The sequence below is a fragment of the Momordica charantia genome, assembly GCF_013281855.1.
Source record: "Momordica charantia cultivar OHB3-1 chromosome 10 unlocalized genomic scaffold, Mcharantia_2.0 BLBB01000010.1, whole genome shotgun sequence".
In the NCBI taxonomy this organism is placed as follows: Eukaryota; Viridiplantae; Streptophyta; class Magnoliopsida; order Cucurbitales; family Cucurbitaceae; genus Momordica; species Momordica charantia.
Genome location: NW_028275158.1, coordinates 4,607,195 through 4,668,142, shown reverse-complemented (window position 1 = coordinate 4,668,142; position 60,948 = coordinate 4,607,195). Strand labels below are relative to the sequence as shown.

General features: G+C 33.5%; 9 protein-coding genes and 1 non-coding gene across 20 annotated transcripts; 6 read left to right on the top strand and 4 right to left on the bottom strand.

Annotated features, from left to right (window-relative positions):
* Positions 1–1,763: 1,763 nt before the first annotated feature.
* LOC111008336 (putative LRR receptor-like serine/threonine-protein kinase At5g10290) lies at positions 1,764–11,408 on the bottom strand. Of its 3 annotated transcripts, none has more exons than XM_088118764.1 (12): positions 11,206–11,408; positions 8,805–8,948; positions 8,160–8,289; positions 7,900–7,971; positions 7,097–7,279; positions 6,917–6,988; positions 6,748–6,813; positions 4,397–4,467; positions 4,144–4,287; positions 3,297–3,638; positions 2,554–2,942; positions 1,764–2,356 (listed from the first exon to the last, which is right to left on the bottom strand). In XM_088118764.1, exons 2-12 carry the CDS (start codon positions 8,893–8,895, stop codon positions 2,045–2,047), a joined length of 1,872 nt encoding a protein of 623 aa, XP_087974890.1. In that variant the 5' UTR covers positions 8,896–8,948; positions 11,206–11,408; the 3' UTR covers positions 1,764–2,044. The 3 variants fall into 3 exon arrangements, with proteins under 3 accessions (XP_087974890.1, XP_087974891.1, XP_022136684.2); XM_088118765.1 differs by having other exon boundaries at positions 8,805–8,874; XM_022280992.2 differs by having other exon boundaries at positions 7,097–7,240; positions 11,206–11,407.
* A 1,308-nt stretch (positions 11,409–12,716) lies between these two features.
* LOC111008195 (putative LRR receptor-like serine/threonine-protein kinase At5g10290) lies at positions 12,717–20,305 on the bottom strand. Of its 4 annotated transcripts, none has more exons than XM_022280807.2 (12): positions 20,071–20,305; positions 18,976–19,119; positions 18,301–18,430; positions 18,039–18,110; positions 17,223–17,366; positions 17,044–17,115; positions 16,875–16,940; positions 15,936–16,006; positions 15,681–15,824; positions 14,668–15,009; positions 13,547–13,941; positions 12,717–13,335 (listed from the first exon to the last, which is right to left on the bottom strand). In XM_022280807.2, exons 2-12 carry the CDS (start codon positions 19,064–19,066, stop codon positions 13,024–13,026), a joined length of 1,839 nt encoding a protein of 612 aa, XP_022136499.2. In that variant the 5' UTR covers positions 19,067–19,119; positions 20,071–20,305; the 3' UTR covers positions 12,717–13,023. The 4 variants fall into 4 exon arrangements, with proteins under 4 accessions (XP_022136499.2, XP_022136498.2, XP_087974892.1 ...); XM_022280806.2 differs by lacking the exon at positions 20,071–20,305 and adding an exon at positions 19,838–19,959; XM_088118766.1 differs by lacking the exon at positions 17,044–17,115.
* A 7,494-nt stretch (positions 20,306–27,799) lies between these two features.
* Positions 27,800–31,053, top strand: LOC111008163 (uncharacterized). Its single transcript, XM_022280763.2, has 4 exons — positions 27,800–28,785; positions 29,384–29,476; positions 30,073–30,140; positions 30,751–31,053. Exons 1-4 carry the CDS (start codon positions 28,162–28,164, stop codon positions 30,899–30,901), a joined length of 936 nt encoding a protein of 311 aa, XP_022136455.1. The 5' UTR covers positions 27,800–28,161; the 3' UTR covers positions 30,902–31,053.
* A 541-nt stretch (positions 31,054–31,594) lies between these two features.
* TRNAY-GUA (transfer RNA tyrosine (anticodon GUA)) lies at positions 31,595–31,686 on the top strand. Its single transcript is given in 2 exon segments — positions 31,595–31,631; positions 31,651–31,686. It is a non-coding gene; the product is annotated as a tRNA-Tyr (tRNA).
* A 194-nt stretch (positions 31,687–31,880) lies between these two features.
* LOC148208424 (uncharacterized) lies at positions 31,881–35,509 on the top strand. 2 transcript variants are annotated; one of them, XM_088118093.1, is made up of 2 exons: positions 31,881–32,838; positions 35,090–35,509. In XM_088118093.1, exons 1-2 carry the CDS (start codon positions 31,971–31,973, stop codon positions 35,149–35,151), a joined length of 930 nt encoding a protein of 309 aa, XP_087974219.1. In that variant the 5' UTR covers positions 31,881–31,970; the 3' UTR covers positions 35,152–35,509. The 2 variants fall into 2 exon arrangements, with proteins under 2 accessions (XP_087974219.1, XP_087974218.1); XM_088118092.1 differs by lacking the exon at positions 35,090–35,509 and adding an exon at positions 34,453–35,068.
* Positions 35,510–37,662: 2,153 nt separating this feature from the next.
* On the top strand, positions 37,663–39,782 carry DPMS3 (dolichol-phosphate mannosyltransferase-like protein). Its single transcript, XM_022280662.2, has 4 exons — positions 37,663–37,893; positions 39,015–39,138; positions 39,237–39,344; positions 39,516–39,782. Exons 2-4 carry the CDS (start codon positions 39,037–39,039, stop codon positions 39,573–39,575), a joined length of 270 nt encoding a protein of 89 aa, XP_022136354.1. The 5' UTR covers positions 37,663–37,893; positions 39,015–39,036; the 3' UTR covers positions 39,576–39,782.
* Positions 39,783–40,559: 777 nt separating this feature from the next.
* LOC111008303 (Molecular chaperone Hsp40/DnaJ family protein) lies at positions 40,560–45,949 on the top strand. 4 transcript variants are annotated; one of them, XM_022280956.2, is made up of 8 exons: positions 40,560–40,744; positions 41,600–41,762; positions 42,637–42,778; positions 42,889–42,946; positions 44,316–44,358; positions 44,536–44,584; positions 44,669–44,749; positions 44,837–45,949. In XM_022280956.2, the coding sequence occupies exons 2-8, from the start codon at positions 41,650–41,652 to the stop codon at positions 45,686–45,688; spliced, it is 1,338 nt and encodes a 445-aa protein (XP_022136648.1). In that variant the 5' UTR covers positions 40,560–40,744; positions 41,600–41,649; the 3' UTR covers positions 45,689–45,949. The 4 variants fall into 4 exon arrangements, with proteins under 4 accessions (XP_022136648.1, XP_022136649.1, XP_022136650.1 ...); XM_022280957.2 differs by having other exon boundaries at positions 40,561–40,744; positions 42,646–42,778; XM_022280958.2 differs by having other exon boundaries at positions 40,563–40,744; positions 42,649–42,778.
* Positions 45,950–46,565: 616 nt separating this feature from the next.
* On the top strand, positions 46,566–51,457 carry LOC111008151 (Ribosomal protein L23/L15e family protein). Of its 2 annotated transcripts, XR_002601068.2 has the most exons (5): positions 46,566–47,204; positions 49,686–49,832; positions 50,154–50,557; positions 50,811–51,088; positions 51,171–51,457. XR_002601068.2 is itself a non-coding variant. In XM_022280750.2 (1 exon), the coding sequence occupies exon 1, from the start codon at positions 46,687–46,689 to the stop codon at positions 47,206–47,208; it is 522 nt and encodes a 173-aa protein (XP_022136442.1). In that variant the 5' UTR covers positions 46,569–46,686; the 3' UTR covers positions 47,209–47,430. The 2 variants fall into 2 exon arrangements, 1 of the variants encoding a protein (XP_022136442.1); XM_022280750.2 differs by lacking the exons at positions 49,686–49,832; positions 50,154–50,557; positions 50,811–51,088; positions 51,171–51,457 and having other exon boundaries at positions 46,569–47,430.
* DOT3 (Phototropic-responsive NPH3 family protein) lies at positions 47,587–51,164 on the bottom strand. The gene is made up of 6 exons (XM_022280749.2): positions 50,951–51,164; positions 50,795–50,864; positions 49,649–50,538; positions 49,253–49,511; positions 49,006–49,134; positions 47,587–48,157 (listed from the first exon to the last, which is right to left on the bottom strand). The coding sequence occupies exons 1-6, from the start codon at positions 51,085–51,087 to the stop codon at positions 47,795–47,797; spliced, it is 1,848 nt and encodes a 615-aa protein (XP_022136441.1). The 5' UTR covers positions 51,088–51,164; the 3' UTR covers positions 47,587–47,794.
* A 1,619-nt stretch (positions 51,458–53,076) lies between the features above and the next one.
* Positions 53,077–56,731, bottom strand: LOC111008504 (adenine deaminase). The gene is made up of 7 exons (XM_022281238.2): positions 56,574–56,731; positions 56,188–56,275; positions 56,041–56,093; positions 54,928–55,215; positions 54,629–54,734; positions 53,869–53,977; positions 53,077–53,282 (listed from the first exon to the last, which is right to left on the bottom strand). The coding sequence occupies exons 1-7, from the start codon at positions 56,637–56,639 to the stop codon at positions 53,198–53,200; spliced, it is 795 nt and encodes a 264-aa protein (XP_022136930.1). The 5' UTR covers positions 56,640–56,731; the 3' UTR covers positions 53,077–53,197.
* Between the last annotated feature and the right edge of the window lie 4,217 nt (positions 56,732–60,948).

Below are 60,948 nucleotides of genomic sequence, written 5' to 3'. Positions count from 1 at the left end.
TTTCAAAAAGTTCATTTTGATAAATATCAAAAAGTTCGATTTTTTTTAAAAGAGGAGAGTTGAGATCGTAGTTGGGGTGTTCGAGATTGAAGCAGATACATAGGGAATACATAATAACTGAAATTTTTTTAGATTGGGATTTGGTTAGAAAAAATAAAATTTTAGATTGGCTGGTTGAAGATGAGTTTGTGAAATACATCTAAATATTCATAGAATTTCATAATTTTGATGAGAGGAGTTGTACATATATATCTATATATCTTAGGTTAAAAAATACATTTGGTCCATGTACTTTCACTAAAATACAATTTAGTCCCTGAACTTCAGTTTGTAACAATTTAGTTACTGTATTTTCTCTAAAGTAACAATTTAGTCCTTGAACTTTAACTTGTAAAGATTTAGTCCCCGTAACTTAAAATTAGTAACAATTTAGTCCCTATCGTAAAATTTTTTTATTAAAATTAAGTCTCAAATTTTATAATATAATAATTTAATCGTTCTAATTCATAAACATATTTGATCCCTCTTTAGTTTATCAATCTATACATACAATAAACTTAACAAAAAAAAAAATCACAATAAGGACTAAATCATTACCAACTTTAAATTACAATGACTAAATTGTTACATATTAAAGTTCAAAGACTAAATTGTTATCAATTTGCAAATACATGAGTAAATCGTTACGAACTGAAGTTTAGAGACTACATTATTATTTCAGCGACTAAAAATGTTTTGAACCTATTATCTTATATAGATTCTTAGAACTTAGAAAAGTTACCAATGAACTAGCTAAAAAAATAGAAGTGGGGCCCAAGTTCAATGAGGACAATTTGAAAATTTTGGAGTCAAACTTGGATTTGTGAGAGAGAGAAGTTGGGAGTCAAACTTAGATTTGAGAGAGAGATTTTGCCTAAATGTGAACAAGTTAATGTCATGCATGCAATCATATTCATATAGTTGATTTCCAAAAAAAATAAAATAAAAATATTGGAATAATTTTTCAAAAGACAAAAAAGTGTTGTTAACCCATCAAAATCATTTTTCACAAAATTTAGTTAAGTAGTCAAAAGTAATTTAAAAATTCTAAAATTAGTACTTAAAAAGTACATAGAGTTCTCTTAAAGAAAACCCTTCATAATTGTTTCCCCCAAAGGTGCTTAGAAGAGAAGTGTTTCAAAACATCATGTCATATGAACTTTGGTGAATTATTTGATGTACATAATGCATATAAGGTTAGCATAATAACTTCTTTTTTTTTATTTTATTTAGAATAATACTTCGTAAATAGAAAGTGAAGATTGAATAACCCACGTAAAAAGGATAAAAATTCCAAAATATATATCTATCTATCATATTTATAACATGTGAAATTTATGGCAAAATGTTGACTGGTTTGTTAATTGACAAGTAAAAGCATTATAATATAAACTGTGAAAGAAGTGGCGTTGTAATGTAACCCAATCTTGACGAATCTAAGTTGAAAGGGAAAGAGTCAGAGGTGATGTTCCAACGCAAATGCTTGAACAGCCAAACCACGTGAGCCTTTTGGTAGAATCAACTTAATACAAAGAACTGAAGAAATAAATAATAGATTTCGGCAGATTCATTTTACTATATTATACTTTTTATCCGTTACGCTGTGTTAAATTATTAGTCAATATTTGTCTAATAAACATGTTGGTTGCATCATCATTTAGTCGACCATATTAGCAACAAATACTATCAAGATTACGGTTTCTAAACCGAAGATGTATTAGAACTTTTAACTGCAAACACGAATATGATCATTTTATGGACCTGGTTGTATTACAAAGTTGAGCCACAGCACATGTTTAATTGGGGAAACTAAGATTGCAAAAAGATGCACAGAACAGCCAAGAAATATAAGCAAAAGCCACTGAAATTTACAAACTCGCTCTCTATCTCTCTGTATAAAACTGCTCTAAGGATGGGCCCTCATCAAACTGGACCCCAACCGTCATATATTCTCATAGCTTGAGAGATGATAGAGAGAGAGGGAGAGAGTTTTAAGTTAGATACCTCATCTTCCACCAGACAACTGAATAGCATTCTGTTTATGAATGGAGTACTCCCCCAATTCAAATCTTCTTTCCAGTCTCTCAGTTTCTTGTCTGCGAGTCCCCTCCGAATGCTGCCATTCTTCCCACCTCTCTGCAAGTCCCTCTCCTTCCAGCATTCGAATCACATGCGACATTGCTGGCCGGTCATTTGAACATGACTGCGTGCACAGGAGTGCAACTTGGATCATCGTCTCCACCTCTTGAATGTTGTAGTCATTCAGGTTTCGATCGACGATAGTATTGATTCGCTTCTCCTTTTCCATTTTCTTCACCTTCACAACCAAAATGAGCTCAAAACTTAGCAGTGAAAATGGGCTAAAAGAGTTGGAGATATCGGGGCATGATTCTTTTAGCATAGACATGTGCCAAAATTTATGCACGTTTAACCAAGAATAATAGCACTAATTGAATTTGTCATGAAGAGGAATTGGATTCAAATGAAGAGAGCGATTTGATAAGATTTTCTTACATGGTCGAGTAGTAAAACATCGTCTCCTAGGCATAAGAAGTCAATTGCACGTTGCCCTGTAACAAGTTCCAAAAGCATGATACCATAACCAAAAACATCGGTCATTTCTGATGACTTTCCAGTGGCTAAGTACTCTGGAGCTATGTGGCCAACCGTCCCCCGAACTAGAGTAGTGACATTAGTATTTCTAACATCAACCAACTTTGCTAGGCCAAAATCGCCAACAACTGCTTCAAAATCTTCGTCAAGCAATACATTAGCAGCCTTAACATCTCGGTGAATAATCTTTGGATTGCAATGTTCATGAAGATACCGTAAACCATGAGCTGTGCCCAATGCCACACGTTTTCGAGTAGGCCAGTCTAAAATAGGTTCCCCAGGCTTAAGTTCTGGAATTGGAGATTACTAAAGCAATTAGCTAAGAAAATAAGCAATTCTTTACCAGTAAGACATTACAATAACCTTTTTCAAAAAAGAAGGGGAAAAAAAAAAGAAAAAAGGCATTACAATAACATTTGGCTAAATTCCATGTGAATTAAATAGCTTGTATGCTCTGTATTCTGCAAGACTTTTGTATATGTTTTTCAAACAAGAAACCAAAGACATGCTTGCATGCTCAAAACAGCATCATCTAATATGTGAACATTGAAGTATTTTTGCTCAAATACAAAAAATTGATTTTGTGAGTTTTCCTAGAGCAACTATTGCGAATTTCATATACAAACAACCAAAAGACTGGATACCTCGAAGACGGTGGGCAACACTCAAATTCTGCATAAAGGGATACACCAACAAGCGTTCAGTTTGAGTTGTACAGAAGCCAATCAGCCGCAAGAGATTCCTATGAACAGCTACACTAATCATCTCAACTTCACGCAGAAAAGCAACATCTCCCCCAACGCTTTCATAATTAGTTGAACGTTTCACTGCAATTTTGGTGCCATCAGCAAGCACCCCTTTGTAAACCTTTCCAAAGCCTCCTTGTCCTAAAACATTTTTCTCACTAAAGTTTTCGGTAGCTAGCTGTAGTTCCCTCCATGCAAATCTTTTCAGCTGATCAAATGCAATTCTTCGATCAATTTCACCTAATTGGGAGATTCATAGGAAAAGAAACATTTAGAGATACTTGCATCTACAAAACTTCCAGTTCGGATGGGGGGGAGGTGTATGGAATTCCGTTTTCAAGCTTGTGCACGCTCATATGAGGAATTGGTACGTGTTTAGTGAAAAATTACTAATGAATCAGTGAAAGTATCCAGAAATGTCATTTAAGACATAAGATGGTTAAGTTGATAAGTGAGGCAGAAACTTCAGACCGTATTAATAAGACATCAAAGAGTTAAAAACGTGAGAAACTAGTTCTTGAAGTTTGTCATGGATCCAATTGGGAAAAATAGATTTAATATGTAACTACAAGGCACTTTTATAATGATCTCAAACAATTTAGTATGCTACTAAAAATTGGCAAAAACAGTTTTGTGGCAAGAATACAATCATACTTACATAGATATTATATCCTTAAAACCAAGGCTTCATAAGAGATGTTTGCATAATCCATTTAATAATTCAATGATAGCCAAGAACAATTACCTGTAACATCCACGAAGACTTCACCGCTGTAGGCTTTATATCTATACTTGTGCAAGAAAAATAATAATCCGACCAAAAGAAGAGCAACTGTTAACCCAGCCATAAGTCCAGCTATTAGGCCAACCTTCGACTTATTTGAAGCACCTGACAAGATGAGGAAACTTTCACATTTTGCTTCCAGTTAAGGTGGCTAAGTTATCAAGATGACGTAAAAGCTTTTCTCTTAAGCTTAAGGTAAATCTGATCCAATAACCTGAGTTTGTACTGTCTGAAGCACAGAGATGAGAGTAATTTCTGCCACAATTCAACTTGTTTCCAGAATAGCTGTGACAAGCAAAAGAAATCAAAATATTTTGAAGGTCAAAATCAGTAGAATGATGTTGATGACAATAGCAATTACATTGCAATATAAGATCTACTCAAAAGTAGTAATTGTGATAGTGATTTTTGTACTTTGATTACGGCTACTCGTTTTGATGTACAAGAGAACTTTATTTTGATAGGAGCGTACAAGAGAACTTTTGAAGATAAGTTCATTGGTTATTAGTTTCCTATTGCCTTATTATAGGAGATATATGGGTTTAATTATTTTAGGAATTTTTGGTGATTCTGACTCCTTTTTTTCTTTTTTATTTTGTATAGCAGTGTATTTAAATGGATAAATCAAATGGAAAAGAGGTGGAATTTTTGTTTGCTGAACTCTTGGAGTCGAGACTTCCTTGAACGAGTTAATTAGCATCTTTAGTTCCTAATTCAAAATGCATTGAAACTGATTTTCGTTTGAGTGGAAGATGTACAGTTCTACTAGTATAATGCCTTGATTTGGGCTTCTACCGGACCCATCATTGGAGGGATAAATGTAATGGAGAAATTTTTCCACGTCAGAGCCGAAAGATACTCCTCAGTTTCTTGATGTTAATGCAAACAAATGCAAAGATTTCCCAGTTCTCTGGGCTTCCAGACCCGAATGATATTACGCTAGAAGATGCTTGGGAGGAGAACACCAAATCATGAAGAATTTTGGCTAGGAGAATTCTGGCTGAGGATAAAATGGGAAGATACTAAAATCAACTTGACTAAAAAGACTTCTGATGGAGAGTAAACTCAAAGAAAGTAAGAATATCTCAATTAAATGAGGAGGATCCCTATTTATAGAGAGATCCAAACCAACAAACTAATAGTAACTTGGAGTTACTACACAGTAAAAGGATATTTTTAAAAGGATTACAACTATAGACTAAATTTAAGACTTAATAAGCCATTCAAGGTCATATACGGCTACATCAACTTCCATCCAGGGAAATGAAACTTGAAAAGGCAGAGGGCTCAAAAAAGTCAAGTTTCCTGCTGGACGGTGTGCCACAAGGATCCTAACACGGCAAAAAGGTTGCAGAAAGATGCCCAAAATTACTTTTCAAGCCCAGCCTGGTGTGGTCATAGTAAAGAACCATAGAAACTGAGGAACATCAGTAATGCAGCCAGAAATGTGGAGGACGAAGAAATGTTTTCTAGATGAACGAAGTTAAAGCAAACACACGAATCCTGTTGTTGAGTCAGATAGGAGTTTTAGATATACAACAAGGGGGGTAGAGACTGAGGAGAGGTTCGCCAAGTTTCAGCCTTTCTCTTAGTATTTACTTTCTAGTTCTTCTTAAATTCCCCTTTTCTTATAAGAAACAAAATTTCATTCATAGAGAGCACTGCCAAGGGCCAATGAGCTACAAAAACAGATCTCTAATCTGTCATCAAAACAGAGAGAATAATTACAAAAAATATTAGGTTTTGAACACCAAGAAGAGGAACCAAATTAGATAATCATGTCTTCTCTTCTTGAAGGATTATTCTATTATACACTAGCCAAACATTCCAAAGCATAGCACCAAATGCATTTGACCACAGCACCTTCTTGCAATTTAACTTCTGACCAGCCACACATCTAGGGAACGCCCAACATAAATTAAAAAGATCCAGCAATTTAGACTAAAACACCACCACCAAAAGGAAACAACTAAAGAGATGGTTAGTATTTTCTTAACATCCTGAGGCAGCACTGGTTTGGATTAAGGCAGTTGGAGAGATTTCTAAATTAAAATTTCTCATTAGTGTGAAGTAACCATAGCTATCAAACTTCTGAACTTTGTAATCTCTCTCATAATAGAGATTTCTATTATTGAGGCTCAAGGTAATTGGTGAGTATATATTTAAAAGAGTAAATTTACCACAGCCTATCAACTCAAGTTTTTGGACTATCGAAACTTCTCCTTATGTCTTTGTTGAGGGTAAAGAAAATATACACCCACTCCTCAATCCCTTTCTTAAAATCAGACAAGAATGACTTTGATATGACAATTTATTACAAGCTTTATAGCCACAAATTCAAGACCAAGATTCCTTAGTCTTTCATGTCCTCCAGCTAATTCAAGAACAGCCAAGACGTCTAGGTGATATATCTGTCAGTTATCTAGCATAGGCATGAAATATGAATATAGGTGCATCGCGCATGTGCATGCAAATGCACATGCTCGTGTGGGGGTTGTGCATAGGTGTGTATGTGTGTACAGTGTTTAGATATCTACCTTTATAGTTTTCAAAAGTTCCACATACTTGAATTTTGAAACTTGAAATAACTGCTCCGGAATTTGGCCACTGAGATCATTCGAATCAATTAGCCTGCAGAAGAATTATAATCAAGACATTAAGAACGGAAGAACACTTACTTACCAGAATCTGAAAAGTTTCACTTATTGTCTCAGATGCATAATAGAAAACTTACAGACTCATCAGGCTAGGAAGACTTGAAAGTGACTCAGGAACAGTCCCGGTAATATGGTTTCGACTAAGAGTTCTGCTCAAATCATAATAGGGACTCATTATCTCAAATATAAACCATGTGCACTGCAGATGCTCATAAAATATCTATGAAATTTGAGATAATTTGAAGCCAATTACTTACAGGAACTGTAGTTTCTTAAGATTACCCAGCGACGATGGTATTTGACCAGTTAGGCTGTTATTTTCCAAATCCAATCTGACCAAATTTGTCAGGTTTCCAAATTCCTTTGGTATATTTCCACTTATGTTATTTCCCCGTAAAATTCTGCAGTAGATGAATATATAATAATGAAGATGCCCTACACTTCATTGCCAATAAGCGATGTACTTCAAGAACCAGTTTTGAGAACCAAATTTAATGTCAAATAAATCGTAAGATGCGTTTCAAAAGCTAAGGTTACCACAGATAAGCATAGCTAACGTCTAAGTTCTAACACTTTCCTAAAACTAGAAAATTAAAAGAAAATGTCAGATTAAGTGTGACCCAAGCAATTAGACCCCTCTTCTAATGCTTAGTAAATTTCAGGTACAAAACAGTTCTGCAGCTATTAAGCAAGCTTTTAGTGTTTTGTTGATAATAGTATATCTCAGTTGGTAGTAGTCGTTTGATCTTTTATATTACAATCTTTTGTAAATCAATGATATAAAGAAAGTTCCACTTATGGAATTTTAATACTATACATACATGCAAAATAAAACTTTCTCGAACAACATGCAGTTTTTATCCAAATAGGAAACCTTACGTAAGTCTAAGCACCTGGTCTGAAGAATTAAAACTTATTTTTAGGGGAAAAAAATATGACAATGAAATTACACTAATTTATAAAATCCAAAATTTGTACAATCAAACATCTAGCTCAAATTGCACAAACATCAAGTATTGAGGGCAGCAAGTTCTAGTCTACAAAATAACACACCACTCACAGGGTTGAAAGTGATTTTAGGACAACAATTCTCGGAGACAAGGTTCCAGTAAATCCCATCGTTGACAAGGATCTGAGAAAGTTAGAAGTAATATAAGCAAATACCAGACTTGAAATCTTTTATTCTGGCAACTGGCAAGTAAAAAGTTTGATACAGATTAAATAAACATAATCACATAGACATGGTATCAGACCACTTACAAGATTATTCCAAAATGGAAAAGGAAAATATGGAGAAGAGAACATTTAAGTATATCTTACATAGAAATCACTTTGTCTTCTCTACATATAATATAGGACCAAATGCATGGATTGATGTGACTTTGATTCCAATCTCTGAGCTGGCTACTTGGTGCCATCAGTGCATCTTTTAATTCAATGAGTGCATCACCTGGAGGAGAGCAGAACAAGATTCATCAGGTGGTCAAGCAATTAGAGAATATAAGTACAATAGCATTTATAAATAAATTCTCACAATAGATATAATCAGGAATTGAAAAGAAAATTACATTATTTAACGATTTAATGTCAAAAGGATTTCCCATTTGTTTCTTTTTTATAGAAAAAATAGGTTTTCACATTTGTTGATAACTTCCGACCATCTTTTCCACAATCCCACATATAAATGAGCAAAAAAGGGGAAATGGTGATAAAGGTGCCTTTCATGTGACAAAAAAAAAAAAGAACGGTCTGTATCATATCAAAAGAAAATGAGAAAAAAGAATTAGAACCATTTCTCTTATCAGCTCTAAGCAATATACAAATTCAGTTTCAAAAACCAAACTTCAATTGCGTAGAAGAATTCATATTTGTTCTTGACAATCAAGAAGAAGATACAAGCCTATGAGCAGCAGTATAACGAGAGAATCTTGATTTTCAAACGCCACCTTGCAATGCAGTTCATACCTTGAAAATTAGACACCGCAAAATAATGAAAGCAAGCCAGTATTAGAGCCGTAAGATAGAGTTCTCCCATCTTCATTAACACCATTTTCATTGAGCAACGTTATGAAATCCATGAAAAAAAGATGAATTGAGTCATTGTTATATCTGCAAAACAACCATCCATTCAATCAAATAAATTGGAATAGAGAGAATACTATTATCAAAGGTAATACGTCCAAAGTTATTTGGTACAAGAATTTAATGGCACACGGTCATGAAAACAAGTGCTCCAAGAAGGCAAGGCCGCGATAAAAAGGATAGACCATACCACAAGCATCACAGTTTTTGGACCTGCTGGAATTACAATTTCAATGACTGCTCAGCCAACTAAAGTTTAATGATGGAGAGGTAGAGGGGCGGACATCTAACAAGCACGGACACGGACACCGGACATTGACACGACACGACACGGACACGACGATACGCTAATTTCTAAAAATATAGGACACGGACACGTTGGAAACACGTTATTTTATTTTTATATAATATATGCATATGAATTGATTATAGTAATACTTTTGCATAAATTAACCACACAAATTGAACAAAACAAATAAAAATGTACTTAACATTACAAAATCCATTATCCAACCTACATTACACTTCAAATTTAAAAAGGAGTAAAATCGGTCTTTCATACAAGCAAAAGCTAAACCTTTCATCATCTCATCTCAAGCTTCCACAATGTCTTCATCTTGATCGCCACTAGGTCCACTACGAGAGGATGATAGGGTTTTGTTAACTTGGTGTGGAAGGCAGAAAGAAAGCAAACAAAACGAAGAAGAGAACGATTTAGGATTTTTTTTAAGTTTTTTTTTTCAATTTTTTTATTCAAAAAAATTTGGGCCTAGGCCTGTTGGGCCGTGTCCCCCCAGTGTCAGGACGTGTCCCCGCGTGTCCGGGGCATGTCCGTAATTAAAAAAAAATGGACACGCCACGTGGCATGTCGAACACATGTCCGAAGCGTGTCCAGACGTATCGGTGTCCGTGCTTCCTAAGTGGACATCCTCCATTAATTATGAATACTAAGATATTCATGTCCAGCATGTAGTGCTTATTTGACATTTGAACGAGAGTGTAAAACTGTCTTTAGAAAGAATTCCTGTTTGGTGACTGTTGGAGTGCCTTTCTAAGGCTATTAAATAATTATTCTCTCTCCTTAGTTAGGGTCTGTTGGATATTGTTTTAGTAATTTTCCTGCATCTAGTTAAAGGTAGATATCTTATCTTTCCTTTACTCATTCAATGAGTTTCATTATCATGGAAGTTTACTTTCTATCTCAAAAAAGAAGCAATAGGAAGTAATTCTCCAGTCAGCTAATTTGTAATTTCAAAATATTTGATAATAGGAAGTAATTCTCCAGTCAGCTAATTTGTAATTTCAAAATATTTGATACTACTTAGTCCGCATGAATAAACCACAAAATATAACCATACTTAGGTATAGCACTCATCTTCGTGCTTATCACCATTAAAAGTTTTATAGCTCTTTTAGTTTTTTTGTTAAAAAAAAAAAAAAAAAAAAAAAACTTTCTTTCTTCATTCATCTCTCCTCCTTGTCAAAAATTTAATAATGCTCAACAGGAGGTAAGTGCTTATCAATTTTGTTCAACAAAACAAACTCTAAAGTAATAATATCAAAAATTTAATAGTGGTCAATAGGAAATGGGAGTCGAATGGCCAATACTAGGTATTGTTCAACAAAAAAAACTCTAGTAGCCACTCTGGATACTTACCCTAACAAACCAAAGATACAACTAAATATGGAAAGCCTCACCTCCTATATAGGAGACACAACATGATTCTGAAAGTAATAATTTATCGGAAAATTGTTTTAAATTTTGTAAGAACATCATGATTTTATTTCAAGTTTCATCTTTTTATCATAATTCTCTTCCATACTTAGTAAGCAATCAATGACTTTTATCAATCTTAATCTAAACCAAAAATATATACAAAATCATGTTGGGTTGAATCTTTTGCTTTTAATAATTAAACATTACGGTTTCCTAAAAGAAAACTTTACTGAAACTCTTCAACCATATCCAAAAAGGCTAAACAATGAAACCAAAAGCATTTTTAGACTTCGAAGATAAACCAAGTACTTGGAATTTTCTCATTCTCTAATTTTCCATCAAACTCTAATCTCTCAACGGTTCAGATTTTCAGATATCTGCACTTACCTCTGCGCAAGCGAAATCGCTCTCATCAAAGATTATCATTGATTAAGAAATGAGGAAAAAGAAAAACACTGGAGAAACAGCTAAGAATCAGAAAGCAAACCACAAACCAACAAACTCCAGAAGAGAAACGAGAAATACTCGAAGATAATCGAAGATTATAAAAAAAAAAAAAAAAAGTACCCGTGGAGAGTGAAAAGTAGATTTTGGGCAGCGGAAAGCGTAAATGAAATGATCCTCAGGATTTGTGAGCTGTAAATCAACAGAGCAAGAACTGGAAAGCGGAGAAAAGGCGGGATCTCAGTGCTGCGTGAAGTAAAGTTGCCGTTGCAGCACAATCAGCAAATCTACTGCCATTTGCATTGCAAAAGCCTTTATCCTTTAAGAAAATATTAAAAATTAAAATAAAATAGATAGAATCATGGCGTTATTATTTATTTATTACGGTCATGTCATTTCATGGTGGCAAAATGCTGATCTGGCAGTTTTGCGGGCCCCAGAGCGTGCATTAGCCATGGACTCGGATCTGTGGGTCGTCGACGTTGACTGCTTTTTCTTTTTGTTTTATTTATTTTTTTTCTTCGAACGTGTGGTCCTACGCGATGGGAAAATGAAATTTCTTTGAAACTTTCAAACCCTATATTTTCTAAATTACTTTTAATTACAATGGACAACAACATTTATATCGAGTATCTATTTACATATTAAATCTGATTGATAAAATATATTTTAATATTTCATCATCTTTTTTTAGTTAACTTCTTTTGAGTCATAGAATTATAAATTTAGGGTAAAAATTTAAACCATAGATGGTATTGGAAATTGTTTGTGTTGAGAATAAAAGATATTATAGGTTAAATGAAGCTCAATCTACCAACAAGTTAGGAAAAAAATATGAGAGGAGTAGTTTGTTTGTAACTAAGACGAAAGCAAGCCTTTCAAATGATTTGAATAGGCCAAAATTTAGTCTTATAAGACTAGACATGACCCATGGACCCAGCTGTGAGTCGAGTTCACGTAAATTAACTTTGGGTTGTGTCTTGAATTGTGCACTAGATCGAGTAGTGGACTGCACCTAACTCAAATGAGCTCGAGTCTCCCAACCTAAAATCTACATGAGAGGATGGGCTGAATATAAAAAGATAAGCCCAAAGGTTGAATCGCACGTCTAAGTTTTCCTCTTGATTTAAAAAAATTCCAAATGTGAGCCAGAGAGTATAAACCTTGGGCTTACTCCAATTATTTGTGTACATGTGGACAGTTTGTTAACTGCTAGAGATTTTTCTGATATATTCTTTATTAACCGAGCAAAAGAATAAGATTTTCTCCATTGCTGCATCATTCATTAGTCGTTTGTTAATTAATGTGTAAAAGCATTATAATATGAACCATTCAATCATTCCAGAGAAAGAAGATTAAATAAATAATTATCGTTGTAAAACAATCCACATGACGACGAATTTGAGTTGGAAGAGAGAAATTTCGAAACAGTTGACCAAATTTCGTAACCTGTTGTGTGTGTGTTTTTGAGTTACATAACATAACTAAGGAGGGTATTAAAAACAACAACCACGAACGGAATAGATCTAATTTTCAAAGTACAGGAACTAAAATTGTAACGATGTATAAATAAAAAATACACTTCAAAGTCGAAGGGAAAAAAAAACTATTTGACCACTGGAACACACGGCAAATGTTTATGCCAAACATGAATTTGATCACTTTGTTGACTTGGTTGTATTACAAAGTTCGGCAACAGAAAATGTTAAATTGGGGGAAACAAGATTACAAAAAAGATGAACAGCCAAGAAATGAAAGCAAAAGACACTGAAAATTTACAAACTGGAGATGGAAAGGCAAGGATTTCTTAACTGGTGAAGTTTGTATAAAATGCTTTAAGGATGGCCCCCCATCAAACTGACCCTACCAAAAATAACTGTTGTATGTTCTCACAGCTTGAGAGATTGGAGAAGGAAGAGAATTTGAGCTAATTTTTGTACCTCATCTTCCTCCAGACAACTGGATAGCATCCTGTCTATGAATGGAGTCTTCCCCCCATTCAAATCTTCTCTGCAGTCTCTCGTACTCCTGTCTACGAGTCACCTCCAAATGCTGCCATTCTTCCCACCTCTCTGCCAGTCCCTCTCCTTCGAGCATCCGAACGACCTGTGACATTGCCGGACGGTCGTCTGAACACGGCTGCGTGCATAGTAATGCTACTTGGATCATCATCTCCACCTCTTGAATGTTGTAGTTATTCAGGTTTCGATCCACAATAGCATCAAGCCGCTTCTCCCTTTCCAGTTTCTTGACCTTCACAGCCATGATGAACTCAAAAATTAGCAACCGAGGAGTGAAAATGGGCTAAAAAGTGTGAGAATTCAGACATGATAATTCAAGAATACATGATCCTAATTTTTTAGCATGGACAGAAATAATAACATTAGCGGATTTATTACGAGGAAGACAGAAGGAAGTAGATTCGAAATAAAGATACTGATTAGATTTGGCAAGAACGACTTACATGGTCGAGGAGTAAAACATCATCTTCTTCTTCTAAGCGCGAGAAATCAATTGCACGTTGCCCAGTAACTAGTTCTAAAAGCATGATACCATAACCAAAAACATCAGTCCTTTCTGACGACTTTCCTGTTGATAAGTATTCTGGTGCTATGTGACCCATCGTCCCCCGAACTTGGGTAGTGACATTAGTCTTCCTAACATCAACCAACTTTGCTAGACCAAAATCGCCAACAACTGCTTCAAAATCTTCGTCCAACAATACATTAGCGGCCTTAACATCTCGATGAATAATCTTTGGATTGCAATGTTCGTGAAGATACTCTAAACCACGAGCCGTGCCCAATGCCACACGTTTTCGAGTAGGCCAATCTAAAATGGGTTCTCCCGGCTTAAGTTCTGCATTGGAGATCACCGAAGAAATTAGCTGAGAAAAGTAGCAATTCTTTATCATTAAGGCATTTCGATAAGTCTGTAAGCTTTTCCAACTTGGCTCCTAAAGAAGCTGCAAGACTCCTTAATTCAGTATATAAATACAAACAAGCCAGAACATTTGGTTGTTACAGACTATGAAAATGATGCTGATTCTAAAGACACAAGACAATAAGTCCTTCAACACTGAGCGAATTTCCACAGTAGGGGTACGTCTTAGATTGTAAGAATGAAAATTTTTCGTAAAATTAGAAGTCCACAATAATCAGATGAAGAAGATACAGGTGCTCGAACTTCACAAATTCGCATACAGGAAACAAATATTCTACAACCAACATGTTCCCTCTGCTCACATCCAGGATCTACTCAAGCAGTTGACCACTCAATTGATCTCTTAGACCTCAGTTTTATTCGTAGAATGCACTCTTTTACTTGAATATAACATCCTCAACCTGTCTACCACAAATTCTCTTCTCCACTCTCATTTCCCCACCTACATATTATTAACATGTAATTCCAGCAAGCAGTTAAATGTAAAAAAGCATCTTAATTACGTATATCTTTAATGCACTCTTTGTTTGTGATATTCCAAAGACATGCACAAAAAAGTAATACGTAAACATTAAAGTACTTTTGCTGTTATGTTTGATTTTTTGCAAATTTCATATCTAAAACAACCAAAAGACCCAATACCTCGAAGACGGTAGGCAACACTCAAATTCTGCATATAGGGATACACCAATAGGCGTTCTGTCTGAGTTGTACAAAATCCAATCAACCGCAATAGATTCCTATGAACAGCTACACTAATCATCTCAACTTCACGCTGGAAAGCAGCATCTCCCCCCGGACTTTCATAATCAGTCAACCGTTTCACTGCAACTTTTGTGCCATCAGCAAGCACCCCTTTATACACCTTTCCAAAGCCTCCTTGTCCTAAAACATTTTTCTCACTAAAGTTTTCTGTAGCTAGTTGTAGTTCCCTCCATGCAAATCTTTTCAGCTGACCAAATGCAATTCTTCGATCAACTTCACCTGATTGGAAATTTCAGGAGAAAATAACATTAAGAGATATTTGCATCAACAAAACTAAATTCCAGTTCATTTGGGGAGTGTTTGGTATTTTGATTCCCTTTTCCAGTTTGAGCATGCTCACATGTGAAATAGTACGTGTTTATGTGTAAAATTACTAATGAATCACTAAATGTATCCGAAAGATGATTAAGTTGATCGGTGGGCCAAAAACTTCAGACTGTATTAATACATCAGAGAATTAATAACATGAGAAACTAATCATCCTAAGATCTTGAGATTCCTGGTTATTCTACATTCATACAAAGTAAATGTAGAACTCCCAATGCCCGTGGACGACCAAGATTACCACATAAAAAATGGCACCTAAAACCCCAAAGTATATGAATAAAATGCAAATTCAATAAAATATACAAATATCCGTACATATGGCCTCCTGAATGATATGACAATTCATAAGATAGCCTAGGCTTCAAATGTCAAATAAAAACAAAAACAATTGAAGTTCTGGGTAGGTGCTTGATAAATGAAAATGCTACTAAAAATTGGCATAAAATTTTGTGTGGTAAGAACACAATCATATTAACATTGACATTATATCCTTGAAACCTATCCTTCACATGAGGTGTTTGCATAATCCATTTGAATAATTAAAAAATAGTCATAACAATTACCTGGAACATCTACAAAGACTTCACGCCTGTAGGCTTTATATCTACCTTTGCACAAGCAAAACAATAAACAGACCAAGAGAAGAACAACGGTAAACCCAGCAATAAGTCCAACTATCAGGCCAACCTTCGGCTTATTTGAAGAACCTGACAAGATGAGGAAACTTTCACATTTGCTTCCAGTTACAGGGATGGCTACCTAATAAAAAATGTAGTAAAAACTTTACTCTAAGCCCAAGGTAAATTTGCTCCAATAACCTGAGTTTGTACTGTCTGAAGCGCAAGGCTGAGGATACTTTTTGCCACAAGTCAACATGTTTCCAGAGAAGCTGTGAAAAACAATACAATTCAACATCCTCTGGGAAAATAACATAAACATCCTAGGGAACAAATGAGAAAATCCTCTCTAACCAACCTGATCACCCAACTAGAAAAAGGAAGTGCTACCATTCTTAACTTTGATTTAATTGGACAAGTGCTCCAATTTAGCAATAATGGTCTATAGAATCCTGACGCTCTTAATTTTATAGGATCACCCACAAGCAGCAATGTCGTGGGTGATCATGCTAGGATGTAACATAGATTTTGGGTGGATTTTTGTGATTAGTTCAAGCTACGATGTCTCTTTGTGAACGCCCAAAAGGAAGTAGCGGTGATTTTGGATTGTACCTTTTCTTCACTTTATCAGGGAAAAAAAATAGATGTAATGGGGGTTGATCTGTTTCTTCCTTTGTATAGCTTCTTCATCGATACAAGAAGCTTTAGTTAATGGGAAACAGTACATAATTGTTTTAAAAAGAAAAACCCCTAAAGAACTTCTCTTCCAGCAAAAAGTAATGATTGAAAAAAAGTTGATGCTTTCACCATTTTCAAGCAGAAAACCAACAAGCCCTCATCCCTTTCTTAAAATCTGACAAGAAAGAATTCAATATGACAATTAAACACATAACACAGGCTTTACAGCCAGGAATTCAAGACCAAGATCCCTTAGACTTTCATTTCATCTAGCCAAAGGAAGAACAGCTAAAATGTCTAGTCGATATATCTGTCTGGTATCTAGCATGCGCATTAAATATGAATATAGGTGAATCAAGCATGTGTATGCACGGCACATGCTTGTGTGTGAGGGTGCATCAGTGTGCAGGTGTGCACAGTGTTTAGATATCTACCTTGAGAGCATTCAAAAGTTCTACATACTTGAATTTTGGAACTTGAAATAACTGCTCCGGAATTGGACCACTGAGATCATTCAAATCAACTAAACTGCAGGAGAATTATAAACAAGACATTAAGAACTAATTTACACTTAGTTACAAGAATCTGAAAACTTTTGCTTATAGTCTCAGATGCATAATAGAAAACTTACAGACTGATCAAGCTAGGAAGGCTAGAAAGTGACTGAGGAACAGTCCCAGTTAGATGATTTTGACTAAGAGTTCTGCTTGAATGATTATAAAGACTCATTATCTCAAATATAAACCATGGGCATTGCAGCCACTAAAAAACACCTTTGAAATTTGTGATATTTCGAAGCCAATTACTTACAGGAACTGTAGTTTCTTCAGATTACCCAAGGAAGATGGTATTTGACCAGTTAGGCTGTTATTTCCCAAATCCAAACTGACCAAATTTTTCAGGTTTCCAAAATCCTCTGGTATCTCGCCAGTTATATTATTGCCCAGCAAAATCCTGGAGTAGATGGTGTATATCAATGAAGATGGTCTACAGTAATTTCCCGTAAAGGTGTACTTCAAAAACCAGTTTTGAGAACCAAATTTAAAGTCCAAAAATCATAATATATTTTTCAAGAGCTAAGGTCATCAGAGATAAGGAGATCTAATTTCTAACACTTTCTTGAAGCTAGAAAACTAAAAGAAATTGTCACACTAAGTGACGCAAGCAGTTTGACATTACTAAAGAATAAAATCTTATGCTTAGTAAATTTCAGGACTTTTAGTGCTTTGCTAATAATAGTATATGATATCTCAGTTGATGGTAGACTTTTGATCTTTTACATACAATTTCTTTTGTAAATCAATGATATAAAGCAAGTTTCAATAATGGAGTTTTAGTACTATATTTTACTTGCAAAAAAAAAAAGTAAAAGAAAACTATATATACTTGCAATATAAACCTCTGTTTCTCGAACAACATGAAGCTATTATCCAAATTGATGATCTTAAGTGAGTTGAAGCACCTGGTTTGAAGAATTATAACTTATTTTTGTAGAAACAAGTATAACGAAATTATACTGATATATAAAATCCAGAATTTGAAATAAAATTAAATATCCACTTAAATTGCAAAATATCAAGTATTCAGGGCTGCAAGTTCTTGTCCACATAGGCACGCACTACTCACAGGGTTGAAAGTGATGTTAGAACTCCAATTTTCGGAGACAAGGTTCCAGTAAATCCCATTGTTGACAAGGATCTGAAAAAGTTGGATGCAACATAAGCAAATAGCAGACTTGAAAATTTTTCCATTGGCAAGTAAAAAGTATGATACAGAGTTAAACAAACATAACCATAGAGACAGAATACAGATCATCCGACCACTTACAAGATGATTACAAAATGGAAGAGAAACATATGGAAAATAGTACATTTTAAGTATATCTTACACAGAGATCACATTGTTTCCATAACATATAACATTGGACCAAGTGCATGGATTGACTTGATTTGGGTTCCAATCTGTGAGCTGGTTTGTTGTTGCATTCAATGCACTCTTCAATGCAAATAGTGCATCACCTGGAGGAGAGCAGAACAAGATTCATCAAGCAGTCAATCAATTACAGTATATCAGTACAACAGTAATTATTCATAAATTTTCACAACTAGAGATAATCAGGAAGTGAAAAGAAAATTAGATCGTTCAACCATTTAATCCTAAGAAGGCTTTCACAGTTGTTGATACCTTCAAAATATCTTTTTTTAAATCCCACAAAGAGATGATAAAGCAAAAATGGGAAAATGGTGAAAAAGGTGCTTTCCATGTGACAAAAGAATGGTCCATTTCATATCAAAAGAAAATTTGAAAAAAGAATCAGATACATTTCTATTGGCAGCTCTAAGCGATACACATATGAAGTTGCAAAAAAATAACTTCAATTTCATAGTGATTAAAAATAAATAAAGAAGTCCTATACCACCCTCATTGACTTGCATATACAGTATTTGTCCTTGCATATACAATGTTTAACGCTATGTAACAGACCAACGTTTAATATGCAAGCAATATAAGAAGAGACATCTCAATTTTCAAACGCCATCTTGAGATGCAATGCAATTCATACCTTGATAATCAGACAGTGCAGAATAATGAAAGCAAGCCAGTATTATCACTGTAAGATAGAGTTCTCCCATCCTAACTAACATCATTTTCATTGGTCCATGTTATGAAATCCATGCAAACAAGATGAACTGAGTCATTGTCGTATCTGCAGAAACAACCATTAATTGACAGTTAGAGATATTGGAATAGAGATGCTTATCATCAAAGGTACAATGTCCAAAATTATTTGGTTCGAGATCTTTAATGATACACTGTCATGCCAACAAGCCCTTCAAGAAGGCAAGGCCGCAGAAAGAAGGATAAATCAGACTACAGGCGGAGCGGTTCTTAAACCCGCTGGAACTATAATTTCTATGGCTGCTCGGTCAATTAAACTAGCTTCTATGGATACTACCAGAAAGAGCCAACGTTACAACCAAATGGGGAAAGCCTCAACTCATATATAAGAGACGCTAGTAACCATAATTACATTTCTGAAAATAACATTTCATGCCAAAATAGAGTTAGACTTTGGAAATATATCATGCCTTTATTTCAAAATTCTTTACTGTCGTAATTTTTTTCTCATAATTAAAAAAAAATATATTAGTCAACAATTAATGACTTTGATCAATATAATAACTCCTTTTTATGAATTTAAATTCGGTTACTTAAAAACTAATCTAATAATATAACTAAATTTAAGTTGCATTAAATCGAAACTATATAAAATTCATGTTTTTTTATGCTTCCAATATTTAAACATTACGATTTCTTTTTTTAAAAAAATACAAACCAAATCTCAAGGACTAAAATGAAACCAAACGCATTTCTAGAAATAAATTGAATACATCTAATTTGAAATTTATCATTTTTCCAATTACCCATCAAACCAATCCTCGAACCCTTCTCTAAATGAATCTGCACTTATCTCTGCCACAAGCGAAATCGCTCTCATCGCAGCATATCAACGATTGAGAAATGTGAAAAGAAAAACGCGAGAGAAACAGCTAAGAAACAAAAATCAAACCACAAATCAACAAATTCCAGAAGAGAACCTGGAAGTAAAGACGAAGATATGGTCAAATTTAAGAAGAGAGGCTCCAAAATAAAGTACCTGCTAAGAGGGAGAACTAGATTTGGGGCAGCGGAAGGAGGGCAATGATCCTCAAGATTCGTGACCTGTAAATCAACAGGGGCAAGAACTGGAAAGCTGAAAAGAAGAGAGCCACCGAAGGAAGATGATGCTCAGAGAAGTAGAATATTAGCTGGAAACCAAATCGTCTGCTGCTGCGTGAAGTGGAGCTGCAGCACATTCAGCAAATCTTCTGCCATTGCTAAAGCTTCTGTCCTTTGGCTTTTATTTATTTATTATTTATTAATTATTAATTCATAATCTTTTTTTTTTAATTTGGATAAAGGTTGTAAAATAAGCGGGTCTTTTTTTAATTTTTTTTAAAAGGTTTATTCTTATTTATTATTACGGTCCATTTCATGGTGGCAAATTGCTGATCTGGCAGTTTACCGGCCCCACCGTGTGTATAATTCACGACTCAGACTTATCGTTGACTGATTTTTCTTTTCTATTTATTTATTTATTTATTTATTCGAGTGTGTAGCTGTAGGTGTTGTCTAAATAAGGGATTAGGTCTGAGTCGTCTGACATATTCTCTATTGGAAGAGAAAATTCTCTCGCTTTGAAACTCACTATTTTTTTAATTTTTCCTAGAAATTACAGTTGATAAAATAACGTAAAAAACCTTTTTTTTTTTTTTTTGACAAAATACAACTCTCAGTAATAATTAAATGATAGGTATTTTAATCAAAATTACAAAAAGGATGGATGATTTTTAAACGTTTTTGTCATTCTAAACTAAATAGTGAAGGAACAAGGAAGAGCTTTATGTTCACATTAGGTAACCTTTGCCATAGGGATATTCCAAAGAGGGATTGTTTCTTGGAGGGAATAATAATTATGTCAAAGAATGAGTTGGATATACTAAATAGTGGTTTTTTTTAAATCGAATTTTGAACGGGTTGAATCATGATTAATTGACCGGTTTGTTTATTGTGTATGGACTTTATGCATGGGAGGATAAAATATAGCTTACCACGTGGACTAATATAATTCGTCTTACTCGAACTACCAATGTCAAACTACGGAGTTCCATGGTCAATACTTGAACTCCCATATGGGTAATGGCTCCTTAGCTCTATCTCATATGAGCTAAGAATTCAATTGCATAGTGGAACTGTCTGTAGCTGCGTAACAACTTCAGCAGCAAACTCTCTTTAATGGAATTGGTCTCCCCCAATTCCTATAAATATTTCATCATTCCCGCTCACATGTAAGTGATTCTATATGGAATCGATATATTAGCTCGAATTTTAGATTGACTTGAGCGTCGAAGTGTTTGTTTATTGCATGCAAAGTCTCTTTACATAGCTCGCTTTGCACAACTCGACCAGTCAGCTTGCCAAAGATCTCGTACCTTCCAGAAATCAGCATCGACACGATGGATGAGGTTTATGGCTTTGACTAGTTTATTGATACTATCTTCATTTTTTTTAGGAGCGTTATGCTCATTGCATTGAGACTACCTCAAAGTTCTCTTCGTTGAAGCATTTAGCTTTCTAGCTAGGCTATTTCGAGATGAACGTATATTCTTCTATCGACTGTATTTAATTATTTTACTCGCCAATCTTATTTTATATAATTGGTATATTCTTCTATGTCGCATTATATCAATATCATCATTCATTAATCTAACCAGTAAGTATGTCACGTCAATATTTAAATAACAACATTTTGAAACATGATGGCTTATTAAAATCATATTTCAAAAAGTTCTAGAACGTGTACAACTATAGAATATGTAGAATTTTCATAAATGTTGTAGTTATCCATTCCCATGATTCCAACAATATAATTAGAATCATCCTTGCCCCAAAGGAAAAGTTTTATTAGCATTGCTCGACGCCACCTCAAAAGCCAAAGCCTCAATGATTCGCTCTAAATCCTTTTTTTCTTAAATTTATAGCATTCAAGTTGTTCAGAGTCTTTGCATTGTTTATAAGCATCACATTATGAATCCTTGTTTTTAAATACTAATTATAGCCATTGGTGATACTTTAATATGTGAAATCTAATTTATTGTAGATTTTTTTCCCTCCGAATCTTTCTTTTATAAACACTTTTCAAATCTGTCATCATATTTAACTACACATTGAGTGCTTTGAAAATTCTTTAGAAGTAAGTGTTGGGAGCAAATGTGTAGAGAAATTAAGAAAACTTGAAAATAAGTCCTCTAAACTCAACAGTAGCGTTGTTTTCTTAAGACAATTTTGTTCCCTCTATAATGCTCAAAGTTTCACAAATAATTATCTCTCAGAATAGGACGAATTTGTCAACTTGTGACGGCAGCACTCTAATCATATGACTCAATGAATACCAGTAATTAAAGTAACGTATAGAGAAAAGAGAAGTAGAAATTTAGAGAAATTATTTTTCTCTATTTCAAAACTGAAAAGAGCCACGTGTTTATAGAATATTTATGGTCACTCAAATAGTTACATCTTTTCCTATAAAGTTACGTCTTTTGATAAAAAAACGTATCCTTTCATATAAGGTTGTGTCTTTTAAAAAAAAAACATATCATTTCATGAAAAGCTGTGGTCATTCATTTTTAATAAAAATAATTTTATTCAAAAATTCCAACCACAAGAGTTCGGGATAGTTTTTAATAATTGTGATTTTAAATGAAATTTGTTTTCCAGTCAACACATTTAGAAGAAGTAGTAGCTAAATACTTTTTCTATACTTTATAAACATTTTAAGAATTTTCAAAAATTATTTTTGACCATGTAATTAAATATCATGAAAATTTTGAATAAGAAGTTATGAGTTTGAATCCTCGTTCTACTCCACTTCTGTTAGATTGACTAACTTTAGGTAGGGGTCAATATAAACTTAACTTGGCGATGATTGCACTTGTATTAGACTAAGAAGTAATGAGTTTAAATTCATTTTCCACCTCACTCCTATTTATTGTACTAAAAAAAGGTAAGATAAAGTAGTAGCTAATATTAGCACAGCATTCTCTTTTTTTTTTTCCTAAAAAAACACAATTAAATTTCTTTTCACATTTTTAATTTTGTTCAAAATATAAATAACAAAAAGCAACGATGGGATCTTAATTTTCAATTATATGTTATTAATTATGAAAAGGATATGACTAGGAAAAACTAATACAAATTACAATTTTCCAATTTATCTTGACATATATATCCTTCCTAAATTCATAATGATGAGACTTGAGAGAGAGGGACCCTTTTCTTTCATCTTTATCATACAAATTTCTCAAATCACATCACTTTTGCATTGAAATAGTCATATTCTGTTCAGCCAGTTGCATTATGATATAGATTTGAGGCTATTAAATTACACCTAATTTGATCCCTATCCTTTCAATTTAATATTGTACCCATTTAGTTTTAAATTTTTAAAATATTCCAATCATATCTCAAACTTTTAATTATGATGATTTTTAATTCATGTGTTCGACACAATTAAATTTTTTATTAAATTATAATTCATGGGTAAATATAATTAGAATTGAATGCGATTTAAGCATTTACATAAGTTAGGTATGGCGTGGCCGTTGGATAGTGATTTTACTTTTTTTTTCTGTTTTTAAAAATTTATACTTGTACTTACAATTTCTTTAGTATATTTTTTACTGTTTTTAAAATCATTTGAATCCTTAATCAAATTTCAAAAACAAAAACTGATTTTTGAAAAATTAGTATTCAAAATTTGGTTTAGATTTTGAAAATATTTTTTTAATGTTATAAAATAAAATAAAAATAAAACACTTAGGCTAAGAAAGGCAGTGTTTTTTAACTTTTTTCAGATTCGTCTTATCCATTAAATATTTGATAACTTATTATTATTTTTAGAAAATTTTTTATTTTTGTATTTTTCTCTTTTAGTTGTCAAAAATTTAATGATGGAGAAGATAAAGTTTTTCCTCATTATTGAGGAGCCAAGTATTTTCATTTTTAAAAACAAAAAATTGTTATTAAATGAGATCTTCAATTCAATCCACCATCTTTAAATAACCTAGTATTCTATATTACGTGGTTGAACATAAATTTCTAACAAAAACTTTTAAAATAAAAATTTGAGTTGAAGTTCAAAATTTTAAAACGTTTCAAGGTAAAATTAAAACCTAAATTATAAAGACAAGATTAATATAAAATATGCATTGCAGGAGTCACATTCCATAGAATTGTTTGTATTCATTTATTTAATAATTGATTCTAAAAACGAACACACATACAAACATAGAGACATGATTAATGAAATAGCTTTGTCTTTATTTTGGACTTCTAAATCAAATGCCTTATCTAAGAGTTGATCTTTTTATGAAATTGGGGAGACATTCTAGAAAGGTATTTCCCACTTTCTTTTTCCAAATAGTACATTTCTTTCCAATAATAAACTAAATAAATTGAATCAATACTAAAATACTGGAAAAGATTCTCAATCATTTTTAGTTCAGTGGAGATGTGTAAATTTTTAACCTTATTGAACTATATGCAGATTATCAATTCTTTAAGAATATATTAATCTGATCTTGAGAGAAGTCAAAAAGGTATTCTAAAGTGTTTGAAAAATCTGACCCAAAGAAAAATTATACTCTAACGCTCAAGTCACTAATTCATAAGGTTATGATCTCGAGTCGATCTAGTGTTTCATATGAGACTTATCACTTATTTATAATGGCAACACTTTAAAGCCCACTTAGAAGTTGGACATTTACCAAGAATTATAGTACAATTAAGTAACTGTCATAGTAAGACGATGGTTGGCTAGGGTTACCACCTCGACATCGGGGCATGTGACGACTGACGTCGTTGTCCCAAAAGTTCTTTTGAGGTCTGAGGTAACAAACCTCATCAACTTCTCTCTTAAAAGTATCTATGACCTCTTGCCACGTGCAGGGTCGTACTCTTCTATACTTAACATATATTATAATCTTAAGTAAACAAATATTAAATCATGATTAGATCCTAAAATATGCGACGAGATTCAAAGAGAATTTAATGATATTTATGAGATTCAAGAACTTTAGCTTAATAATTAAGACATGTTACATCTTTCTGTCCAGGTTGATTGGAAGTGCAGCCATACTACCTAGACTCTAATTAAAGGGGTTCCAAATAAAATCATGGTTAGTGGTCAAGATTTTGATGATTATGAGCTCAAAATGGGTGGTTGATTGTTGAATTTTGACGTTTCCTTTACAAATTCCAAGTGGCTTAAAAATAAATTTATTTAAAAGTCACTGGTCAAAACGCTTAAATGGTTTGTGGGTGGGTAAAATTCATTATTCTTGGTATCAAAGTTTATTAATAAAAATTACCCCATAGCTGAGTTAGTTAAATATTTTAATACATGTCTTAAATGTTAATCATCTCTAATAAAAGAAAGAAAAAGAAAAAAAAAGTTAATCGTCATAACTAAAAAACAAAGTTTAATAATTAAATACCTACTTTGCCCGACTGTTTTAAATCCTCGGGCAAAGGTATTTTTTTCTGGCTATGCCTTAATCGTTGGGAAGAACCTTCCCTACTCGGTTTCTCCAACTATTATCCCGACAAAGTTCCTTCAGATTGTTTTTAGGTTTCTCTCGATGCTACAAAATATTAGGAGATAGCTTCTGTAAAAGTCAGACAAAGAGTTCGATTTAGGATAGCAAAAAATAGAATTGTATATGAAACGTACTTTTGATAGGTTTAATTTAGACCATTTATTTCACATTACTTGTGTGATGTCATTTCACATGAACTTAGTATATTTCACTCCGAACAAAAATATACTCTCACCCAACTTCACTTCTACTGAAGTATCAAAACTTATTAATGTGATCAAACATTTTAATGACCGTACTGATTTAATATTAAAACTTGAGTTGAAGGTCAAAATTCAATATCATAAGTAACGGAAGTCTAAAGGCTAATTCAAGCTCATGGAGCTTTAATATTACTCAAAGTCAAATTTTGGTGGTTTGATTCGACCATTAATTATATTAGATATGGATTACAGGCAATTATCGAGTTTTGCTAACTTATGTCGTGTTTGAGTCGATTCAACTATTAGCCCATTGGCCAAAATTAAATAAATAAATAATTGCATGGGTACATATTGTTTACAAATAAAACATGAATATATACTATTTGCTCGATCAGTCCCATTACTTACCTCCCTCAAGGGCTTTCGTGAATTTTAAAAAGTGTTTAATATGTTTCTAAATTTTAATTTTGTGTCTAATTGATATGTGAACTTTAAAAATTGTGTAATCATTTCCTAAACTTTCGATTTTGTGTCGAATAGATCATCCAACTTTCAATTTTGTATTTAATAGATTTTTCTAACATAATCTGCATTTTTTTTAAATTTGCGAACTTATTCAACAAAATTGGAACTTTAGAGTTCTTTTAGAGAAAAAAAGATCTATTTTATGTCTAACAAATTCATTAACTTTAACTTTAAATATGTCTATTATGTCATAAATATATAGACACAAAATTGAAAGTTCAAAGATCCATTAAATATTTTTGTTAGGTTTAAGAATCTATTAGACACAAAATTAAAAATCGAAAGACTTGTATTTCTAAAATTTAGAGATCTATTAGGTACAAATTTAAAAAATTTAATGACTAAACTTGTAATTTAACCAAAAATTAATTTAGAATAGAATAGCTGTGGGTCGTGGAAAAGGCTAATCCAAACAGTATTTTCAGTTTGGATGGGCTTGGGCTTGTGTGTTCTTTTTGGGCTGAGCCCAGACAGTGGGACAAAAACGTGTTAAATTTTTGTACAGTCGATGGAGTGTAGTGTACATAAGTAGTTATTTTTCCCCCGAAAAAGTGTACATAAACAGTTAAACAAATAATATTTTGCGAAAAATATATTTTATAAATAAATATTTTACCATAATTTAGTAATTAAAAAATAGAAGCATTAACTCTTTCTTTCTTTTTCTTTAGAAGTCATCAGGCTCGATCAAAAAGTCACTTAATTGATTTCTTCCTTACTCTAAATGAATCAATTTAGAAGTCATCAGACTCGATCAAAAAGTCACTTAATTTGATTTCTTCCTTACTCTAAATGAATCAAATTAAATACGGATGATGTTTTTATTTCAAAAAGCTCATTTCAAAAGCTGCGGTTGGTATGAGAAATGATTCTGTCTAGTGGCAGCTTGGTGAAAAATGTTGGAGTAGTTCTAAGCCCTCTCATGGTTGAATTTGTAGTAATTAGAGAAAGTATCCTTTTTGCTAAATAGTTAAGGTTTGATCAAATCTTCGTTGAATTTGATTTGACAAGATTAACCGTAGAAATGAAGTTGTTTTCTCTTATAATATCAAAGCAAATGTGTCGGTGAAAGGAGTCTTCTAAATTTTTTACCAGTAATTTAGTCTCTCATGTTATGTCTTTGAATGGTGTGGATAAGAGATTTTTCTCCTTGGCTGAGTTTCTTAGATGAAAATGAGTGTGTAGCCTATATGGCCATTTTGATTATTGTTAAATGTGAAGTTTTTTCTTGAAAGAAATAAATAACTCTTTTCTTTTTATTTGAAAAGCATAGATACCCACACACTAACGGTAAAATTTCCAAAATATGCTAAAAATAGAATAATATTATAGACTGAACTAAAAGAACCGTTTGTACTACTACTAATAATAATAATAATAATTTAAAAAAAACCGTGTTTTTTTTTTATTTGTCATTTTTAATTTATCCTTAACAGGTCTTCAAAAAACAAAACAAGTGGCATCTGGGCGTGGCTTGGCAGGCTTGTGGTTGGAGAACGAAATTTGTTCGTGGCCGTCTTTATCGTGTGCGCATAAATCCGTCGAGCATCCAATTATTTAATCTCAATCTGCCTTCCAATTTTCACTGTTTCAAGAATCAACAACTCCCCCAAATGGGGAGAAATTTCCCTTTTCTCTTCTCCCGAAGAAACTAGAAATTCCTTACGTGCGCTCAATACAGATTCCCAAATCCCAATTCCGAAAAGGATCTCTACTTTTTCCCCGTTTCTGAATTTGTAATTTCTTCTGTGTTCAACCATTTTTCCCGGATTTTCTCGCTGATCGAGAAAATATCGAGGAAATTTCGTTGTTCTGAATCTAATAATGGCAGCTTGTTTTAGTTTCTCTTCTACCTTGGACTCGTGTTTCCGGTACTCCTTTTCTAGGGCAGGGCTCAAATCCACCACCACCGATCTCGGCGATGGAACGATCATGCACTGCTGGGCGCCCAAAATCAGAAAAGACACGAAGCCTAATTTGCTGCTCCTCCATGGATTTGGGGCAAACGCAATGTGGCAATGGAACGAGTTCATATCGCCGCTGATTCGATTCTTCAACGTTTACGTCCCTGACCTAATCTTCTTCGGCAATTCGTACACGACTCGACCGGAGCGCTCCGAGTCGTTTCAGGCTCGCTGTATGATGCGTCTCATGGATTCGCTTGAAGTTCAGACGACGAATGTCGTAGGAATTAGTTACGGTGGCTTCGTATCCTACAGTATGGCCGCGCAATTTCCGGAGCGATTGGAGAAAGTCGTGCTCTGTTGCGCCGGGGTTTGTTTGGAAGAGAAGGATATGGCGGACGGGATGTTCGTGGTGAAGAACGTCGATGAAGCCGCCAGTATTTTGCTGCCTCAAACGCCGGCGAAGCTCAAAGAATTGATCCGCCTCACCTTCGTCAAGCCTGCTCGGACTATGCCCACTTGTATAATCGACGATTTCATCGATGTAAGTGGTTCTTATAGATTTATTATTTGTCTTCTTCTTGGGTTTTTGTTCGTTTGTCGAATTGGGGATGATTCATACAGAAAATTGATTGACATTTTGAACTAATTTTCTGTATCACATTGGAGTTTTGGGAAACTTTTTTGCATTGTAAGGAATGATTTCCAGAAACAGTTTTCTTATTACAAAAGGGTAAGTTACCTTATAATTTTCGTATTACCAAACAAATTTTAGAACAGCATTCTGATCAGAATAGCTGGGCTAATCATGTTTCAAGAACAAAACAATGATTTGTAATATTTCTATTTCCAAAATCTGAATTATTCTACACTTGAAACCATTATTTTCACATAAAAAACAATCGAAGAAAGAACAACTGTCATGTTGGTCTGGAAAAGAAGCTCATGAGATCAAAATAAATGGAGAAAAAAATTATTGGAACTCGTATTCTCATAAAAAAACAAAAGAATTATTACGAAAACTGCTCTGAATCATTTTCATATACATAAAATCAATGATCAATCTGTTTTTATGGTGTAGATTTTTGGTTGATTGCAGTTCCAATAGTTCTGTTATGATGCTGTTGTGTTTCTGCTGGTAGGTGATGTGCACAGAGTACAAGGAAGAGAAAGAAGAGTTGATTAAAGAAATTCTCAAGGACAGGAACTTATCTAATCTTCCCAAGATCACTCAGGTTTCAAACATTATTATCATTTTGGGATTTAAACTGCTTTTATCATAAACATTTTAATTATAAATACTTTATACCCTAAAAAATCATTTTGTTGTTTGGTTATAGTATTTCAAAAAATGTCAACCCGACTATAACTATATATCCTAATCAAAATGTGTGAATTTGAATCTCCACTCCGATGTGCTATTACTAAAAAAATAAATTATCAACGAGGAAATCAAACCACCAAATTTTATAAAAGAAGTGAAATGTTATTGAGAGACATTTAGAGGAAATTTTTTGTGAGAATCAAGATGGGGAGATAAAGTGTATAGAGAAAGAAATTAGTGAGAGAATATGGGTGGATAGTTCTTTTTTTTTTCCTACATAGTTCACCAACAAATGGTGGGGTAGAATAATTTAAATGTTACTCCATGTTTTAACCCATTGAACTATTCTAGTATTGCATACTTGTCGATAAGTAGTTAAATATGATGATAAGATATCTCTTTGATTAATTGAAACGTATTATTAGTTTTCAAAAAAATTAAAACATATTATTAGTTTACTTGTTTTGTAATGTTGTATCAATGTCTTTTTTGAATTTGTCAATGCAGCCTACGTTGATAATATGGGGAGAACAAGATCGAGTATTTCCTTTAGAGTTGGCATATAGATTACAAAGGTACTTCTACGTTCTAAGTTTTATGATAGATCTTTTAGGTTAGGATGAGTTTGAGATTGTTTTTCATGAATTACTTATAAAAGGGCTTCTTCTACCGCTTCTGAAATTATTTACGATTAAAATTACTTTAATCATCTAATCAAACGCTATAAAAAAATTGTAATGTGTTAATATGTTAAAAATACTTTTTATCATTTCAAAAGTGATCTTAAACTCGATCTTTTTAGTGTTAGTGATCAAATAAAATAGGAATGATTAGAGATTTTATGTTAGAGTCCTTGAGAAAATTTATGGAAGATAACCAAATAAAAGAACTGAAAAAGATCAATTCATTTTTCCCTTTATTGAGCCATGTGAATTAATTTGAATCTTAAAACTTTTTATTTTACCAAATCTAACTCTAACTTCAACAAGCCATTAAGTTTCTTTAATATTGTTTATTAACATCTAGAAAATCAAATAAATTTTGTTCCAACCTTTTTTTTTTAATCTGTTTTTATAATTTCTCAAACTAATTTAATTTTCAAATTTTTAGAACTTTAAAGAAGTGATTTGAATGTGTTGACAACAGTAGGAAAAATTGAACCAAAGATATTTTGACATTTTTCAGGCACTTGGGGGAAAACGCAGAGGTTGTTGTTGTAAAGGAAGCAGGGCATGCGATCAATGCAGAGAAGCCAAAGGAGATGTACAAACACATCAAGGCCTTTCTAACCCAACCCAACCTTTCTCCATCAAATTCTTCTCTATGTAGCTTCTGATCATTTCTTGCTGCAAATCTATCTATAATTATTTAGATCCAGTTACCAAAATTACCCTTGTTAATTTATAACATTATCAAAATAGCCTTCCATGTCATAATTTGCAAAAGTTATCGGATCTATAAATATGAATGTAAATAGTTTTCTTGCCATATTTTCTCCAAAAAAAAAAAAAAAGTTGTCCATTACAAATTCCTATTTACGCTAAAATATCTTTTTGGTCTACTTCAATGTGTATTTTAAACTAATATGCTTCAATTATGAAACTTAGAGTTGGAAAAGCTTGGGTTTGTATAACATCTCTTTCACTTTGTTATTTTGAGTTACTTCAGTATGATAATAAAAAAGAAGATGGATTGTAAAAAAAAAAAAAAAAGTACATATATTCGAACTAAAATAATAACTTTGATTGGTTATAGGGTCGCCCAATTACTGAATATTTTCTATTTTAAATTTAGTCACGCAATTTGAATGATTATCTTTCATTATTTCATAGTGTTTTTTGATTTGTGGATTTTATTTATGAATCATTCCTTCTAATCACCCTTCTCCATATAATCCTATATAAAAATTTATTTTAAATCGAACTGCATTTTATTTTATTTATGGAATTTAAATAATATACACCAATAATTTGATTTAAAGGCATTGTATACAGGATATAAAGTTTTAATTCCCTAAATCCACAACCATCCGACCTTAGCTCAGTTGGTAGAGCGGAGGACTGTAGTTGGTAAATCCAAATAGCCATCCTTAGGTCGCTGGTTCGAATCCGGCAGGTCGGAATTTTTCCTTTTGTCCTTTTCCATTTTCAATTATTATTTCTTTTTTTTAGTACACAATTATTATTAATATAATATTATTTAAAAATTATTCCTTATCCAAATATATTCCTTTTTTTTTCCTACTTTCTTACTTTATTCCATTTTGTTACTTTATTTTTCCAATATTTTTCTTTTTCCCCAATTTAATTTTAAAATGTAACAATAATAAAATTTCCCTCTTTTTCTTCATCTTCTTTACCCGCAAACTCTGTGTTTCCTTTCTGCAGACCTCAGAGTTCTTAACAATGGAGTTTTTGCGCTTTCTCATTTTTACCTTCCACGTTATCGTATGCACCTCCATCTCGAGCCACCGTTCCGTCGCCGCCGGTCCTCCATGCCGGAGCACATGCGGTTCGCTCATCGTAAAGTACCCGTTCGGCACCGGCTACGGCTGCGGTTCGCCGAGATTCTCCTCACACGTGACCTGCTCGTCCGACGACCGCCTCCTCCTCGCCACTCACACCGGCGATTATCCGATCACTTCCATTTCATACTCCGCCTCCACCGTCATAATCTCCCCACCGTTAATGTCCACCTGCTCTCTGATGCACGAATCGCAAACCCTAGGCATCGATTGGACCGGCCCCTTCCAACTCGGCTCATCGGCGTTCCTCCTCCTCGATTGCGAATCTTCCTCCGCCTCCCTCACGATTCGAGGCTCCGCCGTGTGCGATTTGTCCTTCTCTCACCTCTGCGCTTCGATCTACTCCTGTCCGGCCGTCGTCAAGCTCGGATTGCCGCTCTTCCCGCCGACGAACAGCTGCTGCGTGTACTCGCCGGCGAACTTCAACGGCAAGGGCGAGCTCGACCTGCGCGAGCTCAAGTGCGGCGGATACTCGTCGGTGGTGTCGCTGGGCCAGTATCAGACGGATCCGATGCGGTGGGAGTACGGAGTGGAATTGAAGTACGGATATGGCGCGTTGGAGAACAGTGTGGTGGAAAATAAATGCAACGGCTGCGAAATGAGCGGCGGCGCGTGTGGATTTACTCCGCCGGATAACTCGTTCGTGTGCGTCTGCGGTGAAAAAGGATTCAACACCACGACGGACTGCAATAGTTACGATCTCACTCAGGAGTTCTTCTGGAGCTCCGATTCTTTCCCAATATTATCTTGTAAGTTGCCGCCTCTCCTATCTCCTCCATATTATTTTATTTTAGTTTATGAAAGTTTCAAATATGTATTTTAATTCATAATCTTTTAAGTTTATTTCATTTTTATCTTTAAAATTTAAATGTGTTTTATTGGTGTGTTGTGTGTTTTGTTCATTTTTCAAATAATTTTTTTTAGTATTGTAATCTTACTATAACAATATTGCTCACGTTAATATAATAAGTATTTTTTTATTCAGGGAGTTATAATATACTTATATTGACATGTTTGTATTTATCTTTTTTTTTTGTTTTGTGTTTTTTTTTAATTAAGGTACAGAGTTGAGGTTTTGACATTTATCCATTATATACATGTTGTGTGTGGAGTTTTTCTTAAATTATTTAAGTTTTGAATTTTTACATGGATTCATCATTGTATTAAAATTATGAATGAAAAGTTGATATCAATAAAAGGGATTTTTTTTATGAGAATCTAAATTATCATGTTTGGTGACTAAAATAAATTATTTTAAAAGTTTAGGAGAAAAATGAAAGAATATAAGCCGAGGTTATACCACTATTTTATTCATAATAATTATTTTTTCCTTTTTTAATTTTATCAAATTAAGTCATGATCCAAAGAGCTTGTAAAACGGTTCTCTATATTTATTATTAAACTTGTTTGTAATCATTATATTACGGTTGGCAAGTTTTTTACTTTTTTAAATGGATGATGGGTAAGTATTGATCCGTGTATATATTAAAATTAAGGTTTAAAATACTATTTTAGTTATGTGTTTAGCTTCGATTGATTTGGTTGTTTCTATTTTTAACTTTAGTTTATTTTAGTCTCTATATTTTTAGTTTTAATTGATTTTGGTCTCTTATTTTTAATTTTGGTTCATTTAATTTTCTATATTTTTAAAATACTTATTTTTGTTGCTATACTTTTTTCGGAATGTTATATCAGTCATTATTTGAACCTTAAAATAATAAAGAAAAAACTTTGATTCTAACTTTATGTTTTAAAATACCTATCAAAATGATTTTTTTGAAAAAAGATGTTTACGGTGGATGTGGAACATAATATGTTCCACATATGCTTATTCTTTCATAACGGAAAAGTGATAACCTCTTTTGAAATAGGTCTCAGAGCTTTCAATAAAAAAAATAAAAAAAAAGAAAGAAAGAAAGAAAGAAATAGGTGATTTTTTTGTTTTTTTTATTGAGATTTGGATTAGGTGTCAATTTAATATCTGAAGTTTTAAAATAAACACTTTTGTCCCTCGTATTTGCAGTAGGTGCCAATTTGGTAATTGAGTTCCAAAATAAACATTTTTTATCTTTGAAGTTTGAAAATTTGTTTTGAATAGTCAGTGATTTTGTTTTTTTCTGTTAATTGACTTAACAAAAAAAAATGATGTGGCAATTAACAGGTGATTGGACATTTTTTAAATGATTCGTAAACAAATATTAATTTTTACATAATTTTGTTATGTGAGGTGACATTTTTTTAATTTATTTTCTTCTTCATTGGCTCTCTTCATCTTCTTGTTATTATCATTGTCGTTGCCATCGCCCGCCGTCGTCGTCCACTGTTGTTGTTGCCCACCATCATATCATCATTTGCCATTGCAGTTGTTGTTGCCCACAAGAGAGAGGGAAAGCTCCCCCGTTCCATATCTGGATTGAAGGAGAAAGGGAGGAGCTCCGAAACAGGGAGAGAGGGAGCGCTCTTCTCTCTCTCCAGTGGACGACAACGGACAACAGTGGTCGACGACTACGACCATAGATGACAACAAGAAAATGAAGAGATCAAAAGAGAATGAATAATAAATAGCAAAATAGTTTAAAAATTAATGTTCTTTTACAACTAATTGGATAAAAAGCAATTAAAAAAGTCAATCATCTACATGTCATTTTTTCTCTAAGTTGAATAATGGTCGAATAATGTTTAGGGATGATTTAGAACAAAATTTTCAAACTTTATCGACCAAAAATGTTTATTTTGAAACTTAACGATCAAGTTGACAGCTACTCCAAATCTACGAAGATTAAATTGACACCTACCCGAAAGACCAAAAATGTATTTTTTTTTTTATAAAATTTTAATCCATTTTCAAAACAAAAGTATTCAAAAACTACCTTTTCAGCTGTGGTGTGGTTACTGGTTTGATGGTGATTTTGTTGATAATTCTTTTAATGTAACTTTAATTTAATCTAAACAATATTGAAAATATTTTTGAAACTAAATGACTGAATGGTAATTTTTCAGGGAGTAGACGGTTCCTACTTTTTGCTAGTTTCTTAGTACCTCATTGTGGCAGCTTCATGTAGAGAGGTTTTCATTTTGAAGTGTTTTGGAGTGACAAATCTTTTAAATTAACCAATAATTATGTAAAGTGACGCTTGCACATTTACTAATTATGTTACCTTATTGGTTACACCATATTTTTATCTATGTATTTGTATAGTTTTTATCTGAATTTTTTTGTTTCAACGCATCATGTGGTTGGGGTGGAGATTAAACTTATATCTTTCTAGTTTAAAATAGGTGTCTTAGTCAATAGTTGAGCTAGGTTCGGATTGCCTTTTATCTTGAATTTTTAAAAATTTATTCTTATACTTTAATATAGGTTAAAGTGTATAAAATATCCCGACAATTGTGTTGATATTAATGAACCGAAAATTTGCTCAAAAAGATTTAATTCTGCCTCAAGCTCTTAATATTTTTTTAAACAAAAATCTCCATCACCAATTGTTTCAATTTTACTTTTAATATATACAACTAATTTCAATTTTATCCCCAAAAATTCAGTGGATCAACAATTCACAGTAGAATACCGAGGTCGGTCGGTCGGTCGACTTTCAACTCCGGTTGATCGGGGGTGGGTTTTATCAATACAAAACCGAACTGTCGATCGGTCAGAAAAATATCTTCCAAATGTAATTATTAATTATTTTATATATTTATAATTTATTTTTTTGTTGTTTTATCCATTACCTCTCATTTTTATTCCCAATCTTCTCTACCTTCCCTCTATAATTGATTTTTCTTCCTTTCTTCTTTTATCTTTTTTATTTCCTCCCTTTCAAGTTTCTGATCAATTTTTTTCTTTCTCCATTTTCATTTCAGATGTGTTATCTTACTCTCTCATTTTCCATTTTCTTCTTCTCTTATTCTCAACTCCAACTCTTATTTTCTATGATTTGTTATTTTTTAATACAATGGCCATGGGGAGATAAAAATCAGTCTAGAGGCATGTAGAAGACACAAGATGACCCGACTATCAATTTGATTGGTAAAAGCTTTACTACATCGGTCGATCAGTTTCCTGGAAACCGACCATATATTGGTCGATGGAGATTTTAGCTTGAAAGTTGACCGAGCCGACTGATGTACACCCCTACGAGGAAGAGTTTTATTTATAAATCAAAGTAAAATATTGAAAGTTAAACTAAAAATTTTAGATTTGATATAAATTTAGCTCAACGATAATTGACACTTGTCTCTAATGGAGAGGTCATAGATTCGAACTTAAAAAGAAAAAAGTATCAAAGCAAGCATAGCTAATGGTAATTGACATGTAACTCAAACCATGGGGTTGTGAATTCGATCCCCACCCCACATGTTGTACTCAAGAAAAAAATAATAAAAAAATAAAAATAAAAGTGAACCTCGGACGTATGATACATATCAACTAAAAGTTAAAAAGAAGATTCCAGTTCTATTACGATCAAATTTCAAATTCTTCTAAAAAAATGATCAAATTTCAAATATTTGCTGCTAATTTGCGATATTTTATTTTTAATTTTAGGGCAAATTGTAAAAACTACCCGGGTATGGTAGTTGTTACAATAATACCCCTAAACTTTCAATGGTAAAAATTAAATCCTTCGTGAAAAAATTAGAGCCTTAAATTTTCACAAATTTCGAAAATTGTACTCTAAATTTTCCAATGGTAAAACATTAAACGTGCACATTGCAAATTACATCTATTTGAAAATTCCACTTTTTGACAAATAACAACTCTCGTTTGGCTCCAATAATGTAGCCGGAGAGCCTTCTTCAACCTCTGAAAATTTGTCGGAACCGACGAATCCAGAAATTCGGGAAGGAAATAACTACACTCTTCAACTCGACAAATTCTGCCATTGGAGAAGTTGTTGAAGTCTACATCAGTCTTGGCGATGGTGAGGGAAATGGGGTCGCCGGGGAGTAAAGAATGATGGATTTGGGAGAGTCGACGTCCGGATGCGATTTTCGGCCCGGGGGAGGAAGTGCTCAAGAGTGAGAATGAGAGACAATGGAATTGAAGTTATAAAAAATGGAGGATCTGGTAGGGAGGAAGAAAAGAGACGCATGGTGGGAGGGTAGAGAATTCAGCGACGGAAGAAGAATCACGTGGCGGAAGAAGCTCTCCGGCGACATTACCCGAAGAAAAAGCTCACCAACGACATTCATGAAGCCGAATCGAAAAAGATTTGTGAATTTTCGAGTAGATACAACTATTTTAAATTGGAGAGTTTAATTTTTACAATTGAAAAGATACAATTTTCTCATTTATTAAAATTTAAGGGTTTAATTTTGACTCCTACCAATTTTGGTGTCTAATTTTTTGATATGTAAAAGTTGAAAGGTTTATTTTTTGTAATTGAAAGTTTAAGGGTGCAATGCGATACTTGAGAGGTGATTTTTGCATTTACCCCAGATTTTATCAGGCAGATAAATAGGAAAAATGACTGGCATTACTGTTATTTCTAATTTAAGCTTCGGTTTTCAGGAAAAAACGAAAAAAAAAAAGGCCATTTTGATTTACGACAAAACCCTCGGTTTTCAGAGGAAAAACCCTCCTGTTTTATGCGTTGGCGTTAGACTCAAAGCTACTGTCCCGCCCTAGTCGTCACGATTTCCCCTCTCGCTAGGGTTTTTTTTTTTCTCCTTCTTTCATATCTCTTAATCTCTCTCTCGATTTCGCCCTCTCTAAGTCGATTATCGGTCTGCTCTCTTCGATTTCTCTAGTCACTTTCCGGTCGTCGGCCGACAATCCCCACTCGATCTGTTCCGTCCTCGGTTGGGTAAGTTTTCTTCCTTCACAAATCTATCCCTCTCATTTGATCTTCTCGTTTGACTGGAATATGTGTCTATCAGCAAGTAAATAACCACGAAATAAGAAAGGTGATTAGTGGTTTGGTCCTGCCAGGTCTGTCAAGTGTTATTTTCCTTTAAATTTTTCGATCTGTGTACACTCTATTTAGTTCGTAATTCACTGAATTGCCAAATGATGTTGGGACATTGCGCAAGGGCTTTGAGTTCATGTAACATGCTACTTTGAGCAGTGAAATTATTTATATGAAATCCCCTCTGATGGCAATGGTAGTTATTTGAAGTTCAATTTTGCCTTTTTTCTAGAAGTTAGACGTTAAAGGATTAAAAGTTCAGCAAAGAACTGTTTTCTTTACCCTTTTTGTTTGATGCTAGTTCTTACCAAAAATGTACTGACTGGCCTTGTGTTATGCACTTGGGTTATGCCTCTAAGTGGGTCTTTGATTTAAGGCACTTAGTTAATGCAATGAAATGCTATAGTTGCTTCATTTTTATGGAAACCAACCATACACGGAGGTGAGGGCATGGGCATTTTATCAATTTGATACTTTAAAAAACCAATGGGCTGTTTGTTTGACCGAGGGGTCTGTATCTAAATGCAGCATCTGTTTAGTTCCTCGTGTTGTCTCTTGCTTTGATGAAGTATCTAACTTACCTGTCTTTATCTTATTGTAGTCATAAATTTGGATGCCACCATGTTTTCCAAAATAAAGAAAAAAAGATCATACGAGCTTCAGAAAAATTCATCTGATCTTAACAATGTTATATAGACGACATTAAGACTGTTTTAGTGTCTCATGTTTGAATTATGTTTTCTAATGATTTAGCCTTGTAAATCTGTATCATATATAACCTAAAATGCTCTGCTATAATAACACGTGCATCATGCGTACACGTAATTCTGCTATGAATGGACCCTCAAGAGAGTAACTTATGAAATTTGAATCACAACTTGCAGTTAGTTATGTGGGGAATGCACATTTAGCTGTTTTGATTGCATGAATGAGAGTTAGCTGCCGAGTAATTGATCTATTTAGTAAACAATGATCTATTTTTACAGTTATAATTGTTCATTCCTTATTTGAGATTTCAGCATTTACTTCTGTCACCAATCAATGAAGCATATTGTCAAGATTTTGACATTATTGGTGGCCATATCAGCCCTGTGGATTGGCCTCTTACAGACATCAGTTTTACCACATAACCATGCTTGGTTGGTGAGTTGACATTCAGTCATTATTTTCTTAAATCCTTCATATTTATTTCATCATTTTACTCTCAATTGTTCTTACTATGCATGTTTTTATCACGCCAGTTACCCATCTATTTAATTGTCTCCCTCGGATGCTATGGTCTGTTAATGGTTGGAGTCGGTCTAATGACATTTCCAACTTGCCCCAGAGAAGGACTGTTGTTACAGCAGGTATCGCCTCTCTCTAATTTCCACTTGGCACTTTCATACCATACAACAAATGACCCGCTCTCTCTCTCTGGAATGTTCTTCAAATTTTCCATATCATACATCATTACTAAGACTGGAATGTTCTCATTTGGAACTTCTCTCTCTCTCTCTCTCTCTGGATTCCTTTTGTAGGACATTGATGAGGCCAAAGAGTACCTTAAACAAAAAGGGGTTGACATAAGTTCTAATTGACAGACTTTACAATCCTCTGCCTTCTCTCCTCTTGATCAGATCTCTGTTTGTTTGGTGTTAAGGTGAAGAAGAACTCTTCACCCATCTCAAAGGGTCTTTTTGATTTGAATCTTTATGAATGGTAGTGAATGTGGGTTCATGTATAGAACAAAGCTGTTTCTTGATAATTCTTTCAGTTGATAATATAATCCTTCACATGTTGTCAGAGGTAGCATCTCTCTCTCTCTCTCTCTCTCTCTCTCTCTCTCTCTCTCTATGTTTTCATCTTTTATTTGTCGCAGGCCTGAAGAACAATTATATCATAATCGTACTTTTAGATGCCTTTGTAAATTTTGGCTTCGATCTTTACTATTTAGATGTCTTTGGAAATTCAAGAGTATTTGTGTTTACTTCATAGGTTCGGATAAAATAAGGATGGGTGGACAAAGAATTCGGTTTAAAATGCCCTTTTTTATTTTTTTGATTCACCTTTTCTTGATTTTCTCGAATCATCGTGCCAGATTAATATTTAATTAATAGGTTTATTAGAATAAAAATCTAAAGTTAATGAAGGAATTGAATTTTTAATAAATGTGTGGACTAAATAGATATCATTATCTATTAATTTGTAAATAAACTCAATTTTTATTATATTTAAAACTATTCAAATTAAATAAAAATATAGCAAATTAGATAAAAATATTTTGAAAAATTGTCGTTTTTATTATACTCTAGTCTAGCTACTACCTGGTAAATTAAACTTATAAAGAAAAGTTTTTCAAAGACATTTACAGAATTTTTATATGAACAAAAGAAAAACTTTTTTGAAAATAGTCTCAAAACATCTTCTAAGTTCTAAATAAGGGGAAAATATTCAGATACTTCAATCCAACGGTCGACATCTGTCTCGCGGTCTGGAAAGTGGAAATATACGGTCTAAGTCTAACAAACAGCAGAATAAACCCAATTTCATGGAAAACTCTTGAAAAAATAAATAAAAAAATAAAGAAAAAGAAATCTCGACAATTCTCCTCTTATTACGCCAGAAGCCGCTAACCTCATCTCCCTCTTCGCCTGCAACCGTGGAGGCCGCTCTCTGCTTCTGCTTCTCACCACTCTTCTCGTTCTCTCCCAGACACTTCAGAGAGCCACGCTACTGAGAATCGAAGCAGAAGTGTAACGCCAAACAGGTTTTTCTTCCATTAATTTCGACTCACATGCCCTAACTTCTTTGTTCTCTAGCTTCATGAATTATAGCTTATTCGAGCGATTGATGTGCCACTTTTTGTATCAGTCTCTGAGTTTTCTTGTAGCCTTTTGCTGTCTACAATTTTGTAACCAGTTCTTTTTCTTCCTTTCTTTGTTTTTGCTTTTGTGATATCGATTTTGTTTTGTCTCGGTTGATGTGTTGTTTATTGCCTGTGAAAATGAAAAACCTAATGAGACCGTAGTTTGGCGTTTATTGCGTAGCGTTTTCTAGGCCGTGTCTGAATTTCTTTTCGTTTGAAATGAGTTATGTGTTGGGACTTGGGAGTGAGTCTGAACAATTACTCCGTACCTCAGATTCTGGAGGCTTGGCCTACATTGACATTTCCGGATTAAGATTATTTTCTCCTGGAGAGAGGAGGGAAACGAATGTCACTAAGAGAGTAAACGTACATAAAAGGAAAAGAATTCGATGCTGTTGCTGTGAACGAAAGAAAGTTTTGTCTCGAGTATTGGCTTTTCATAAAAAGAAAGTTTTGTCACTATTCACATGCCGTTGTGATTGCGTCCAATTTTGGAGGGCTACCCAACAATAACTGTACTAGTTCATTTCTCCTGCTCTTTAGTGCTTTTGATTACATTGAAGATTTGGTGTTAGAGATCCAGAATGATAATTAGTTGTTACAGGAGTTGTTCTCCATTTAAGATTGGCATATAAGTAGCAAGACGTTGTTTAATTTGTCCATAGGAAAAGCAAATTGTCTTTTGCGTTGGTTTAATGTTTGGGTAATGTCTTGTGTTAAGTGGAATAATTCATGTTTACGGTCATTGATCTGCAGAATCCTATCAAGAGTAAGTTGCTTTTTCATTAGCTCCTACATTGCTCAACATGGTTTCAATGGCCATTATACCTTGTGGAAGTGGATCAGTTGCTCAATGGGGAATTCGTCCTCAGTGTATGCTCAGACCTTCAACAAATAAGATATCTCCAATCCAATATCGGTACTCTCTCTCTCTCTCTCTCTCTCTATCCATCTTTTCTTTTTCAACTTCCAGTTATAGCAATAAAACGCCAGAGAGGTTTCCAAGTGTGCATGGTTCTTGTTGCTAGCAGATTATTGGGAAATTTGAAAGGAGATAGCCTACAAAAATTCTATTATGATGTAATGGAATTACTTAACTGGTCTAGTTGCTTTTTGATCTCTCAAGTCCTACACTATGTTATTTGAATGGTGTAATTGATTTCTATTTACAGACATGGAGACTTAGTATTTAGGACTTGTTTGGAAACTGTTTTCAAAACAATTTACTATTTTGTAGAACAAATGTTCGGTGAAAATGTTTTTGATTACTGTTTTTTAGAATTTTTTTATTTGGACGTGTCATTCCTTCAAAAATCATGGATGTGTGAAAAGCGATTTCAATTTATGCAAAAGCTTCAACTTTAACAAGTCATTAACTACAATTTCCAAAAAAGTTTTGAAAACCAAAACAGAAAACTAGTTTCAGAAAATTTTCCAAACCAACCTTGGTTGCATGAACTCATGGAGATTTTATTGAGAGTTTAATTTTGAGCTATCAATGTATGTGAAAGAAAAAAAAAATTGAATTTTGGCCTGAAATTAAGATTTAGTAGCTTTTTATTGGGGATGAGCTTTGCTTTCTGTCCTACTAAGATCTGGTGGTGTATGTATTTGGATTAGATTCATTGTAACTCCTTGATCATTTTTTCTGTGTCACTTGCAAATAACTGTTGAAGGAGCCAATACAATTGGTATATAGACAACCACATATAACATAATTTGATTATTTGAGTAATAAATGCACGAGGATATATTTTCTTTTTTGTATTTCAACTTCTTTCTTGACATTGTAGTGTTTCTAGCAGGGTCAGCAACATAGCAGCACTAAGCTCAAGCTTATTCTCTCGGGGTTCCTTGAATGTTCTATTTGACATGAGACCCTCACAAACTTCACATCGACGGAAGGGCGGGTTGCTTGTTGTTAGAGCAGATAGTGTGCGTACAATTTTTGTTTCTCCCTTCCCTACCCTCCCCCCGATAGAGAGAGAGAGAGAGAGTTTGTGCTGCAATTATTTGCCAAATAACGCTCATTAATTAATTTGCAGGATTATTACTCTGTCCTCGGGGTGTCCAAAAGTGCCAGTAAAGCTGAAATTAAAAGTGGTATTTATCTGTTACTCAGATGTTTGTCAAACCTTTTAGTTTTTAATAGTTTGACGTTTTGCTATTTTTGCATGTCTTGAACACCCACCCCACTCCCTGCAGAAAAAGAAAGACTTTTCATTTCTCTTTTTTGTTTTCCACAGATTTAAGGTAGTTGTACGTTGAACCTAATTGTATCAACAAATTATTGAGTCTCAATTGGTTTAAATTGAATTTTTGCTATAGGATTTGAGTTTTCTCTAGCCATTACATTGAGTGTTGGAGATCTCTCCTACATTTAGAATTTAGATAAGGTAAATAAACTCATCACATGATAGAAGATAAGATTGATAGAGTTGGAAGAACTTTCAATCTTGATCCATTATAACTTTACATCTGTGTGGCCAGTTTTATTTTAGTTGATTCTATCAAGTTTTTATTGACTGGGTGGAATATATCCTGTCAACCTGTCATTGGCTTCATGCTTGTTCGATTGAGTTTGTTTTTGCTGGGCTTAATTCTGCTTATTGTTTTATCTTTTCTCCCTTCTTTTTTCCTGTTTTTATTTATTTATTTATTTTATTTAAATCACCTCAATATGCATGCTTTGTTATTGGGATGTATTCCACTGCTTGTTGATGACCATTATCTGTTATGCATAAAAAAAATATCTCATTTATTCTATGGTTCCTTCAGTGTCCTGATAAGAACCAGAATTTGAGAATGACATTGATCGAGATATGTAATTGGAATTGCTAATGAAAAGAAAAAATATATATATATCAGGGATTACTAAAAAATCGAGAAGTTTATTTCTCTCCCAATTTGTTATGGTAACAAACGTACCTCACACTATAGCTAATAACTAATATGGTCCTATTAACCACCCCATCGTAATTCTATCCCGTGCTATACTTCTAGGGAGGATTCTATAGCTAATAACTAATATGGTCCTATTAACCACCCCATCGTAATTCTATCCCGTGCTATACTTCTAGGGAGGATTGATATCTGATTCTGGATTTTACTTAACGTAATACCTATTGCTCACATTGAACAAAACCTTGTGTGCGTGCTGAGAAACCAAGAAGTTTTGTCATTAGGGTGAAAGGATAGGGTACTTCCAAAATAAGAACAAAACTAATTTAAAAACGAACGAGTGTCCAGTAGGATGACATATTGGTACTTAAGCCCAGCAGAAGTAAATGATAGGTGATTATGTTCTTTGAGGGCCAAGTATGCCATTTCAAGACATGAATTTGAGCAGAGACCTTTTCTGACGTATATCAAATTTTTTACTCGTTTCATCTACTCGAGTAATACTCCTAGATATTTCTTATTCTTCATACATTACCTTACCACTCTTGGTACGATTTTTTGCATTCTCCAGCTTATCGGAAGCTTGCTAGGAGTTACCATCCGGATGTGAACAAGTAAGTTAAATAACTTCTTGGTGAAAAAACTGGGCAACCTAACAGACGTGACTAGATCCCTATTTAATCTTGATATTACGATCTTAGTTTAGTTATTCTTTATTTTCTTATTAGAGCTATAGTTCAGTGGATTTGGATAATTTGTATTTTGTAACCAGTTTTTCCCTGTTCTATCAGAGATGCTGGGGCTGAACAAAAATTCAAGGACATTAGTAATGCTTATGAAGTAAGAGTCTTGTAGATTACTCATGTTTTTTTTACATGTCACTGTTTGGAGTTGTGATATATCCTAGGAATTTACGTGTTTCAGGTCTTGTCCGATGATGAGAAACGCTCGCTCTATGATAAATATGGAGAGGCTGGCCTTAAAGGTGCTGGTATGGGCATGGGGGTAAGTAATTCTCTGATGGAAATATGAAAAATATTTTAATGAATTTTGTTTTGCCCTGACCCCTGTTGTTCGTCTATGCTTCTTCAGGATTTCAGTAATCCTTTCGATCTCTTCGAGTCTTTATTTGAGGGCATGGGTGGCATGGGTGGTATGGGCATGGGAGGCAGAGGTTCTAGGAGTAGAGCAGTTGATGGACAAGATGAGTACTACAATCTTGTATTAAACTTCAAGGAAGCCGTTTTCGGTGTCGAAAAGGAGATTGAGATTAGCAGACTGGAGAGCTGCGGGACTTGTGAAGGATCTGGCGCTAAACCTGGAACCCAACCAACTAGATGTAGCACATGTGGCGGGCAAGGCCAAGTTGTCTCGTCAGCAAGGACACCGTTAGGTGTCTTCCAACAGGTAATGACGTGCTCTTCATGTGGTGGAGCTGGGGAGATATCTACACCTTGCAACACATGTTCTGGGGACGGGCGAGTCCGGAGGACAAAGCGGATAAGCTTAAAAGTTCCAGCAGGTGTTGATGCTGGTAGCCGTCTGAGAGTTCGAAATGAAGGGAATGCAGGAAGACGAGGGGGGTCTCCTGGGGATCTCTTTGTTATTATCGACGTTACGCCTGACCCTGTCCTAAAACGTGATGATACCAATATCTTGTATACTTGCAAAGTCTCCTACATTGATGCCATCTTGGGCACTACCATTAAAGTTCCAACTGTAGATGGCATGGTTGATTTGAAAATCCCAGCTGGAACACAGCCAAATACGACACTCGTGATGTCGAAGAAAGGAGTTCCTCTCCTAAATAAAAGAAATATGAGGGGAGATCAGTTAGTTCGCGTGCAGGTCGAAATCCCGAAGAAGTTGAGCAGTGATGAGAGGAAGTTGATTGAGGAACTCTCGGATTTGAGCAAAGGCAAAGCTGTGAGCAGTAGGAGATAGTCTCCATAGAAGTAAAGCCAGATCAGAAATGATCGGTTTTTACTCGCTCGTTTTGCTGGTACCGCTCGTTTGGTTGGTTGGAAGGATTGATACTCGTGTACCTTGTAGTAATAGGTAATTCAATGTTAGTACAATTTTGTCAACAGTATCTTGAATTATAGGAAGAAATGTAAATCAAAGATAACTCTTTGATCATGAATATTTCATTACAGACGTATTCTGGTGGATTGATTCATATAATAACCCTTTTATTCTTCCCAATTTGACCGTTGAGTTAGAACTTTGAAGATGCACATTTTTTGGGGGCTTCTCACTTCTCTCTTTGCTTTTCCTACACTTTGTGCTTTCTAGAACTATAAATTTTTTTTTGTTGACATCCGATGAATTCGGACCAGTTTTCACGTACCTTGATTAATCTCATAGGTTAGCTGTACCTGTCTGATACTATAACATTGGGTGTTGAGAGAATTAATTTTAGAATTAATTTTAAGGTAAGTAGTTATAAATTGAGACCTATAATTAGGATTTCTTCTCAAGATTCTAGTGGTTATTTTTCATTGCATATTATCCTTTGCATACATATTTTTTACTACTAAAATAAAGGCTAAAAATAACATTTTAGTTTATGAACATTAAAAAGTCAAAGATTTTGATCATTGATAGTATCTCGGGTAGAAGCTAAAATAAATAAACTAATATTCTAAAAGTTTAGAGACCAAAATACAATAAACTTTTTAAATTCAAGACTAAAATGAAATTTCAACCTAAAATAAATAAGTTCGAACTTTATCTTTCTTATTATCTTTTTTGGTAAAAGAAATTTAATGGGCTTCAGTGGCGGGGCTTACTAGCATGAAACCAGGGTCCAGCCCGATTTCTTATTCCAACACGAAGCTTTCGTTTCCACTTTCGAGAGGTTCGCGATTTGCAGGGTTCGGTTTCAGCTGCTCATAGACGCTGTCTTGGAGAGAATCTGCACGAGCAAAGAAGCCAATAACATGGGAAGCAGACTCGGAAGAAGAGTTGTTCACTTCGCAAATCTTCCAATCAAGCTTCTTATGCCGACCTCCTTCTCCAACATCACAGAAATTGCCCTCAAAACTATTCCCTCTGCTTCCAAAATCGAAATCAAGCGCGTCCTTGAGAGCCTCTACGGCTTTGAGGTCGATAAAGTTCGAACTCTCAATATGGAGGGGAAGAAGAAGAAGCGAGGAGGGCTTTTGATCGCAAAGCCCGATTACAAGAAAGCCTATGTTACTCTCAGGAATCCCTTGTCAATCTCTCCGGACGTCTATCCAATCCGGATTATAGAGGAGGAGAAGAGGAATATGAATAAACAGTCTAAGTCCAGCATTGTGGAGGAGGGAGAGGCTAAGAGGCATTGGCTGCATGGGGAGGAGGTGGAGAAATTCAAAGCTTATAAGGGTTCTGCTGATAGAGGCCGCCGACGAACTGACCGCGCTGAAGCTGCCGAACCATCGACTAAGTTTCCTTGGAGTAGCATGAGATCTGCTAGGTAGTTTGCAGAAGCATATCCCAGTTAGTTCTTAATTGTGATTTGTTTTGGATTTTTTTCTTAAACGATGATAATGTAATAGGTTGATGATGTCTTTGAGCTTAATGATAACTGTTATGGATTTTTTAGTTGTGAAATGAACTCTTGTTGGCCCTTTAATGGGGCGTTTTGCTGGGAAGTTCTGTTTTGTTGCTTAAATCAATAAAGAAGTTATTGTATTATGAAATTTTGATTGCATAGAAGTAATTATTTTGATAAATATTTGTTCTTCATTGCAGAAAGTATTAGCTATTGTCATTTGTCTGCCTTACAACTTCTCAAGTAAAAAAGAATCCCTTTTTCTATCATTTTTTTATGAAATATTTTCTTTTGAAAAAAGAAAAAAGAAAAAGAAATGATATATTATATGTATTCTGCAAGGTCAAGGTGAACCGTATTAGAAAGCTGGAGTGTTGTGTCTTTATATAGCTACAAGACTATCATGCACAAGTAGAATAGCAACTTCTTCGGGCCTCTGGCTTATCTTTGTGAAGTGAAGCAGACTAAATGTGAATCATTTAGCTTTTAGGGGATTCTGATATCTAAATGCTTCAGGTCATTGATAATCTACGTCTTAAGGTCATTCGTGAACTAGTCCGACTGGGTCTCTGATGGGCAGTTTCATCCCCATCAGCTCTTGTGTGGAAAGAATTCTTTATCTTCTTCCAACCAAAACCCCAACCTGCTAGATTTTTCTGCTTGTTGCTTAGTTTTTCATACTCTTGTTGCAGCTCTGAGTAGTCACTCTGCAACTCTGCCATCTGTGCCTTCACATTCTCAAGTTCTTCCTTCAGGGTTTTAATCTCTCTGTCTGTTGATAAATGGTTACCTTCTTGATCCGAGTTATCACAACTTGGTGCTTTATCCTTCTCTTGCATTACTGACCTCATCTTCACTTGCTCTGAAAACAAAACCTGCATACTCACTCATAAGTACTGTGATTTACACTTAGAACTCTAATTGTTTACTGAGCTGGACCTATGCTCTTAGTTTTGAAGGATTTTTGGATGATTGTTTATCCTGTAAAATCTTTCAAATCAGTGATAGTGATTATGTAGTACAAAAAGATGCAAAAATCTAATATTTCAGTCTTCTCATAGCTCTAGTTATTTTTTTTTTTTTTTTTTGATAAGAAACTTAGAGAAGTGTATTAATCACAAAAGGGAGAACAACCTAAGCTCTAGTTATTTTCTGGTTGCTGAATGTCAATCATATAAGTGAAGAATATGTTCTTCCTTATGCGAATTGTAATACTAATAGAACAGAAATAGGTCTTTTTTAGTAGTGTTATGACAGAGAATGAATAGGAGGAAATTATCAGAGAATCTATTGGGGGTTGGGGATGGGGCTCAGGTGAAGATGCTGACAAGATCTACATTTTGTCGATGGTATTAACTTTTTCCTTATTTCAATTTTGGATACCTGTTATGCAGTATTAAGTATTTATGGCTAACCTTTTCTCTCTATCAAGAAATAAGGGCAACTGGTATTAATGAGCTATATCCTTTTTTTGTCCACGTTTGAGAGCCTATGTGTAACCATTATGTTCTGATTCTTGTATCTGTTGAATTTCTGGGTTCAACTTTCTAGTAAAGCCTCATTCTCATTCCCTCCTCCTCCTCCCTGTCCTATTATGCGATTATAAATTGCCACTTTCTTATCTTCTTTGCATGTTCTTTAATCAAATTCTATGGTCTAAATAAGTTGCTGGGCTTTTTTGTAACTGAATTGCAGTAAGTTATAGGGCTTATATAATTGTCACCTGAACTACAGTTCTTAGAGGCAGTCGATCATTTTGTGCAGCATGCACACAAGCATCGAGAGATAGTTTCTCGCAGTTCATGATTTTGCATAGCTTTCTCCGATCATGCTCAGATAGTAAAGGATGAGTCTGTAGAGGAGAATATTTTGTAAGTCTCTAAAGTGAAATTTCTTATATCCATCCAAGCATGTATATGCTTTTGCAATTGACAAAATTATTAAAAAAAAATAGATAACCAATATGCAACCTTGAGGTAGGTGTCAATGGCTCTGTATAGTCCATCATGGCAATGCCTTGCATTTTCTGACATTGAGTTGGCTAAAGTTTGAAACTTGGTGATAGAGAGATTTGGATCTCTAGCAAGTTCAGCTAGGTAATTGTCTATGAGTTTACATACATTAGAGTTCCCAATTCTCTGTTGCTGCTGTTGCTGTTCAAACAGTGAGTAATATTCTAGGATCCTTTGCACTACTTCTATGTCATGCATAGTGCATTCTTCTTGTGTACTGAGGAGCAAGTCATTGATGAAAAATCAAAGTATTTTCAATAAAGAAAAAATAAAAATCAAAGTATATAACAGAATTTGATAGCGCATCGGAGACTTCTATTTGTTATGTACCGAGCTTCGAAAAACAATACTTACTTTGGCAATTTTCCTTGGCCATTCTTTGTATAACCAGGAATTAGAAGATCAATCACATTGGCATCCTCCAACACCATCCCTATTCTTTTCTCTAGCTCTGAAATTAAAGCTGCTGATGCAGAATACGCCCTAGCCATCTTTAGCATCTGCAACAAAAACTTGCACGAAACGGCTTCTCGTTGAGGTGGAAGTATGCTTAGTAGGCTTTCAATAATTTCTTTATGTTCCTTGAATCCAATTCCCATTTCATCTTTCCTACCACTCAAAATACTTATCTGCAGGTCATTTTTTTCCTGTGTATAATCTCTGAGTCCTGGTTCCATTTCAATGCCTGGCAACCACTTCCTTGCATAGTGCTCAATGCTCTGACCTATAATCTCTGGCTTTACCCCTTTTGCTCTTATTGCAGTTATGATTCTTGTGAAATAGTCTATGCGAAGCATGGTTAAATCATTAAACCACCACCCATCTTCTCTGACTGTTTCTCCTATTATGTTCTCTCTAGAGAGTTTCCTGGCTATCGAGTCACAGCATCGTCTCACAATTTGAAGATTTTCAGCCCATGGAGAGAGACTCTGACAAGTTTTGAGAACAGTCAATGATTCTTTCAATGACAGAAGGACTACAAATGTGAGGAAGGACTCTGTCTTAGAGATGAGGTTTCCATCTTCAAATTCCTCCGTCATCTCCAAAAACTCTGATGCACATCTTAATGGGGCTACGTTGATTGAGTTCAGGTCAACTGGGAAACCATAACAGTATTTGAGGATCACTTCGAATGTTTCTGATCCGCCCGGGAAGTCTTCAAGCTTTAGGTTGTAACCCCGGGTTGAGATTGAAGGTTGAAGTTCCATTCGGCCTACGTAGCCACATTTCGAGATCAATGTGTACTGTTCAAGGAAGATGCAGGTGAGAAGCTGTCTCTTACATACATATTCATTTACTATTGGCAACTAGAATGAGCTGATACATTGGAATTATAGACAAGGAAAAAATTTTGAGAAATAGAAAGAATGTCTCTGTTAGTTTGTTGTGCAATCTTGTTCCTTGATGAGGAAGACAGGCTTCAAGAATTCTTTTGCTGCATTTCATTTTTAATATTAAGCAAATTTGAGCTTTCTTGCATATGGCTAGTTAGTTAGTTACCTTGTGAACATTGAAGGTGATCTCTTGAACTTGAATTGTCAAGTCTGTTGGGATCTGAGTGGTGATAGACCTGCGAAGTGAGACCAGAGATGCCATTAAAAAAACTCTATATGGAACATGTTCAGAAGAAGGCCTAGAGTGAACTTAAGGTTCTACCATGCTTGATCTTTCCTGCTGGGGCAATCGGCTGAGACGAGCTTGTTTGGAAGCACGATCCTCTGGTCGGGATCCTGCTCGGCTCCATCTGAATCGCTCCCAGGATTTTGCATTCCAGTCAGAGACTTCATGTTCATGGTTGAGACTCGCTCTCTCTCTCTGACTGACTGTATCTCCTATTATGTTCTCTCCTCTCTCATGGATTTCCATCTGGTTTCAGGAGTGAAATAAATGCAAGAGAAGCAAGTATGTGGCTGTGGATGGGAGCAGCCATTAAAGAGGGTCCATGGAAATGGTGGTTCATTTGTTGTACCAAAATGAGAGACACTGGTGGGAGATTGGTATTGTGCTCATTTATGAGGGAGATGAGGAATGTTGGGTATGAGTATGACTTGTATCTTCATCTACGTCTACTATGATTCAACCAATGGATGTGTGTGAATTGGACGTTTAGATGCCCAATATTTTGAAATCTTCTTTTTTTTTTCTCATCTCTACGGATGTTTATGAATTTCGTATCGATGTGGGTGAATCAATGTTTTCATAGTATCGTAAAAAAATTTGATAAAATATAAAAAATATCACTAACATGGACATAATATTAATTATTAATAAAATTTAACTTATTTAAAACAAGTTAAATGTTTATTTATTATTTTAAATATTTATTACGAATTTTTTATTTCTAAATTTTTTTCAGAAATATCCACCGACATGACATTTCAATAAAATTCAGACTACTATATTTTCATGGTCTTGGATCAAATCCCTATCTCCACGTTGTACTAAACGAATAAGAAAACATGATTTGGTCATGTTATCTGAAAGACACAATACTGTGACCTATCCATGTAGTGCACTTTTTCAATTACTTTAAAACTACATCTTCTTATATGTCATTTTAGCATCTTTATATTTTTTAACATTTACAAATAGAATAGCACTAGATTGAACATATTCAATTATCTTGTTCATCTGTTCACGAAGTTAATGTTTTAAGGAATAGTCCTAACAGAACCAATCATTTTGATTTGGTTTATGCTAATAATTTTTTCGAAATTGAATTGATATATGCCGAGTAGAATGTCATTTTTAACTATGTTCTAATGAAATGAACGCATAGATGATTCATAATTTAGTAAATACTCGATAATGTAGTGGTAGATATAAAAAATGGTTTAGTTTCAATCTTAGTTAAAATTTAGTTGAGACACAAATCAGATCATGTATTTTCAATACTAAAACGATGCAAGTATTGGTTTGTCAGTTTTCTGGTTGCTATCTCCCTTACTTGAAACTCTCATTGAAAAGAAAAAATCGTTTTATAATATTCTTAAAATCAATTGAAAGCTAACTAAAAACTTGACAAGACAATTTTTATTAAATAATAGCTTCTTAGAAAATGATAAAATTATTATTTTTTAATTTTTTAGAGTATTGCTTGAAGGATCAATTATCCAGGTTTTAAAATTGAAGGACAGATGCCAAAGAAGTATTAGGCTGTTAGACACACTGTGGGAAAATTCATATCAAATTGAAAAAAAAAAAAGTTATAACAATCATTTCAATGAAAAAGAAAAAAAAATATATCATGAGTACAGCTAATTAAAGTATTTTGCTCATTTGCTGGAGATGGGAAGATTCAATTTCCCACCCACACATTTATTTACACTAAAAAATATTGACCTTTTAAGAAGAGAATTTTGTACCAGTCAACAAAATGAAAAAATTCTTTTCAAAATTATTTCAAGAGTATTATACTTCCCCAAGTTACAATTGAAGTATTTAATATTAGATTTAGAAAAAACGAATTCCAGTCACTAAAGACTAAAATATCTACCAAAATGTCAATATTTCTATATTTTCAATATACTAACAAATTATTCATGAAATCACCGGTATAAACATAAATACTACTAATAAGATTTACATGAATTATATCAATTAAAAAAATTCATAAATTTCTTAGTTTTCACAAATTTTCCATCAAAATCACTATTTTCACATTTCTATAAAACTAAGACCTCAACCTTTCTTTTCTATCAACGATTTGGAGATTTCAATATTCTTTACCAACGCATTCACCAGTGTGATCAATTCCTAAGGCAACTAGAAAGTGGAAGGCATTTATGTACAAAGGTAACAATCACATACCTTAAAATATGTTCTACAAGGAGATAAAAATTAAAAACCAACTATTTTAAGAGACTATGGAAAGGCAAAGGCAAAACCAGACAGCAGAAACTGTTACATAGCAACAACAGACCCATCTCCACCCTGCTGCCTTACTCTCAGAGTCAAATATATCAATATCAAGGTTCCCAAGCTTGACCTGTAATCATTGATAAAAACTAATTAAAGCAAAACCTGATATTAGAGAATCATCATTGTTGTTAGTGTTACACTATTAGTATTGGGTTTTTTAAAATATAGTGCCATTTCACTTTCTAATGTATGAGGTAATTTTTGCATTGCTAAACCTTTTTTATCTATACTGATGATAGTTGATACCCAAAGAGCATTCTTTTCCTCAAAAAAGGAAAAATAAAAAGAAAAGAAAAGAAAAGAAAAAGGACAATATTCCAAAAGTGCTAAGAAACAATTTTCAGATCTTATCAAAAGATTTAAGAATATTTAAAAGTACTCTAAATAAAGCACTTTTTCTAAAGTGCCAACAGAATTAACAGATGGGATGTGTAATAGGAAATGAACATTATTCGAAATAAGTTATAGAAAAGATATGTTCAAATGATAATTTGCCAAAAGGATCAATCGCGATGTAGAGAGGAACAGGTGTATTTGCTTTCTAGAGGTAAATTGTATTCTTTCGTAATGGTGTGGCTAGCCACTTAATGCCCAAAATTTAACTCACTACTTGGACTGGACTAAATTGGCAAGATTTGAGATTTGGTACTCACAATACTGAGAAGAGAATAACAATCTTTCTTGAATCAAACGAGGCGGCACGTTTATATTTTCTCCACCGGTTGTTTGGCATGTCGTGAACCCTCTCGGTCCCTAATTTTTCTGTTAAACCACACACAAGAAATAGAAAACTTTAGGGTTCGGTGATAAGTTGACTCAGTACATCACCAACTTTAATATCTCTTGCACTGATGTGCAATTGTTGAAAGCCTTAGGGTATAGCATCGTAAGAGAGATCTTGAATGGGGGAAGATAAAGATTATGACAAAATTTATGTGGACAGCTTATGCAAACAATAATCCCATGTTCAGATTTGATAAATTTTTAGAATTAAAAGATTGTATATATAAAAAGTTAGAACTTAAAATTTTACCCTTCCATGAAAAAATTTATAGCTTCGCCCCTTCTGCTTGAAAAGGGAAGGGATCACATCATGATCAGAGAAATTTTATCTACTCTTCAATGAATACGCTTAGAAATGACAAGAAAAATATAAATCCCAGATATCCCTTGAGGTTTTTATTTCAAGCAATGGTGCAAACTGCAGCCTATCAAAATATTAAATATCATATGAGTTTCTTGAACCTAAATGTTCTATGGTTAGGTCCTAGAATAAGTCGAGATGCATAGAAGTTGGCCCCATTGACATGATTACTTTTTGAAAAATAAAAAGAAAAAGTATTTACCCTGTTTTAGGATTTTCTATGGGAAGTTAGTTCATTGTTTTTAAGCACTATCAAATGGGGCGCATACCTTTAGTCGAGAACTTCAGTAACATCAGTCCATGGTCCAACAAATATTGCACAAGTTTCACGCCCAATTTAAGGCTGGACTGTCTCTGCAATACCTTCTCTATGCGCTGTAAGAGATGAAGTAATATGTCAAAATACAGAAGAGCACTTGAAAAACCACTTCAGTATGTAAATCTAAATCATTATTTTAGGATCAAGAATCCATCTATGGCCTTTTCTTTTCTTTTTCTCTTTCTTTTTCTCTTTCAATTTAGGGAGAACCAAACTCAAAAATCTGAGTGAACAGATTAGTTCACTTACCACCAATGTATTGTCAGTTTTCAAACTTTCAAAAATTCCGTCACAGGGTTTAGACGTTTTCAGCTTGTCCTTATCTATATCAATATTTACTATGCACGACGAATAAGCATCTCCACCATTCACATGTATGTCAATTACGTTCTGGCAAGTCAAGCGGGTATCCGAAGTTTCCAAGGACATCCTACTTTTCGTTGGATGGGTAACTTCCAGGATGCTGAGGAAAGCTAAATGTGGATCACAATCTGGACTATTGTCAAATTCCTCGTTACTGCCAGAGGAATCACGGACCTGCACAAATAAAAATTATTTAAAAGAAACTCTCAAGGCATACACAACTATTTTAAAATAAAATTAGTACAGTGTGAATCATCCAACTGGGGTAAGTTTGAGTATTTTTAAGGGCGAGATAGAAAAGAAAGTGACAACAAGAAGTAAATAGGATCTTTTTGAAGTAGTTTATCTTTACCAGATGGAAAAATATTGTGAGAGTTATAAATTTATCAAATATAATATAATAAATTCAACGGAAATAGACAACGCGGGAAAATACGGTGTAGAGCCAATAATGTTCGAATAGGAGAAGAATCTGATTGGGACTAATTCTCGTGGGAAAAGGAATACAACAAAAGTAGGAGACTGTCCCCGTTAGATGTAAGGGAACTTTCAGTGTGTGGGCTTATTTTCTATTGCAAAAATATTAAAAAATTTCGACCATAATTTACTATTTATAAAGTAATCAACAGGGTAAAAATAAGATAATAATTGTAGATAATAATTTGATGAACTTAAAAGTTAAAATTAGCTAGTCAGTAATTTGATTTGTAATTGACGTACCAAAGTTTCACTTTACTTAGTATGATAACTGATTTACTCAACCTAAATGCACTGTTTGCTAGATTTGTTCTAATTTCAAATTTTCTTTTAGGCTATTTTCATAAAATTCTTAAATTGCTTTATCTGCCCTAGCTGTGTTCTTCTGCACATAACCAGGTTTCAGATACTTTGGCCAAAAGAAGAAAAACTCGAGCTCCACCAAGTTGTTGCCATCAATAGAGAACGAGACACCAAAAAAAAAACAGTGGAAAAACAGTAAACCATAAAAAGCAAACTTACCGAAGAGCTTTGGAAGGGGAACGAAGCCTTCTCAAAGAGAATTGGCAAAATTTCTGAATGGCGATAACAATTAATTATCAGTAACATGCAACTAGAAGTCTAAAACTACCGATGACTGGACTGACAAGATATAATTAAGAAAAATACCTAAAGAACAATGACGCTCCGCCTCGTCAAGTCTATTAACTTTCGCTAGTTTTTCTTGAACGTGAACTCCATTGGAAACCGCTGCGACCTGCAAAGAGACGGAAAAGTAAAATCCATTACTACTAAAACCAGCGCCTAAAACAAAATGCATAAATATAAAAACTTAAAACGAATATCCAGAGTCCAGATTCTTGTTTCTCAGTAAACAAACACTCCGGTAATAGCATCACCAGAAATTAGTAAACGAACGGAGAAACCAAATTAGCGAGTCTAGATTACAGAGCAGAAGAAATCGAGAACAAAAACAGCTAACCGGAACTAGCATTTGGTGATTTGCTAACAGACATTGAAAATGTCGACTAAAAACTAATAGAAAATACCATTACCTGACACTGATTAACAGCCATTGCTGGGAAGCTAGAGATTGAGTCTCGACCTGTGGCCTCGGCCATTAAAAAGCATCCAAAAATCAAATGAACCGTAGAGCGAGAGGGAGGAGAGAGAGAAAGGCTATAGATATAGACGTTGCATCGGAATCGGGAGCGCCTTTTTTTCTTTTTTTCTTTTTTTTCCTTTTTTCCCCTTTCTGATTGGCGCGATTTGGCAGGAGAGCCACTGCTGACGACGCCGACGACGACCACGACAGCCCATGATTTTATTTTCTGACCAAAATGCCCTTTCCGCATTATTTTAGAAATGCTGATGGCGTTTTGTTATATAAAATTTTGGCTTTTTGTTTTTAATTGTGGATTAAATAATAATTACTTTAAAAACACAAACAAACAGCAAAAATGGTTAGGTAGTCTCAACTTTTGATTTTTTTTTTTTGGGTAGCGAACAAAGGAACAAAACAATATTATTTCAAAGATTACATTTGTCCAAATATTCTCAAAACTAACTAGTTGGTTAAGTCATCCATCACTTTCCATATTCGAATTTTTTTCAAATGTTAAAAATTGTTTGGTAACAAATTTTTTCCATACATGTTTCTATTAAGTATTATATTTTTAATTTGTATTTTTCATGTTTATGTATTTTTCAATATATTTATATCTTTTTAATATGAGATCTTTAACAAATGTAAAATGCTTCTAAAATTATAGAACAAAATCAATTTTTTTTCTTATTTATATTTTCAGATTTTTTTAAATAAATAAAATCAATATTTTATCATTTTTCACTTATAAAATGCAAAAGTAAGATTAGAATACATTTAAGATAAAAATTTTCAATATTTAATTTTAAAAATTATTTGCATATAAAAAAATATTTTTTAATTTAAAATTCTAAAGAACGATAAATTTAAAAAAATGTTATCAAATATGTTTATGTTTCTTTTCTTAATAAAAACAAACCAGAAACAAGAAACCATTATCAAACTCATTCTCCTTCTATTTTTCTAAAAAGAAATGAAAACTGAAAACGTTACTAAACAAACATTTATTTTCTTGTTCTTAATTTTTAAGAGATATATGTGCTTGGTAAAGGTTTTTTTTTCAATGACGTATTTTAACTGATCATATATTTTGTAATCTTGTAAGTTTAAATTCGCATCAATTTGTTTAAATTGTAATACTCTAATACCATAACTATTCTTTTTAGGGGAAAAATCTACTTTTTCTTTGGTTTCTATTTAAAAAAATTTCAAAACAGAAATAAAATGTCTCAAGATTTTAAAAAACATGAATAAATGTTTTATTTTATCACTTTTACTTATAAAGAGCATAATTAAAAAATATAAAAATAAAATAAGATAAAGAGAGACGGAAAAAAAACACGATGGTTTTAAAAATAGATATATGAAAATTACTTTCAAATAATTTATTTTTTTAATTTAAAAACGGAGAAAACAAAGAAAAACATTACCAAGTATATTTCAATTTTTCAATAAAAAAAACCACAAACAAAAAAGTAAAAATTAAAAGATGAGAAATAATAAATAATAGCGGAATTATACTGAGTATTGTCATATTTGTAAAATGAAAATTTTATAGAGCAGTTGTTTATAATTAATAATATTGTCTGTAAGTCTATCATAATAAACATATTCAAAAATTTTATTTGGGTTGAGTTTAAAATTGTGTGATATTTATAATTTAAAAGAAATGGTGATAGTGGTATACATGCAACTAGTCATAAATAATAAAGGTGAAAGTCATCAATTGGGCTCTTTAAAGTACAATAATATACTCACTATAATTTTATATAAATCTACATTATTCATTTCCATATAGAAAAATTCAATTGGACTGACAGCAAAAACAGAGATAACTAATTAAGACGAAGAGAGCAAAAGAAGATTTTAAAAGAAAGTCAGAAAATTCACGAGACAGAAAATAGAATAGAAAATTATTTAAAAAAAGGCCCAAATGGGCCCCCAGGCCGAGAGATCGGGCGACAACTTTTCACGTGAGATGGAAACGGGGGAATCGGGGAATAGAGGGAAAGGGGAGGGGCAAAAGGGGAAAAGGAAAGGTATTGGATTTTGTTTGTATTGTGCATGTGAAGGGAAGGAAGGGGAAGGCGAAACCATGAGCGCAGAAAAAATCAAACAAACAAAATGTCTAAATCAGTTCAGTTCACGGGTTGCTGAATTGTTTCAGGCTCCCTTTGCCATTCGGCCTTTTCCTTCCAACCCAACCTCACTGGCTTTTGACCTAAATGGGCCCACAATTTTATATCTTAGTTCCGAGCAGGAGAGTTGAATTTGGGTAGACGGTGTAATGGACACAAGTTCTACTACCTATCTTGAGATCTTGTGTTTTAACCTTGCAAAGGTACTCATAGTTATAGGAGTAGCAAATTAATTATGAGTATGAGTTATAAAAAATAATAAAGAATTTGGTTCGCTCGAGTCAATAGATTTTTGAGATTTAAACTTAATTATTTGGTCGATTTAAATATTGATTGATTGGTTGAGTAATATCGTTACAAAGGGAAAGGTTGTGAGATTGTGAGCAATTCACATGATTGATTGTTGATCCCTTGTTAATTGATTATGAGTAGCTTTGTCAAGATATTTTGAGCAAAGGTTTCTAATTCGACAAATTGAGTCCAATTTAATTCGATAATTACTTATTTCATTGTTTTAATTTGAATTGGAATTTTACTAGCACGTATGATTCGATAATTGAAACATCTCACAATTGAATCTCAATTAAAATAAACATACTTTCTTCACCTAAAGGATAACTTGATATAGCGGCTCTTCCTAAATGGTGCGAATAGAAGGAAAAATCATTCCCAAACTTAGAAACATTGGCTTTGAGGATATATTTACATATTTCTAAAAGATTTGATAAAATAGAATGTCATATTTTGTTTATAAATTTTTTACATCAACTCCAATTATATCATAATGTATTCAACTCCAATTATATCATAATGTATTAAAAATTTATATTCTAAAAGTTGTTATTATGGAGTAAATAATACAGATTACAAAACATATTTAAGCCTAACTCATAATTAACGCTATTATTTTTCTTGAAGATTCAAATCTTATACCCCAATTTATTATACTAAAAAAAAATATACAATTTCTAGATTTGAATGGGTAAAGTATTGAATTTTGGTATGTAATAATTTAATTACTGTAATTTTATGTGAAATTAGGTAGCTGTCACCTCAAATTCGTGTCACATATATTTTCACAGTAGATAACAAATAATTATAAATTTTAAACTATAACGATTAATTTATTATATATTAAAGTTCAACATTGAATCAATACAAATTTTAAAATATATAAATAAATCATTATAAAGTTCAAAATTAAACTAATCTTACATCTTTATCGTGAGTATCATCTTTTGTTACTTACTTTTAATGACATGTTCTTATTTTGGTATTGGTTGTTGTTTGTTTGGGCCTTTTCATACCAGTATTTTTGTAGTTCAATTAATATGAGATATTGAAGCATCAAACCGAAAGACAAGACATTTGGATATGTGGTTTTTCTTGTAATTAACATCGTTAGTATATGCCATCATATTAATACACATTTTTTATTTTTTTCTTGAGCTCGCTATCCTTTTTAAATTACTTTTTTCTTAAATGGCCTATATCACTCCAATTTATCATTTGTTTGTTGCCACATCACACTTAAAATTAGTATGGTCGAAATATTACATATATTACATCAACTTTAAAGCTAAGTTAATTATAGGCTAACTTATTGAAAATAAAATTTAAAGTCTAAACGATGTAATTAAATTTTTTAATTATAAATTGTCTATAACCTTTCAAAATTTCATATATATTTAATTTGTATATTTTAAAAAGTTTATAACTCTGTTAACTTTTATTATTGCTATTTTATTTCATATTTTAAAATTTTATTTGGATCGCTCAACTTTTAGTTTTGTATCTAACAGGTCTAGGTAGTTAACTTCCACGATTTAATGTGTATGTTACAAAACATTTGAGCTTACTCAAAATGAGTTACTATATAATTCTTAAATAATACAATCAACATATTAGGTGAATGCTAATCTAACAAAGTTTAGGGTAAAGACTTATTATAAAAAAAGAAAAACAAATTCAAACAACTTAATTAAAAACATTTTAAATATAGGAACCATATAGATACAACAAAGTCTAACAGTTTAATGTTTTTTTAAGTACAATGACTAAATAGACCTAATTAAAAATTAAAAACTAAACTTGTAATTTATTTAAAATATTTAAAGTTACAAAACAAAATAAAAATATCAAAATTATTCCAACTAAATATGTAATTCAAACAAAACATATCAATTA

Excerpts from the sequence above, each read along its gene's own strand:
- LOC111008336 (XM_088118764.1), bottom strand. The coding sequence starts at position 8,895 with ATGAAAATGGTGTTAATGAAGATGGGAGAACTCTATCTTACGGCTCTA. Across the intron at positions 2,943-3,296 it reads TGTTGCCCACCGTCTTCGAG|AACTTAAGCCTGGGGAACCT; the intron begins GTATCCAGTCTT and ends CTCCAATTCCAG. Across the intron at positions 2,357-2,553 it reads ATGTTTTACTACTCGACCAT|GTGAAGAAAATGGAAAAGGA; the intron begins GTAAGAAAATCT and ends TTGGTTGTGAAG.
- LOC111008195 (XM_022280807.2), bottom strand. The coding sequence starts at position 19,066 with ATGAAAATGATGTTAGTTAGGATGGGAGAACTCTATCTTACAGTGATA. Across the intron at positions 17,116-17,222 it reads CTGAAGAAACTACAGTTCCT|AACTCTTAGTCAAAATCATC; the intron begins GTAAGTAATTGG and ends TCATTCAAGCAG. Across the intron at positions 15,825-15,935 it reads TTCAGACAGTACAAACTCAG|GTTCTTCAAATAAGCCGAAG; the intron begins GTTATTGGAGCA and ends TCATCTTGTCAG.
- LOC111008163 (XM_022280763.2), top strand. The coding sequence starts at position 28,162 with ATGGCAGCTTGTTTTAGTTTCTCTTCTACCTTGGACTCGTGTTTCCGG. Across the intron at positions 28,786-29,383 it reads TAATCGACGATTTCATCGAT|GTGATGTGCACAGAGTACAA; the intron begins GTAAGTGGTTCT and ends TTCTGCTGGTAG. Across the intron at positions 29,477-30,072 it reads ATCTTCCCAAGATCACTCAG|CCTACGTTGATAATATGGGG; the intron begins GTTTCAAACATT and ends TTGTCAATGCAG.
- LOC148208424 (XM_088118092.1), top strand. The coding sequence starts at position 31,971 with ATGGAGTTTTTGCGCTTTCTCATTTTTACCTTCCACGTTATCGTATGC. Across the intron at positions 32,839-34,452 it reads TTCTTTCCCAATATTATCTT|TTGTTGTTGCCCACAAGAGA; the intron begins GTAAGTTGCCGC and ends TTGCCATTGCAG.
- DPMS3 (XM_022280662.2), top strand. The coding sequence starts at position 39,037 with ATGAAGCATATTGTCAAGATTTTGACATTATTGGTGGCCATATCAGCC. Across the intron at positions 39,139-39,236 it reads CACATAACCATGCTTGGTTG|TTACCCATCTATTTAATTGT; the intron begins GTGAGTTGACAT and ends TTATCACGCCAG. Across the intron at positions 39,345-39,515 it reads AAGGACTGTTGTTACAGCAG|GACATTGATGAGGCCAAAGA; the intron begins GTATCGCCTCTC and ends TTCCTTTTGTAG.
- LOC111008303 (XM_022280956.2), top strand. The coding sequence starts at position 41,650 with ATGGTTTCAATGGCCATTATACCTTGTGGAAGTGGATCAGTTGCTCAA. Across the intron at positions 44,359-44,535 it reads TACCATCCGGATGTGAACAA|AGATGCTGGGGCTGAACAAA; the intron begins GTAAGTTAAATA and ends CTGTTCTATCAG. Across the intron at positions 44,585-44,668 it reads ACATTAGTAATGCTTATGAA|GTCTTGTCCGATGATGAGAA; the intron begins GTAAGAGTCTTG and ends TACGTGTTTCAG.
- LOC111008151 (XM_022280750.2), top strand. The coding sequence starts at position 46,687 with ATGGGAAGCAGACTCGGAAGAAGAGTTGTTCACTTCGCAAATCTTCCA.
- DOT3 (XM_022280749.2), bottom strand. The coding sequence starts at position 51,087 with ATGAACATGAAGTCTCTGACTGGAATGCAAAATCCTGGGAGCGATTCA. Across the intron at positions 50,539-50,794 it reads TCACCTTCAATGTTCACAAG|TACACATTGATCTCGAAATG; the intron begins GTAACTAACTAA and ends TTCCTTGAACAG. Across the intron at positions 49,135-49,252 it reads CCATTGACACCTACCTCAAG|ACTCATCCTTTACTATCTGA; the intron begins GTTGCATATTGG and ends TCTCCTCTACAG.
- LOC111008504 (XM_022281238.2), bottom strand. The coding sequence starts at position 56,639 with ATGGCCGAGGCCACAGGTCGAGACTCAATCTCTAGCTTCCCAGCAATG. Across the intron at positions 55,216-56,040 it reads TCCCCTTCCAAAGCTCTTCG|GTCCGTGATTCCTCTGGCAG; the intron begins GTAAGTTTGCTT and ends TTATTTGTGCAG. Across the intron at positions 53,283-53,868 it reads GTTATTCTCTTCTCAGTATT|GTCAAGCTTGGGAACCTTGA; the intron begins GTGAGTACCAAA and ends CAATGATTACAG.